Source organism: Poromitra crassiceps, assembly GCF_964638095.1.
Source record: "Poromitra crassiceps genome assembly, chromosome: 29".
NCBI classification, from domain to species: domain Eukaryota; kingdom Metazoa; phylum Chordata; class Actinopteri; order Beryciformes; family Melamphaidae; genus Poromitra; species Poromitra crassiceps.
Window position 1 is genome coordinate 13025317 of NC_139641.1, and position 72089 is coordinate 13097405.

Consider the following 72089-nt stretch of genomic DNA (forward strand, 5'->3'; position numbering starts at 1 on the left):
AGGCGCCGCCTACTGGTTTACTAGTGGTTTTATTACTTTATTCAGGTTTAAAGTGGGTGCATCTCATTGTAAAATTGGACTTGGCCCAAATTGGGCTTCAAATGGCCCAAATCAGGCTTCAAACGGCCCAAATCTGGCTTTAAACGACCCAAATAGGGCTTCAAACGGCCCAAATCTGGCTTCAAACGGCCCAAATTGGGCTTCAAACGGCCCAAATTGAGCTTCAAACGCCCCAAATGAGAGCTGAGCAGGTGGTGACATGAAAGAGAATATACTGAATAATGACATCACAACAGTATAATCCTAATGTTGATTTAAAATGATATATTACTCTAAATATGGCTTAAAAAGGGGGAAAAAAAAGCTCAATTTTTTTCCTGCGGCGCCCGTTAATCCGCCTCCCCTTGCTGGACCTCCCCTATTTCGGAACCCTGGCTACGGCCCTGGTGTTGTGCACACCGGATAGTTAGTTAGGTTAAGTTAGTTAGGTTAAGTACATACATAAGTGCCTGGGTATCGAGTAGACGGCGGCATTTGACAATTTAGCAGCTAAATCATAGATTATTGAAAGATATTCCATATTCCAGACTGAATATAAGTGGAGTATTGGCCAGAATGACATGAACATTTGGACACTTATTCAGCACTGTATTTTTTTTGTTTTTTTGTGGTAATTCCATCGCGGGCTACACACAAGTTGAGTATCACTGGTCTAGTTTGTGTTGTCTAGTTATTTTCCCTTAGTTTTAGACCCCCTCCCTCGTTTGTTACTTCCTTGAGCTTTGTTGTGTAACAAGGGAGTCATACACCAAAGTAAAAAGTTAAAACAATAATTGATTAACTCAAACTAATAAGCAATAACTTACAACACAACCCAATAGGAGTGGGAAGGTCGTCACACTTTTAAATGTTTTATTGCAGAAAGTATATGTATGCTGGGGACCCCCTGGACTGGAAAGAGACAGGTAGGTTTAGCGGTGTACCTGAGGAACAGAGACTTTGTCTGTTCTGTGATCTAGAACAGATTGAAAATGAGATTCATTTTATGTTCTTCTGGCCTCTGTATGATGAATTTAGACATGTGCTTTTCGAGAAAATGAGCTTGCTATATAATGGTTTCTTTTATTTGGATGATTACAAAAAACTCCCATACAGCCAATTTTATTTCTAAAGCCTGGGAAAAGAGAAAAAATATGCTGTATATTTGTGCATATGTATCTAGTGTGTATATGTATATATATGCATACATACTGTATATACTGTATATGCATACATACTGTATGTTTGTGTTGAATTGTTTACACACCATGCAAGATTGTTGTCTTTAGTGTCTTATAAGCCCATGCGGGCTGGGCACCCTGTGTGCATGACACTTGAATAAAATATCGATCTATCTATTAGGATGTCATGCCGTCATCATCAGATAGGTGACAACAGAAAATAACACCGTCAAACAAAATAAATCCAAGGTACCTGCATGTTGTTGCATACCCCCCCCCCCCCCCCCCCCCCCACACACACACACACACACACACTATGGTAATTGTATACATACAAACATACTAATTGCCCCTTGACCCCTCCTCCATAGTTGGATACTTGGAGAGGATAGCACTGAGACATGTTAGATAAGAGACTCATTGTAAAGGCTCTTCTTGTCAGCCTTAACGGCCCAACTGATTAGTATAGTGGTGTGAAACTGCTCCAGCGTTTATGCGGGAAGTCTTTCACAATACATTTCAAACTATTCAGAGCCAGCGTGTGAAACGACTTTTGATTGCCCCAGCTACTTTTCACCATCATCACCACCCAATACTGTAACTATTGCCAGCAGGGGCGGACTGGGATCATAATTCAGGCCGGGCATTTCTACCAAGCAGGCCAGGCCAATACGGGCCGACACGCGTGCGAAGAATTTGGGCCGTTTGAAGCCCAATTTGGGTCGTTTGAAGCCCAATTTGGGTCGTTTGAAGCAAGATTTAGTGAATATAATGCTAATGCGATGATACATGTTACCTATTTGTTCACTAATAGAAACATCAACATTGTCTAGGTCAGTAGTTCTCAAATTCTTTCACATGAAGGACCCCTAAACTGACAAAAATTAGACCACGGACCCCAATTTGATAGGATTTTGTCCCGCGGTCCCCCAATAAGATTGATGCTTTTAGATGTTTTATTACAGAAAGTGTATAAAACCCATGACCAAAATAGTCATTGTGTTACTTATGAATGGAATTCCCCCGGACCCCCATTTGAGAACCACTGGCCTAGATAACTGCAAGTATAATATGAAGAAGTAAAACTAAAAACATGCATTGCATCATCGTGTGTCTGTCTGTGTGTGACTCCGTGCGCCCACAGCCTCACCTCGAGTGGCCTGGGCTGGGACAGAGTCTGACTGACAAGAGTTAACTCATTCCTGCCTGCCTGTCTGCTGGTCTGCTGGCTGCTATCCGCGCAAATAGGACCACTACTGGCCTCAGTGGCCTGCCTGGCCTGCTGTTCAGTGAGTGGCCTGACTGCGGGCCACTCAGTCAGGCCACATATATATATATATATATATATATATATATATATATATATTGCCTGACTGCAAAAAAAAAAAGAAAATCAGGCCAGGCCACCGGGCATTTGCCCGATGATTATGCAGTCCGCGCCTGATTGCCAGTGATCAAGAGTGAGTCTGTCTGTCTGTCTGTCTGTCTGTCTGTCTGTCTGTCTGTCTGTCTGTCTGTATGTCTGTCTGTCTGTTTGTCTGTCTGTCTGTCTGTCTGTATGTCTGTATGTCTGTATGTCTGTCTGTCTGTCTGTCTGTCTGTCTGTCTGTATGTCTGTATGTCTGTCTGTCTGTCTGTCTGTCTGTCTGTCTGTCTGTATGTCTGTCTGTGTGTGTGTCTGTGTGTGTGTCTGTCTGTGTGTGTGTCTGTCTGTATGTCTCTCTGTCTGTCTGTCTGTCTGTCTGTCTGTATGTCTGTCTGTGTGTGTGTCTGTGTGTGTGTCTGTCTGTGTGTGTGTGTGTCTGTCTGTGTGTCTGTCTGTCTGTCTGTCTGTCTGTCTGTCTGTCTGTCTGTCTGTCTGTCTGTCTGTCTGTGTGTGTGTCTGTCTGTGTGTCTGTCTGTCTGTCTGTCTGTCTGTGTGTCTGTCTGTCTGTCTGTCTGTCTGTCTGTCTGTCTGTCTGTCTCCTTGCGTAACCCGTGCCTGTGTGAGAGGGGAAACCACACTGATAGAAATCAAGTATGTAGGCCTACTACAGTATCAGGAAGCGACCCTCGCTCTGAATGTATTTTCCATGACACGTTCCACGACTGGAAGGAGTGGCCAGCTTCATTCACTATCGAGTCATGTGACGCTGTGCGGACACTGGCTTTTACGACTGTTCAAATTTGGCGTAGCTGACCACCTCTTTGGTCCAGTGTGACCTACAGAAGCCTTTCAGGGACCTAGACTTCCATAGATAGCTGGTTCTTGACAAGCAGAGCCCTTCCCCCTTGAAAGGCCATGTCGTGGGGAGTGTCCTCCTATAGCCTGCGGCTCAGCTGGCTGACAGACTCATAAATCAAATTCCTTTCAAGAAGGTGACTGTGGACTTAGATATGAGTTCAAACTATGACGCATGTGTTTTTTTTTTCCTCTATCGGACTTGGATCAGCAATTGAAACCTGTTGGAAGAACATAACACGCATGCTATTCAGGACACATGTTGCTTAAAAAGTAACTTCAACCACATTCGTTACTGTACTTCAGTAGATAAAAAAAATATGCCTGTGTGTATATATACTTTTAAGGATGTTTTAATATCTCTACTTGAGCATTTTCTGTGTAACTTGATAGAGGCTAAGAAAGAGTAACAACATCAGGCTTAGCCAACAGTAAAACAGTCTGTGTGACCTTTAATCTCCCATAAGTGATATTTTTAGTCTGTTAACATCAGCTACAACCCACAACCCAAATTTGGTGTGTGCACAAAATATGGAGTAGCAGCAGGCTATTAACTAGTTATTCACAATTCTTTTGTGAGTAAATCTTTTACTTGAATAATCTTGTTGCTGACTACCATACCCTGACTTGAATCAATATTTGAACTGGTAGCATTTCTACTTGAGTGACACAATCAATGTTTGACTCAGAGAGGGTCAGCCATACCAGCACAGGACCAATCAGACAGAGAGAGGGTCAGCCATACCAGCACAGGACCAATCAGACAGAGAGGGTCAGCCATACCAGCACAGCAGGACCAATCAGACAGAGAGAGCGTCAGCCATACCAGCACAGGACCAATCAGACAGAGAGGGTCAGCCATACCAGCACAGGACCAATCAGACAAGAGAGGGTCAGCCATACCAGCACAGGACCAATCAGACAGAGGGAGGGTCAGCCATACCAGCACAGGACCAATCAGAGAGAGAGAGCGTCAGCCATACCAGCACAGGACCAATCAGACAGAGAGAGGGTCAGCCATACCAGCACAGGACCAATCAGACAGAGAGGGTCAGCCATACCAGCACAGCAGGACCAATCAGACAGAGAGGGTCAGCCATACCAGCACAGGACCAATCAGACAGAGAGGGTCAGCCATACCAGCACAGCAGGACCAATCAGACAGAGAGGGTCAGCCATACCAGCACAGGACCAATCAGACAGAGAGGGTCAGCCATACCAGCACAGGACCAATCAGACAGAGAGGGTCAGCCATACCAGCACAGGACCAATCAGACAGAGAGGGTCAGCCATACCAGCACAGGACCAATCAGACAGAGAGGGTCAGCCATACCAGAGAGAAAGCATCATAACATGGAGTAGCCTAGTTCACATGCGCCTGTTTTTTTTTTTTTTTTTTTACGTAGGCCTTTAACCTGACATAATATTATGCTGTGTGTCTACTGGCAGACTTGATAGTGCAAAATCAGGCCAGGGTCGTCAGTTGAGAAAACAGTGAATGTCAAAGTCAGAATAGTGGACTCACATTTTTGCCAATGGCAACGTGTCCCAAAGAAGTTAGCAAATACATGCCGAGTTCCAGACACAGTGAGGTGGAGACGGGGTGTTTTTTGAGAACAAATAAGTTATTATCGCTGTCTTCATATGGAAAGGTGCTCAAAGCACACCTGAATTTATGACAATCCAATGACATTTATAAAATGTAATTGATCGGCTGATTTTAAACTGTTTGCCCTATATGGAGTCTATATGGACAAAGGGAGTTGTTTTGTTTTCCCAGTTCACAACAGGATCACCGTAGGTGTCCTCCACCTCCACCAAGTTGATGATTTTCACACAGAGCAGCTGTCTAAACTTTGGCCTCTCTCCTCGGCTGACTGCCTGCTGAGGTGAATCATCTCGCAGGTTCAAACAAGACTAATGACCTTAGGTGCTAAACAGGAAGCAGCCAGACATACTAGGCCAGTGGTTCTCAAATGGGGGTCCGGGGACCCCCCAGGGGTCCGTAGGCACTTCGCAAGGGGGTCCGCAAAAAGTTTTCAGGAAAATAAAAATAAAAACTTTTTCGTTGTTGCAAAAGCTTCATAGTTCAACGAGAATATGTTATGTTTTAAATATAAAATGGTTCATGGATTACATTCTAATCTGACAAACCTATACATTTAAAAGTCAAGCACGTTACCGTGGGAAGGGATCCATCTGGGCCCTTCTTGATTTCACTTCTTTCTCTCTCTCCTAAAAAATAATAAATAAATAAATCTAAACTAACCTTAACTTGTACCACTGTTCCTTCAGAAGTTGTAGTTATCATAGACTGTGTTACATAGTGGATTGCTCTATTGCTGACAAAAATGTGTTATTGTAAGTCGCTTTGGATAAAAGCGTCTGCCAAATGACGTAATGTAATGTAATGTAATGTAAATGGAAGCTTAGCCCAAAATCACAAATCAGAATGAGGGGGTCGGTCCCTGGTATATTTTCTATCTTGTAAGGGGTCCTTGGCTGAAAAACATTTGAGAACCTCTGTACTAGGCCACCAACCAAGGGAGAGAGGACAAAAGAAAAACAAAACAAACCCATCAAAATGACCAAAAAAGGATATTGTGCCGAATAGCTAGGACACAAACCCCATTCACTATACTGTTCCACAAATTGGTAATTTAAGACACCATCATAAATGACTTGAGTTTCACTCAAATTGTCAAGGTTTTGTTTTGGTAAGAACACGGGTGTGGGGGATGGGCTGGGGTCCCTGGGTGTTGTTGATCTTCGGCCTCTCCAGCCTGTTGCAGCTGTTTCAACCCATTAAAGACCCAGCTTGCCTAAAAAGGAACTGTAGAATTTGTAAAACTAAACGATCCGTGTACGATTAAACACATGTTAACTACAATCTAATTTGGTCTTCTTGAGTTTGAATGTTGTGATTAGGCTACATAACATTGAACTATGTCTGTCGGTCATTCTAAGCCTTTACAGTACCGTTACTGTATTATATGATGTGATCTAATACATAATGGTGTATAAATTGAACGTCTTTTAGTGATGAAACTGAGTTGTTTTGTTGTGATTTCCCCTACTTCTCTCTGGAAATACCCCCAACAAAGGAAGGGGAGGAGGAGGGGTCTGACTGGGATTGACGTCACCAGTCTGGCAACAGCGTGAATGCGTCTGGCGGTCGCGTCGCCGATTGGTCGCTGGGTTTCGAGGCGGTCGGTGATTGGTCGGATCTCGACTGGGCCAAGCTACATATCCCTGCTGTAGATTCCATTTTGTTGCAATTCAGACAGACGGGAGGAGAAGTGGCATCATACGAACCACTTTACACCGTAACGAAAAATCCAACCTTCAACGGATTTAAGTGGGAAATTCAGCTTCGCTGGTCATTTCTACGTTGTTTCGCCGAGAGGTTTTAAAAGGCCAAACTAATATTCTGACGAAGGGCTTTCAACAACCAAGCCTGAAGGAGTCGGTAAGAAAACCCTATTGAGCTTCGTCGCCATATTGAGCCCAGTGTTCTCTTTGTTTTGGTCTCGTGCCAAAAGTAATATGACCCAGATGGGGAAAACTATGCTATTTAATTGACTATATGTTGTCGAGCTAATTAAGGCCAGTCGAATGTTTTAAAAATAACAACCATAGCTAAAGCATTCGGCTAGCTAGCTTGGCTAACTAGCCTGCTTTTTCAACTGGACAAAGCGACGATGGCTGCGCGAGGCGCACAAACAACAAAGTGGGATATAAGTCGCAGTTGCTTTTACGTAACGAGTTCGACACAATCGACTGTTAACGTTATACCAAACTGTATTTACGAGAACGTGGTAGCGAAGGTTATAATATGATGTGCCATTGTTTAAAAACCACCGATGTCTTCCTGTTGTGCAATGTTTTTAATGACGCACTTCAGAATTATGCGCACTATGCCCCCTTCTTCCTGCTCGAGAAAATAGTCTTGTTGTTGTTAATCGCCGATTTAACCAATACACCGACGAATCTCAGTAAGTCTTAATGCCAAAAGATATAGCATTAATAACACTACATGCTCCTGCAGTAATGTCTAGTTTTACTTTGCCCTTTTTGACTTGTAAATGTTTTTAGGCCATATGTTTTTACGTTCTTGGTCCTGTGTTATTTATTACCCTTGGATGTGGTATTTTATGATGTATTTGGTTGTCCTTTTTTGAAATGTTTCAGCTCTATAGCCCTGTTTTTATGTTTCCTTTATATGTAGGCTACTGTAATTATGTTGATTGTAACCTGGCTTGTAATTGTTGCCTTCTTGGCCAGATCACATTCGCAAAAGAGATATTGTATCTCAAATGTCTTATCTGGTTAAATAAAGGTTAAAAACATATTTTCCCTTTTTTTTTTTTTTTTTTTTTTTTTTTAACCCGATAGGTTTTCGACTTCTTGGAGCATCGTCGTGCGCCGAGGTGAATTGATGTTCAGCTCGGCTCCACGGGAAAACAACGCTCTTTGGCACATGAAAACCCCAGACCTCGCTGGACAACACAGTGCAGTGAGAAGTAGACAGAAGACTACTTCGAGGACCTGGAGCCCGATCGGACGAGGGGAAAGATTGAAGAGAGATCTCTGCTGCTGCCTAGTCGACTTTCTGACAACAAAGAGGTGAGCTAATGCTTGTTTTGCTTGCTGCTCTCGGGTGTGTGGTGGGGGAGGGGTGGCGCAGGCAGCAGCAGACTGGGCCATTGGTCTTTCTGCACGTAGCCTGGTCTTGTTTGTTTTCGACCTATGTTAGCCTACACGGTGAGCTAAATCTAATGTTTTTGTTTAGCTTTCCTTATTAAAAGCAACAACAACAACACAAATCATTGCCGAAGATGCCCCCTACAGGATTGCGTTAATTAAATTAGAATTAGACTACTATCTTTATCTTTCTTTAAGGGTGATCTGGTTGTAAAAATAAAACAATATCAGAAACTATATCAGAAAGACGTTGAAAGCAGCGATTGATAATCAATTAAATCTAATCTTTTTCTGCAAATTGCATCATTGGGAGGTTGATTCTGGCACTCAATATTACGGGTGGGCAATATATCGATTTTATATCAATATTGTGATATAAGACTGTATATGGCAAGGGTGTCCAAACCTTTTTGAATGGGGGCCAGATTTGATCATGTGAAAATACCTGGGGGTAGCTCTCAGAGTGCACCAGATTGATCCTCAGGGAAGCACTGTTGTGTGCATGTGTGAGTGAGTGAGCGAGTATGTTATTATTATTATATATTTTTAAGTTTAAATAAACCTTGCCTTTGGGTTAGTCACTCAATTTATTCTCTTGAGCTTGATTCCTTCCCGGCCTATCTGAGTTCTGTTGTATTGATACAGTGCATAGAAGTTATGGCAAACTAACATTGTTTAGTTTTGCAATCTCAAACTCAAAATGTATAGTAAATGTGTCGCTGATGTAATCGGTCACAGCTCGAAGTGGCGATGGGGTCTTGAAATTTATTGGGAGGGTCTTGAAAAAGCCTTGAATTTAACCTCAGGATTGCTGCATATACCCTGTTTATCTTTATTGTTTATTTGAGCAGGGACAGTACACAATAAATATATTGCACCAGAAATAGCTAAAAGCTAATTTGCCACTGTAGTCCCTGGGTGCACAGAGTCCTGGGGGAACAACAGTACATATCAAATACAGAAATAAAAGAAAATCCTGGTTTCTAAACACTCAAGATACATGATACAAAAAAATAATGAGACTTACTATTAGCGAGGTAATACACATACAATGTGCACAACAGTGAAATAGAACACAGAGGTAGATAGCAATCAACTAAAAATCACACAGTAGCAAATGAGGAGATGGTGAAAAATAAATGTCAGAACACAACAACATGACTAGAATGTTACAATTGAATTGTAACATTCTCGCGTTTTGTAGATGGTAATACATGCTTCTTCTCATCATGTCAGGTGACACCACGCAGTGTGAACGCAGTATGGGAGGTGGAGAGAGGTACAACATTCCAGTTTCCCACCCGGAGCGCCCCTTGCCCAAGAAGAACCACCAGCTGGGCAAGGCCAAGCAGAGGGGCCGCGATCAGATCGGAGCGGCAGCAGTGTCCGCAGGAGTGGCGGGGGCCCTACACCACCACCACGGCCACCGCCGGAGCGACAAGGGCGCCGCCTACCACCCCTGGTCTCCAGAGACGCGGCAGGCCGCGTCTGCCGAGAAGAAAAATGCTTCTGTCCGTTTTGCCACCAACTACGACCAGAATTGGGAGGGCGCCGTCTCTCACCTCAACACGCTCCTGGCCACCCAGGGGAGCCCGAGTTACGCGGGGCCCAAGTTCAGTGAGCCACCCTTGCCCAGCGTGTTGCCCAAGCCGCCCAGCCACTGGGTCTCCTTCCCTATAGGCTCCTGTGACAACCGGGAGATGATGGCCTTCGAGCTGAAGAGCCTCCTCAAGGTGCAGGCCTGAGATGGACTCCCCACACCTGACCTTTGACCTTTTAGAAAGAAAAAACGCATGAACTATGGTTCCTTTGAGGGCACCCACCCACCAGCAACTCTTCAGCGCTGTAATACTTTTAGCTATTTTTAGATTGCGTTCTTTGACGGGTAGGAGGAGGCGTTTGCGGTGATGATTTGCCGCAAATGTTTATCCGCCCTTTTTAGCCATACAACAAAAATGTTACAGCCTTGCAGCCTTGCTGGTGTGTCGGTGCTCTTAGTGGGAGTCAGTTTCGGTAACTAACAACAACAACAACTGGATTTCCTTTGTACTTCTGTGCTCTGTTATATTTTGTTTTGTACCTTTTTACGTTGGCTGTTCAAGCAGATCGAGTGGGCTTTTCCTCCCAACGAGAGGTGTGGTTTAGATATTCATAGTCAATCGTTAGAGCGCAATCTCTCTTTACAGTCCATTTCTGTGGACCGACATGCTTACTCATTGACATTCGTTTATGATAATCCTTTGGAGTGACATCTGAATCCTCAGGTGCTAAAGCATATTCGCATTGGTAGCATTCCTTCGACTAGGGCCTATATATATTATATATATATTAATATATATATTATGTATATATTAATATATATATGTATATATATATTTACTTTTAAGTGTTCATTTGGGATTTAAAAGCCACTTGACTGCAATTCTGCAGGGAAACAAGCTATCTTACTGGAGGGGATCAGCTGTAGTGAGTACAGGTCACAAGCATAACCTCAAACTGAAGGGTAATATGAGACCATGGCACACGGGCCTTCGGCTCTCAACTCCTGTACTTTTTTTTTTTATTGCGCTGTGCGCACTGCACTATAGGAGTTGAGTTTGCCCAAGGCCCGCGGCTCTCTATATCATAGCATTATTTTGTAAGTCCTTTTGTGTTGTAGGTAAAAAAAGATATATGGACTGTTTGTGTGTTAACCAAAGCAATGTTTTAGCTGTATATTTTCCACCGCCATCTTCGCATGGCCCGACCGACGCGGGTTACCAGTGCCACATCGACCTCGTCGTCGGCCCGAGTGGGCGAATAGATTTGGAGTCCCCCCGGCCGTTCAAATGTCCAATCAGTACTGTTGATGCTCTTCAGGCTCCGCCTCTTAAGTGGAATGCTGCAGCTCCAACACTGCGGAAGAGGACCAGACTTAAACAATGTGGGACTGTGACAGTTTCACCTGATCTTTAGCTCTTTAAGTCATGGTCCTGTTGGGCTGCATGCATTTTAAGCAAGGTGAGCAGAGCTGAAGGAAGCAAAAGAGATGTGGCCTCAGGGGACTGGTTGTGAGGCATAAGGCCAGTGTGGATGTGTTTACATGTATAAATAGGTCTGAAAGGTTGACCCATCCCACACAATCTCCACACACTCACTGCCTCTTGCCCCCCCCCCTCTACCCTCTTGCACTGCAATCAAGATTTGTTTTTCATAAGTTACAGACCGATATGCTATTTCGATGGTGGGTGCGTAATCGACTATCTCCTCTAGGGGTTGTAAATTATTGATGCAATCCTTTTATCGAGGCTCATTTTTCCTTTTCCCTTTGCAGAATTGGGCCCTGTAATGGCCAGCTTAAAGACGACAAAACAAAGTATGAGAGCGTGAAATGTTAAAAAGAGCCATGTATATAATGAAATGTATAAAATACTTGTAGCATATGTACATTCGCAGGCCGATTTTTAAAACCTGCTTGACAAAAGTATTTTTAGTAATAACACTGAATGTATGAGACATGCTAAGGACGTGTCTTGACTTCAAATACTGAATATTTTTGTTAAAAAAAAGATAAAGAAATACCTGCCTATAGCATTTGTCAGTACCCCTGCACTGTGTTCTCTTGCCAGTGACCTTGCACATGTTTTTATTGTTTTGTATTATGCACAGTGTAGGGTGAAAGATGCTAAGTGCAAATTAAGAAATGAAAAAAACTTCAATTTGAACCCAGCAGACTTTGATATGTATGAATTGTTTAAATGTATTTTTTTTTTTACTTTGAATGTGCTCGATAATTGAGTTTAACAAAACCTGATTGTGCCTATGTTGAATCCCTCAAAAAGAAGTTCTCAGCCCTACTTCGGGGTATTTTTTATTTTGATTGGGTAGCAAAGCAACTTCTTGACCAAAACGAACCAACATTCAATTCTCAGCTGTTCTTCCGCCAGCTGATAATTGAATTTGGACCCCATGCTTTTTTGTGAAGTACTACCTTCTATCAACTATTGTCAATATTTTTTTCCCCTTACAACAATTCATATATGTTAAAGTCTCCTTCAAAATTTTAAATATGTAACGAATTGGCTGTTAATTTATCCCTCTTGCTAATGTCACGAAATATGGAAAAGATATATGCCCCATTTGTAGAATTGGTTGTTAATTAGGCATTCAAAATGGAAATGTGAAACAATGCACTGTTTAAATTGGCAAAGAAAAAAAAAGATTCAAAGAAACAAATAAATCCCCTCCCCATCCCCCCTAAGCTATGTGTCTGTCTCTTATTGGAGTGTTTTCTATAGAATTTGTGCTTACAGCTCTGAGCAACATTCAGTTGATACCATATAGGGGGAAATGCACAAAGTTCCATTCAGTTGATTGTTTCCATGGCAAAATGAACTCATGGGTACGGAGCTGAAAATAGTTTGACTTGTAATCATTTGCAAACCTGCATTGCAGTCATAACCTGACTCTGCCAGATGGGGGCGGCATTGTTCACAAATTCACAATCCCTCCTTGTGAAACAAATGTGAACCAACCTACATCCATCTGGCAGCGTCAGGTTATTGCAGTCGTGCTCAAAATGTAAACCCAGTAACACTTGGTCAAAATCAAAATTCACCCATTTATTGACAACAAATTGTGGAATGAAACCACTAAAATTGAGATAATTTACAGACTTGTATACACAAAATAAATTCATGCAGCACACCTTGCATATATATCATGGCTGCATGTAACAAAATAAATAACCAAATCACGTGATTATATAATATCTCTATATATATTAATATATATAATCACGATTGTCCATTCTCACGCCAATTACGGTAAAGATGATTAATTGGAACCACCCTTACTTTGAAAGAGCAGCTGAAACATGCCATCCAAGGCCAGAGGACTTGTACTAACTTGAACCTGGGATCTCGGGGCCTGGAATTATTTTTTAAATCAAATTAAGTTTTTCTTGCCGTTTATCCAATGGACAAACAATAGAACCAAATTAATCAAAAACAAATACAGCTTCATATTATTAAATAGAAAATAGGGTTGTCATTGCGGAATAATGCTAAGTAACTCAAAGTACAAAAATATGAACTGGGAAAGCTAAACCGTCTCGGAAACCATAACATAATCCTGCAGTATGCAAATCCAAAAAATAAATCTATTCTATTTAACATATCTATTTCTATTCTAAACTAAAAACCGCTATCTTATGAACTCACTTAGAATGAACACCTCTTTAAATATGGATACAAAAATAATGGTCTCTGACTGCTGCTGCCCCCGTATGGCGGCAGATTCCACCATAATGTGATGAACTAGCGGTCCAATTTGAACATGGAGGTTAGTAGCCTGGGTAAACCCAGCCGCCACGTGACCTGCTCTCAGACCTGCTCTCAGTCACTACCTTGTGACTGTAAGCAGGGTAAGCCTGAGAGCAGGTCACTGGGGGCTGGGTTTACCCAGGCTAGGAGGTTAGCACTCTAGTAACTATACTTAAAGTCAAGCTGAACCCAAAAATGACTTATTTTCTTTTAGTTCAAATACCTGGGTATGCAGTGCACCTATTTAATAATGTATGCAAAAACAATCACAACAATCTAATTTCTTTAGTTTTTCACACTTTTTCACATCAAAAGTTCATTTTTCAAGATTTCATTGATAACAGTAATGTACAGTTTGCTGACGTCACCTAGTACTATCAAATTTCTACCCCATTTCAACCAATCATATCACGACATGCAGCTGTCAATCAAATCTTCATTTCAGGATAATTTTCTCTTCCAAATGAAGTAGAAAATGGCGCCTAGTGCCTGTCATCTGGCAGAATTCCTATCCCATAAACGAACTACTAACTTGGCCAATTGTTAGAAACATGAACAAAAAACAAAAACTATAATCTCTAAGAATGCAAAGAAATGTAACTGGCTCGTTAAAACGTGCATTCCAGGGATATCGTATTTACAGCAGCGATAATGGCGCACGCATCAGAGAGCTTGGTTGTCAGGGGTCGCACTTCGGAGATTCCAGGCCGACGTGCTGCACTCTCCGCTCGGCAACACGAAGGCAGCTGGTTGCCTGTGGCTCACTGAGCTCCACTCAGCCACTAACCTCCCGTCAAAAGGCTCTTCCCGAGGGGAGCGCCACAACACTGAATCCCACTCGATTTGGAGGCGGAACACGCCAGGATTGGCCAAAGCCTAATCCAGTCCCCAGAATTGTCAAATAAAATCATCGACATGATACTATGACCCGCCTCTCAACCTGTCATCTTAGACAAACTATGTTTTCAGTCTGAAACGGACTCATTATGCACGTGACGAACAGGTTCAGTTCGACTTTAAACGTTTTAACACAAACATCCTTGGAGACAGACTGAGAGGGCTTTGGAAGAGCGGACAGTTAGTGGCCTCCAGACTTCCGGCCTGCCCAGGACCTGGACCGAGAGCACGACCGAGACAAGGATCTAGAGTAGGAGCGTGATGGGGAGCGCCCTGAAGACTGTTTCTGGGAGCTGGAGGAGGGGTGGAGGTCTTCAGCTGGGCTGGGGGACCTGGACTGGCTCTTTCTGCCTTTGGGCCTGGATCTGGAGGGCGAAGAGGAGTGGGACACTGAACGGCTACGGGGAGGAGGGCCTCTGTACCTGGTGGGACAAACATTGAACCACAATTACTCAATGATAGGTGTGCGTCCAGTGAGACATATTAGCACAGTAACTCAAATTAATAACTCATTAACTCAAATCAACTCTCAATAACTGTCAAACTAGATGACGGTTTTGAAGTCATTCATCTAGTTTGACAGTTATTGAGAGTTGATTTGAGTTAATGAGTTATTCATTTGAGTTAGTGTGGACCAGTGATGTCACTGGTCCACACTTTAACACTCAATAACTGTCAAATTAAATGACAGACTTCAAAACAGTTTACAGTTTTCTGATATACTACTGATGTTCTAATGATACAAAGCTGGTTGAAGATGGGCGGAGTGTTCCAGTCAATGCAACCGTGCATACCAACGGCGAATTTTCGCTGAGCGTTATTGCAGCATTTATTTTTTTGAACCACGGTCGATTTGTCAGAAATTCGCTTCCGTGGGGGCATGGTGGTGCAGTGGTAAGCGCTGTCGCCTCACAGCTAGAAGGTCCTGGGTTCGATTCCCATCTGGGACGCTGTGAGCGCTGAAGGAATGCGTGCCCGTCCCCATGTCCTCGAGTGCCCGCCGCCCAGGTGGGGTCGTCAAAAGGGCCTTTCTGTGTGGAGTTTGCATGTTCTCCCCGTGCCTCCTGGGGGTTTCCTTCATATAGGAACCCCTACACCAAAACATGCAATATCCTGGTCGCTAAAGTGGTGCCTCCTCCGGTCGTTCGGGGCGCCTGTTCGGAGGGAGGGGAACTGGTTGGAATAGCGTGATCCTCCCACGTGCTATGTCCTACCGGTGAAGCTTCCCCTGTCAGGTGAAAAGAAGCGGCTGGCAAACTGCCCATGTCTCGGAGGAAGCATGGAGCCAGTTTCGGCTCTCCCCAGATTGGCAGAGGATGGAGCAGCAACCAGGATACATAAATTAAAATTAGCACTAACGGGGGATAAAAAATCTGGAAAAAAAGAAATTTGCTTCCGACGTGTACACATCTGTGGCTGTGATTGACAGGTGGGTCAAAACTCGCATCGCAATTTCATGCTGTATATTCGCATCGCTCTTGGTGTGTAACAGCCTTTACTGCTGCAGAGCAACACATTGACCTACCTTTCATTCTCATGGCTTCTGCTTCGCCTGTGACGCCCATAGGATCGAGAGCTACAGAGAGAGAGAGAAAACAACCATTTTTAAGAGATATATGTTTGGTAAATCATAACTTTGTTTTATGCACGTTATGAAAACATACACGTCAAATATACACATATTCATTGCACTGCTGAATAAACAGACAGCTCCCTCTCCACGGGTGTAGCTAGCACTATTCGAATTGTGGCAGTTTTGTAGCGCTTCTATTGATTTGATTGATTATATGATTTGATTGATTTTATTTCTTATATTTTATTCTCTTACTGATTGATTTGATTGATTATAAGATTTTTACGGATTTTATTTTCTTAATTTTCATTCTCTTATTCGCCTTTACTAATTTATTGTGTTTGTTGTATTGTTTGTTGTATTGTTTGTTTATTGTAATTTATTGTGTTTGTCGCCACCTAATGGGTCCCTAAAATAGCTTTTACACATTCAACAGCCACCATACTTTCACAGGAGATGGATCTGGCTTTGATACACGTCCCACCGTCAAAAAACGCAATTGACGACTTTAGTCGTCTTTGGCACTCAACGTTACTAAAGCAATTGACGACTAAAGTCGTCATTGGCACTCAATGAGTTAATGGGGTAACATTGATGATTCATCCTTTAGTGTATGTCATGTACACTACAGCACTAAGTGGAACTATGCCAGCAGCTGTAACGATTTTGAGGGGTCCACTATTTTATTTGGGTACTATTTTATTTTATTTTCCTAAATCTCAGGAATGTTATGAGCTATACAATTTGTGCAATAGAGCTTGTGTAATTCATGCCGAACAGGTTCTCTCTACTGTGGAGTTGTGCAATGTAAACGTCCTGTCTGTCTCTGTCTTTGACGTTGTTTTGTAACGCCGGGTTGCGGCTATGTGCACTTTTATGCCCAAGACAAATTTCCCTCGGGGACAATAAAGTATATCTCATCTCATCTCATCTCAAATACTTTCAATGCATTTAGGCTGAGTTAACAGGCTGTCCCATTGTTTTTATTTCCTCTCAGTAGAACAATATACACATTTTAAATAAAAGACGAAGAAATTCTGCACATTTATTTGGCGACCCAAATAGTCTCCTGTGACACACCTGTGTGTGTGTGCACAGTCTTTGGGAACAACGAGTTAAACTATGAATATGTTAATCCTCATTCACAGCCATGAATGTAAATTCTTAGGGCACGTTCACCCAAAGCATGTCTGTAGTGGTTTATTCTAAACCTGGAGTATTTATTACTCTTTTAATTTGATTCGTTTGAGCAGGTAAGAACAATTCAACAATTCAAACTGTTGTGCTCCAAATGACCGCACAGAGAGCGCTAATCCAAACGCAAGAGGAAACAACTTGCAACGCTTTATTGGTATAGACGGCACTTCCTTTTTCTCAGCTTCTTCTTCTGTGTTTTATGGCGGTTGGCATCCTTAAATGTTGCATTACCTGAATTGTATCAGCTTCACAGTGCTAACTATTTACAGTGTCCACTTTCTCAGCTGTTCAGCGGAAAACACTGACATAGCCTACTTCAATTTTTTTTTTAATGTAAAGATAGGCCTTTGCGTGGAATAACATACTGATAGTCAGCTTACTCTGTAACATGTAGCTTTTATTAGCCTCTCAGGCTAGCTCCCGATCAGACAACAACGCTTCCTACTACCCAGCGTGTGCACGTCTTTCCGACAGGGGTGGTTGTTATGGCAACTATCAAAAACAACAACAACTACTACTAACTACTACAATACATAAAGACCGAAATAGGCTAACTTGTTAATGTGTCTGTCGGAGACACGGCCTAACGTTAGCATTTAATATGAGCCGAATATCAGCCTGAGCTCAGCTATGTATACAGGAAGTAAACCGGATATCCAGGTGGGTTGTGATGGTTGTTATTGTTGTCAAGTTAAAACCGTCTATAAGGAGACGGATGTTGACATCTGACAGTCAGCACTTACTCATGTTTGGAAACTAAATTGACTGATGCTCATATTCAGCTATTTGTGTTCTTAACTAACTATACTACTACCTAACTAACTAACTGTTATTAACTGGTATGAACACCACAGACGGTAAATGGCAGAAAATAACAGAGTGTCCGTCATGGTTAACTAGTCTGAATCGCCAACCTTGTGGGTAAGGATGTGAAATGTAAGATCAGTGCCATGCCTGCTTAGTTTGGCCTGCAGTCATCATGAGCCGCTTTCACACCAGCCTTGAAAGAGGTAAACGTTACGGAATATGTGATCCACGTCTCCGATGTGAAAGCGATGAAAGCGGGGTGGTGAATAATTGTGTTACGCCTTTTGTTTCCGCCAGTGGAGGTAGTCATAGCGCCGTATCACCCTCCACTCCGCCTCCACCTGAAAAGTTATGCCTCCACGTTTGTATGTGTTTCATAGCGTAGGCTATGCTATGCAATGCTGTGAGAAATATACAATAAGTTGCTGCTGCATAAATAAAGGTTTTATTGAGGAAAAAAACGCATTTGGTACGGTTTTGATTTTATTTTATTTTTAATTACAATTAATCGATTGATTGCTCATTAACGTTACCAATGATCGAGTTTGGAATTTGTGGAAAATGTGCATCCCTACTTCCCAGCAGATTAACTTACTTCCTGGGGCTGCGGGACCTGCGTGGATCATAGCTGCGGCTCCGAGATCGCCTGCGACGGCCGTCCCGATCGTCGTCGTCGCCGCTGCGAGGGGAGTGGCGCTCCTTCGTCTTCATCTGGTTAGGTGCTGGATGGACACATGGCAATCGAGACACATGAGGTAAGATTTGACTCAATAGTTCACACATCTTTACAATCTACAGTCTTTGCCATCAGTGTTACGCCACTTAGATATGGATGAAAACGTACTCTTGCGGTCTCCCTGGGCGAACTGGATCTCAATCTGGCGCCCACAAACCCACTTGTGATCCAGGTTGTGAAGAGCATCCTCTGCATCGCGGACGTCCTCAAACGTGCTGTATCGTTAAGGCTTTTCATTTTTCAGATGTGGATTTTGGAAAGTTGGGACAGAATAGAAAGCTTGCAACATGCACAACATTTACAGAGACAAGGCTACAACACAGGCTGACGGCTCCACTCTGTCAAGGCACATACATGGAGCAACTGGACTGATATTGTCCAGTGCGGTTAAATATGAGACATTTTCAACTGGTCATTTAAAAGTTAAATAAATTTTACTATTATAATAAATTACTACAAAGTATAAAACTGGATCAAATAGGCCCACTTGTGATTTAGGAAAGTGTGAGGACACAAGACAAATATTGAGATGGTGATATGGTTTGGTAGGATACAAAAAGTTTGGCTCGTTACCTTTAACATGCTTGACCTTTGACCTTCAGCTTGCTCTTTATTGGCCTGGGAGAAGAACTTGAGGTTTCCTGCTTGTCTTTGCCCAATAAACTGCATTTCCTGGATTTGGTAGAGAAATGGAAGCCTGGGTGCTCTCTCTCTTTCTTCTCTCTGTGTCTTCATGCTTTTGATTTCTCTTTATTTTCCAAATTCCACTATTGCTCTTGTCACCTGGGTGTCTTTGGCTTGAATCTACGGTACTCTACAACCGCCTTTCAACTTTCTTTGGTGTGGGGTCTCCAGAACTGTATCTTTACCATTTCTGAGGCAACAACAGAAGAAATATTGGTTAGGAATATGTTTAAATCTGCATACAATATACTAAAATCAAGCAAAAAAATATTCCCATGAGCTAAACATTTGAAAATATAAAAACTAAAAGTTAGAATTAACAGTTTGCAATCCCTCAGTGAAAACACCATTTCCAATATGTGAAATTAAGAGTATAAAGGATATTGAATGTAAGCAAATCCTCTTGGCCGTCGTGTATTGAAGTCAAGTGGAACGTAGACATCTACAATAGGACCATAAGGACCAAACTCACGCCGTAACTCCTCTGGCCTAAAGTGTCATGAGATAAGGACATTTATTCTGCTGGCTAGCAGATTCATTTAGCTGGAGCCCAGTGTGCAGGTGCCAGCGCTGGATCATCTGACCATACATGTTATGCAGACAGACTTGCTTTCCCCAAAAAGAAGGTATTGTCATTTTTAGCTTGCAGCTGCAGTAGCCATGGAAGCCAGAAAGGTCCTGTATCGTATCATCATGTAACATTAGTAGTAAATAGAACTGGCAATATCAAAGACTACTAAAAAATTACCACAGCAAAAGTACTTTAACGGAGGCTATATTTATTTCATTTAACACTTGCAACGTGTTGGCAAATCAGCCTTGAGCACATAAAGCAAAATATAAAAGTAAAACAGCACAAAAGTGGTTCAGTTCCATCATGTGCTATGTAAGTAGCCTAACCTGTGTTTTTTGTGACATTATCTGTGGGGGGCATGAATGTGTATATTGGTATATTTTGAAGCCTATAGCCTACTCTCTCTCTCTAGTTGGCAATTTGTTTGCAGTAAAAAAAAAAACATGCAGTTTAGGTACACATTCCTAACTAAACTATAGGCAAAGGTAGGTTTAATCTAACTAAGAAGTTTAATTTAACTTTGCTGAATGCCTGGATAGAACGGGGGAATTTACCCCACCCTGACCCCGCCCCCAGGCTAACCCAGCGTCTATTGTGGGCGTTCCCGGAGCCTGTATGGGCGTTCCCGGAGCCTGTATGGGCGTTCCCAGACATGCGGACTGGAACATCTGTGACTGTCTGAGGTGGGCTGGATTGAGGATCGGAAGTTAGTTAAAAATAGATAGGCCAAATAAATGCAGCTATTAAAGGAGAATTTCGGTTTTTTTGAACCTGGAGCCATTTCCAGGCATTAATTATGAATTGGCCACTCACCTAGCGATGTCTGCAGCGTTTCTGGGCGTCCTAGCGTTGTTTTGAGATCAATATCGTCCAAGTCAGTGTAAAATGGAGTTGATTTGGGGCCAAGTGGTAGCCTGTATTTCCTGCATCTAAATAGCTATTTTTCTTCCCGTTTTCACCACATATCGCCATAATCAGATCCGTCAACATCCAGCCGAGTGTTATTTCACCCCAGGCTGTTTCCTGGACTGCACACGGATCAAATTACCTCAAACGTGATCTAGGTCACCAAGTCTCGTGAAGTCCCGCGATACTTTCCTGTCGACTGGCCAAATACAGGCAGGACGCTTTGCGGTCGTGGTTTTAGCGTAACCTATGTGGGGTTTGGCGTAACCTATGTGGGGTTTGGCATAACCTTCGTTATTTCGAATCCCACATAGGTTACGCCAAACCCCACATAGGTTACGCTAAAACCACGACCGCAAAGCGTCCTGCCTGTATTTGGCCAGTCGACAGGAAAGTATCGCGGGACTTCACGAGACTTGGTGACCTAGATCACGTTTGAGGTAATTTGATCCGTGTGCAGTCCAGGAAACAGCCTGGGGTGAAATAACACTCGGCTGGATGTTGACGGATCTGATTATGGCGATATGTGGTGAAAACGGGAAGAAAAATAGCTATTTAGATGCAGGAAATACAGGCTACCACTTGGCCCCAAATCAACTCCATTTTACACTGACTTGGACGATATTGATCTCAAAACAACGCTAGGACGCCCAGAAACGCTGCAGACATCGCTAGGTGAGTGGCCAATTCATAATTAATGCCAGGAAATGGCTCCAGGTTCAAAAAAACCGAAATTCTCCTTTAACACTGCTTAAACCTATATGGAGTTTTCTTGTCTACATAAATATTGACACAATAATATTATCAACACAGAACCATTATGATTTATGACGACGTTCTTATCACGTTCTCTGCAACAAGGCAATGCATAATAGCTCTTGGTTGTTCGTTAGGTATTAGCGAGCCATATATGTGTTATTAGCGTCAAATAACGGGGCTCGCTCGCAACGTTGTTAGCCATCTTGGTTAGCATTAGCTTGAGCTAACAGTCATTAGCTTGGACATGCTGCTGCATACACACACCAGCAGTAGAAACAACAACATACCTGGATTCGTCCGAGATGTTTCTAACGAAGAGAGAGGTGTTTGGAGGCCTTAGGTACCTCGCCATTTTAACAGACTGCTGCTACAATCTGGTGGCTGTAAATGAGGTTATTATTTAGCAGTATTTAGTTGCTCTTTGTAAAAAAAAAAAACCTAGGCAGCTGACTGACACACCGACTGGACTGGACTACGTGGTTATGTTCGTCTACTCGCAAGAGGGGGCGCTGCTGGACTGACAGCGAAGGCATGTCCCGCCCTACTCCACAAATACGTACACTCCGGCCTAAACATGGTCGTCCGTCAGAGCCTCGCCCCGCCCTCCCCGTGTGACGGCGGGTGGAACGCCGTCCTACGGGGAGGGGCCGCCGTCGGCTGACGGGGGCTGCTCGAAAATGTGACTTCACGGCGACGATACGTGCGTGACGACAGCTGCAGGAGAGTTGTGATTGGCCGTTGCCCTGGCTCTTCGTCGTAAAGTCGCCTTTCAAAGCATGATGTTAGATTATAACAACTAGTTGTGTGGCTTAGCCTTCCCAAATGTTGAGGGTCGTTTTTTAGAATTTAATACATAGAATTGGGAACGTTACATTCAATTTCATTCAGACTGCCTGGCACACAATCTCCGCCATTTTCACACGGAGCTTCCGCGGGGGAAGGGGAGGGGGGGGGCGTAGTGGCGTCCGAGCATGTGGGGCTCGCTGGCGCCGCCAGACGGCGAGACGGCTCCAATTCGAGGCGGACGGACGACCATGTTTAGGCCTTAACCTCGCTGCCCCATAGAGCCTGGCCTCCGTTCACAATTGATTTTGTCACCCTGCCTGGTTCCGGCCTAGAGCCCCGCCCTAGACAGGAAGTAACAAGCGGATATAGCTCGTCAACTTTTACGTTAACTTGACAATTAGACACAACGGCAGAACGGCGCAAACAACAAAACAAAAAGATGGACGTACCGAACGAAGGTTTTGAATAAGTTCTTGTAGAAACATTGCGGATTCACAATCTCACATCTTTTAAGCCAATACAGAAGCTTTGCATCAGACAATTAATCGAGGAAAGAGACGTCAAGCTAACGGCAACAAAGACGTTTTTTGGTGCACTTCCTTCCGGTGTTCATTCTGGTTCCGTGGTTTACGCCCCCATGACAAAAAGCGGGGTGGAAGGTGCCCAGACTAGTACACTCCAGGTAGGCAGAATCAGTTTGACAATTCCTCCTCCCTCGCTTTATCTTGGTGAGAGCTTAATACATCCATGGGTGAGAGCCGTTTCGAATGTAAAACTCTCGAAATACACAATGAAATCGCCAGAAACAAGGAACAGGAAAAGCGTAGGGAGCAGTTTTGTTGTGTTCACCAGGTTCTCAATGCGCCCCTCCCCCATCACCTCCCTCCCCCCGACCCCGCTCGCATTTCTTACCGCAAGGCATTCTGGGTATTGGGTGACGCGTAGAAGCGGCCATCATGAAAACGTTCTTGTAACAACCAAGAGTAACGTTAGCACTTAGCACTAGCAGTAGCATACTAGCCTATTTCCCGTTTATAATACTTTAAGAAGTTTAATTTACAAACAGAAGACTCGTATGTGCGGACGATATTATCACGAATATATGAAGTGGAACCAGGGCTCCGTTGATCAGAGGAAGAAGACTCACTGGACTCAGATGAATGGTTTAGCTAGCTGTGAAGCTAACGTTAGCTGTGAAGCTATTGGAGCTTTGAAGGAAGTTTGTCAGTAAAGTTCAGGAGGAAAAGTTCCTGTCACTGTGTGAAAATTAAAATGTCTAAAGTCCAGAAGCTGAGAGCTGTGGTGAAGCAGCACCTAACTGCGGGTGATGAAGATAAACTGCTGGATGCTGTGCGGTTACACAGAGAAGCCTTGCCTCCAGACCTCCAGCAGCTGTTAGTTCCCGCTGAGCAGCAGGAGTGGAGCCCCAGTCTCGACCAGGAGGACCCAGAGCCCCCAGACATTAACACATTCAGTGCCAAGGACGTCTGTGGACGTCCTAAAAAAAAGTAACGTTCAGTGCCAAGGACGTCTGTGGACGTCCTAAAATCATAATTCATATTATTCCATAATTCTGCTGTTTAAGGTCGTACCCAGCCAGTGAGCATGAATCCCTTCAAGGGATCACACGGCGCCACCTTAAACATCGTCACAGGAGCTGCTCCACCCACCTCAGATCCTTTACTTTGTACAGGAGACAGCGGAGAAAGCCGTGGAAACCGATGCATGCTTTCTGCCAGAGCCTATATATTGCTCCGTCTACAGCGAGAGTGGGCTCGGCTGCATCCGCGCTCACAACTGAGCTCTTATGCTTCTATCTATCTCCACACGATTTCCTAGAAAGGCAGCATCCGAAGCCGAACGGGCCAAGCCTTTTCGTTCAGTCGCGTTTGCCAGCGCGCATCATTTCCTTGATGCCCATCAAGGAAATGATGCGCGCAGCAAAGCTGGAATCTGTCCGGGGCAAAAACGAGTCGAGAAAGCAAACTCTGCGTGTGGGAGGAGCCCGCAGCTCAGAGGTGGAGAGGGGGAGGGGGGGGGGGGGGGGGGGGAGAGGGGTGTGTGACACACACAGGCTGCACAGAAACCACACCACACGCCACCACATCAGAAAACACCAGCCAGAGTCCACCCGATCTGTGCTCGAAATTAGAGTGCAAAAGGTATTCATAAAAGGGGCTATAACTTGGAAAGAAAAAAAAAACGACAGAAAACCCATGAAAGTGCACTTTTTTGAGAGGCTGTAATTTCATAATGGAACTGTCTAGAAACAAAATTTCTTCTTTGGAAGAAGCAGGAGTGTTCAATCTTTCATTAAAGTCCAGCCCCGTTAATATAGCCATAATAGAAAAAATTCTATAGCTGTTTTCAACTGAATGGAAGTGAATCTGGCACAGGCTCCAGACAATTTTACTGAAGCGCTGTGGCACTGAATGTGTTAAAGAGGAACCCCGGACCAGTCAGGAGGGACCAGAGCCCCCAGACATTAAAGAGGAACAGGAGGAACTCTGGATCAGTCAGGAGGGAGAGCAGCTTCAGGAGGGACCAGAGCCCCCAGACATTAAAGAGGAACAGGAGGACCTCTGGATCAGTCAGGAGGGACCAGAGCCCCCAGACATTAAAGATGAACAGGAGGAACTCTGGATCAGGAGGGAGGGAGAGCAGCTTCAGGAGGGACCAGAGCCCCCACACATTAAAGAGGAACAGGAGGAACTCTGGATCAGGAGGGAGGGAGAGCAGCTTCAGGAAGGACCAGAGCCCCCAGACATTAAAGAGGAACAGGAGGAACTCTGGATCAGTCAGGAGGGAGAGCAGCTTCAGGAGGGACCAGAGCCCCCAGACATTAAAGAGGAACAGGAGGAACTCTGGATCAGGAGGGAGGGAGAGCAACTTCAGGAGGGACCAGAGCCCCCAGACATTAAAGAGGAACAATGGATCAGGAGGGAGGGAGAGCAGCTTCAGGAGGGACCAGAGCCCCCACACCTTAAAGAGGAACAGGAGGAACTCTGGATCAGGAGGGAGGGAGAGCAGCTTCAGGAGGGACCAGAGCCCCCACACCTTAAAGAGGAACAGGAGGAACTCTGGATCAGGAGGGAGGGAGAGCAGCTTCAGGAGGGACCAGAGCCCCCAGACATTAAAGAGGAACAGGAGGAACTCTGGATCAGGAGGGAGGGAGAGCAGCTTCAGGAGGGACCAGAGCCCCCAGACATTAAAGAGGAACAGGAGGAACTCTGGATCAGGAGGGAGGGAGAGCAGCTTCCACGGCTGGAGGAGGCTGATATCACCATGTTCCCATTCTCAGTTGTCCCTGTGAAGAGTGAAGAGGAGGAAGAGAAACCTCAGTCCTCACAGCTTCATCAAAGCCAAACTGAAGAGAACAGAGAGGCAGAGCCTGTAGCCACCTGCTCAACTGAACAGATGAAAACAGAAGCTGATGAAGAGGACTGTGGAGTATCAGAACCAGCCAGGAACTTTATATACTTACATCTAGCTAGTAATTCACAACCAACTAGTGATGACAAGACATCAGACTCTTCTGAGACTGAAGACAATGATGGTGAATGGGTGGAAACTAGTGAACTTCAGTCAGGTTTAGGCTCACAGAAAAACAGTGAAGTTCCAAGGAAGAAACACTTCAGCTGCTCAGTTTGTGGTAAAAGATTTGCAAATGAAGCACACTTGAAGAGACACATGATAGTCCACACAGTAGATAAACAATTTAATTGTTCAGTCTGTGGTAAAGGTTTTGCTCGTAAAGAAAACTTGAAGACACACATGGTAGTCCACACAGGAGATAAACAATTTAATTGCTCACTCTGTGGTAAAGGTTTTGGTCAGAAAGAAAACTTGACGAGACACATGATAGTCCACACAGGAGATAAACAATTTAATTGCTCAGTCTGTGGTAAAGGTTTTGCTCGTAAAGAAAACTTGAAGACACACATGGTAGTCCACACGGGAGATAAACAATTTAATTGTTCAGTCTGTGGTAAAGGTTTTAGTCATAAAGGAGCCTTCAAGACACACATGATAGTCCACACAGGAGATAAACAATTTAATTGCTCAGTCTGTGGTAAAGGTTTTGGTCGTAAAGGAGACTTGAAGAAACACATGGTAGTCCACACAGGAGATAAACAATTTAATTGTTCAGTCTGTGGTAAAAGTTTTGGTCAGAAAGGATCCTTGAAGACACACATGGTAGTCCACACAGGAGATACACAATATAATTGCTCAGTCTGTGGTAAAGGTTTTGGTCGTAAAGGATACTTGAAGAGACACATGGTAGTCCACACAGGAGATAAACAATTTAATTGCTCAGTCTGTGGTAAAAGTTTTGGTCGTAAAGAACACTTGAAGACACACATGGTAGTCCACACAGGAGATAAAGATAAACAATTTATTTGCTCAGTCTGTGGTAAAAGTTTTGGTCGTAAAGAACACTTGAAGAGACACATGATAATCCACACAGGAGATAAACAAATTTAATTGTTCAGTCTGTGGTAAAAGTTTTTGTCAGAAAGGAAACTTGAAGAAACACATGATAGTCCACACAGGAGATAAACAATTTAATTGTTCAGTCTGTGGTAAAGGTTTTAGTCATAAAGGATTCTTGAAGACACACATGGTAGTCCACACAAGACAGTAAACAATTGAATTGCTCAGTCTGTGGTAAAGGTTTTAGTCATAAAGGATCCTTGAAGACACACATGATAGTCCACACAGGAGATAAACAATTTTTTCGCTCAGTCTGTGGTAAAAGTTTTGGTTGTGAAGGAGACTTGAAGACACACATGATAGTCCACACAGGAGATACACAATTTAATTGCTCAGTCTGTGGTAAAGGTTTTGGTTGTAATTTGTAAAGGACACTTGAAGAGAGAAACATTTAACTCAGGGTTCCCACGGCCATGGAAAACCTGGAAAAGTCATCTTGTTTTCCAGGCCTGTAAAACTCATGGAATTGTTCAAATCCTTGAAAGTTGATGAAAAGTTGTGACATTTTGTTGTGTGTAATGCAATTGTTCCAGTAATCTTCCCGTGTATAACCTTCCATGTAATGTAACATAAAGGTAATGGCAAATGTATTCTCTGTAGCTATTGACGTAACGTAGCTCTAACTTGTTTGTTGATTTTAGTGCTTCTTGTATTTTATATTAATATTTTTGTGGAAAATTCCTGTTATAGTTCAATAGCTTCCATGATGCAGTAAATGCACTAAAAACCAATATAAGGAGAAGCTGTGTCTATTTGTCTATAATAATCATTTCTGGTATTTAAAAACAGTACAAAAGTGTAGGCTACTACTGTATTACTGACTCAAGAAATATGGGGGGGGGGAAACAATGTTTATCTTGAAATAAAAAAAAGTTTATGTTCAAATAAATAAACCAAGTAGTTATATAAGCTCTCTGGTTGTATTGGTTTGCCACGCACGTGATTTTTAGTATTTTAATATATTCAAACAAATATGTTTTGTTTAGAGGGAATATTCAAATATGATTTTGGGGCTATTTTGACAGCCCTACATCCCCCGCTCCAGAATCTCATCTAGCCTGATACGGGCTCTGCTGGGGAGTGCACTAATGCAGACAGGTGGAGCAGAGGAAAGGTGGGGAGGGGGGATCCTTAGGTCCTAACTAAAGGATAGTGTCTGTCAGACACTATCAACATGCCAAAAGTGAAGAGTTACTACCATCCTGGATGTGTTGTTGTACTTGCTCCATACAGCCTGTAGTCGGGTTCAGGAGCACTGAGGAGGCTGATTTTTGGACAAAATAAATTAAATCTACTTTTTTCCCTACCACCTCCTCCTTTGTTACAGCAGAGTCTACCACAGTAACATAGCCTAACCAAAACCACCAAGAGCAACCAACACTAAACCATTTCATTGTATTCATGCTTTATTGGCTCACATCTCTTGCAACCTTGATTCAACACATTAAAATGGTAAAATAAGCTTCGATTCTCATACAGACAATAATTTAAATAAATACCATATTTATCATCAACAAATGTGATAACCAGTATCATTGAACAAAGGCCTACCGGCTTCTTGACTTTTTCTGGCGCATTTGACTCCCCCCCCCCCCTCCCCTCCCTATCCTTTTCAGGGGAGGCCATGTTTAAATATGCATCAATAAGTAAACAGTTAACAGCTGATTATTTTCTTTTGGCATCATCACATTCATTTGTGAAAACTAAATTTTTATTATACAATCATTTCTGCAAAGTGCTTTGTGACAATATGCCTCACAAATAGGTTGTAATGTATTTTTATAGTCTTTCTTCAATAAAAGAAAAACAACTTTTTCAGTTGGTCGCACAGCACATGATTTGGTCACTCACTCTCTCTCTCTCTCTCTCTCTCTCTCTCACACACACACACACACACACACACACACACACACACACACACACACACACACAAGGAGGCATATGACAAGACTGATCAGTGATGTCACACACAATGAGGCATTTGTGACAAGACTGATCAGTGATGTCATAGGGGGGGGGCACACACGCACACACACACGCACAATATCCTACATCAACGTACCCCTACTGTGCGTAGGCAGCAGGGTGATTATCGGAAAACTTGCCATTTTATGCATCTGGAACAACATTCCTCTGTAAATCTGAATAAACAACAAATAAACAATAAAACATTTTATAATTTACTTCCCCAAATATGTCTCTTAATAAAAACAAATTAATTATTTCTTCATTTTGTTTTTAAAGAGTTTTAAACACTTTTTTGTGTGAAGCATCTTGCAAAAAATGCGAAAATGACCTGTATCTCAGTCTGATCTTTCTACTTTGGCTAGCTATTAAGGCCAAAAAACATCAAACTATCATAAAAAAACATACACCTATATAATGCCCCAAGTGTTGTTTCATTACTCATGAATGAGTTTTATTCTTAATATGTGTAAAAGGATGAGAAAAAGAACAAGATAGTCTTGTATCCATGTTGTCGTCAACCCTGTTGCTTTTAACGAAAACACCCCTTAAGACATAATGGACTGTTCCAAAAGTTGTAGCATTTCCAGGAAGTGACATCACCTGCCTTTTCTAAAGATGATGGTGGAAAGATAAGTAAGTGACATCTGCTTTTAATGAATTTTCTTCAAGTTTTGTAAAGTCTGACAGAGGGGGACGAGCACGCTGTGTCAGCCCTGTTACCAGAAAAGCATACATTAAAAAGTGATTTGTTTGGAATTTTAAATGTAGATATATAAGATAATTTCGGCCTCTCATGAATGAGACTGCCAACAACATTTTTCGTCAACCCTGTTACCATTCTAGGGTAACGGGGTTGACGAAAGTATGCTTTTGTGTGTACATGAAAATAAACTTTTCTTGCCAATAGTAGGCCTATTTAGAGAATATATAGCCTACATGTTTTTACAGTTTCATCCCTAAATATTATGGTTTTCTATTTATTAAACTGTTGGCTAAAGTGTGTTGATGTTACTGACTATAGGTCTACTAATCTATATTAACACATTGACTGCCAGCCGTTTTTTTCTTGCTGTAGGTAGCTTCTGCCAAGCCGTTTTTTGAGGATTGTGGCTCATTTTACAAGCGCCGAGGATTATTTTCTGCTTGGAGTTTGTGAACATACAATATCTCAAAAGTACTAATAGAATGTGTACTTTCTCTGTCTAAAAGAGTTAGTTTGTAGAGTTAGTAGTTATGTAAGCATTATCAGTTGAATACAGCATGGTTTTAGCATGAGAAAAAATATTCAGAGATAAACGGCTTTTTGTGAAATTCGATAGAGCTGTCACTTTAACCATTCATTTTTGGCTCTCTCTCTCTCTCTCTCTCTCTCCCTCCCCCTCTCGCTCTCTCTCTCTCTCTCTCTCTCTCCCTTCCCCTCGCTCTCCCTCCCTCTCTCTCTCTCTCTCTCTCTCTCTCCCTCCCTCTCGCTCTCCCTCCCTCTCTCTCTCTCTCCCTCCCTCTCGGGAGGGAGACGCACTAGGTTTAATCCTAGTGAGAGGGGGAGAGGGAGAGAGAGAGAGAGAGAGAGAGAGAGGGAGGGAGGGAGAGAGAGAGAGCGAGAGAGAGAGAGAGAGAGAGAGGGAGAGAGCGAGAGGCAGAGTTGCCTCAACTCCTCCCTCTTCTTGGCTGCCGCGGCCGTCACAGTCTCAGTGCTTTTGCTGCTCTCCTGTGCCTGTCTGCAGGCTGCTGTTTGAGGAAGTCGGCATGGACTCGCTCGCTTCTTGGGAGTTTTGGTTGAGAGAAGCTTTTGCGATTCTGGTCATATTTATGCTGCGTGTTTCAAAGTGTGTTCCACCTGTAATGTATTATGTAAATTTGCAATCCCGCATCGCCAGCAATCAGTGCGAAAACGAGAGCGTTTTCCCCCAACCATTTTCATGAGAATGTAATACTGTAAAATCGCCTCGCCATTTCCTTGAATGGCTTTGCTCCCTTTTTCTTTGATTTCGCTCGTCTGGGGGAGCACTGTCAACACTTAGTGGGTCGGTAAAATAGATTATACACATTCAATACCTCCAATAATTGTACAGGAGACGTAAAAGGGATTGATCAACGCCCCACCGTCAAAAAAAAAAAAACGTTTTTTTTGACGTATCCATACGTCGCTGGCAGTCAAGCGCTGGATTTTTTTTGACGTATCCATACGTCGCTGGCAGTTAACGTGTTAATACACTATCAGTGCATTGGGTTTTAGAAATGTGCTTTGTAAATCAAAAAAAAATAATAATAATAATTGTAGGAAGGTTACTGTTAACGATAGATTGATTTATGTATTTGGGTTTTATTTTATTAGGATGCCCCTTTCTGCAGCTGAGAAACAGCGGCGATACAGAGAACGCAGAGATGCTGATCCTGATCGACGAGAAGACTATTTAGGAAAAGAGAGGGCAAAATGTAGAAAGGACAGAGACACGGGAAAAAGGCTGTCCGTTAGTGAACTAAGTGACAGAGAAGAAGTGAACGAGAAGAGTCGCGAACGGGATGAGCGACTTTTGAGCCCCCGTAGTGGAGGAGGGGTGAGGCGTCCTGCACTGGTGGAGGAGCGGAGGGAACGGTGAGAGATTTGGAGTCTGACCATAGATTGTAGGTACAGAGGGGCTGTCTGGTGTACTGCCCTGTAGGCCAGAACCAGTGTTTTGAATTTAATTTGTTTATCCAATGGACAAACAATAGAACCAAATTAATCAAAACAAATAGAGCTTCATATTATTAAATAGAAAATAGGGTTGTCATTGCGGAATAATGCTAAGTAAGTACAAAAATATGAACTGGGAAAGCTAAACCGTCTCGGAAACACAACATAATCCTGCAGTACGCAAATCCAAAAAACAAATCTATTCTATTTAACATATCTATTTCTATTCTAAACTAAAAACCGCTATGTTATGAACTCACTTAGAATGAACACCTCTTTAAATATGGATACAAAAATAATTGTCTCTGACTGCAGCTGCCCTCGTGTGGTGGCAGCAGATTCCAATGAAAAATAAAAAAAATAAAAAATACAAATAGCCCCCCCCCCCCCCCCCCCCCAGCCGTTTGGCCAGTGAAGTCCCAACAATCTACAAAAACATGCAATAATATAAAATCATAGATAGAAAGTTGAATCATACACAATAAATAAAACCAAAAGTAAAGGGTTTAGCCTTCCCAATGGCCAAGGGCAGAATCTGTTATTCTGACCTCATAATAAGCACTGAGGCGGGTGGTCAGAAAGTCAAATAACATTAAAATACATCGTATGCTTTGGTGCGATGTAGGATTTTGTCTTTCAATATCCTCGTTGCAGCCTCGCTTGGTGTTGTTGCTTCTCACAGGAGGAATGTGTCCCTGTAACAGAGAGCCCAACATGAGCGCCTGGCCAATCCCGGCGCTTGACTGCTGCGTAGGCGGGCACAGGGCGTGGTTTTTGCGTAACCAAATAAGCCCCCCCCCCCGCGTCGACCCCGCTCGCATTTCTTACCGCAAGGCATTCTGGGTATTGGGTGACGTGTTGAAGCGGCCATCATGAAAACGTTCTTGCTTGTAACAACAAAGAGTAACGTTAGCACTAGCAGTAGCATACTAGCCTATTTCCCGTTTATAATACTTTAAGAAGTTTAATTTACAAACAGAAGACTCATATGTGCGGACGATATTATCACGAATATATGAAGTGGAACCAGGGCTCCGTTGATCAGAGGAAGAAGACTCACTGTCACTGGACTCAGATGAATGGTTTAGCTGTGAAGCTAACGTTAGCTGCGAAGCTATTGGAGCTTTGAAGGAAGTTTGTCAGTAAAGTTCAGGAGGAAAGGTTCCTGTCACTGTGTGAAAATTAAAATGTCTAAAGTCCAGAAGCTGAGAGCTGTGGTGAAGCAGCACCTAACTGCGGGTGATGAAGATAAACTGCTGGACGCTGTGCGGTTACACAGAGAAGCCTTGCCTCCAGACCTCCAGCAGCTGTTAGTTCCCGCCGAGCAGCAGGAGTGGAGCCCCAGTCTCGACCAGGAGGACCCAGAGCCCCCAGACATTAAAGAGGAACCCCGGACCAGTCAGGAGGGAGAGCAGCTTCAGGAGGGACCAGAGCCCCCAGACATTAAAGAGGAACAGGAGGAACTCTGGATCAGGAGGGAGGCACCAGAGCCCCCAGACATTAAAGAGGAACAGGAGGAACTCTGGATCAGTCAGGAGGGAGAGCAGCTTCAGGAGGGACCAGAGCCCCCAGACATTAAAGAGGAACAGGAGGAACTCTGGATCAGGAGGGAGGGAGAGCAGCTTCAGGAGGGACCAGAGCCCCCAGACATTAAAGAGGAACAGGAGGAACTCTGGACCAGGAGGGAGGGAGAGCAGCTTCAGGAGGGACCAGAGCCCCCAGACATTAAAGAGGAACAGGAGGAACTCTGGATCAGGAGGGAGGGAGAGCAGCTTCAACGGCTGGAGGAGGCTGATATCACCATGTTCCCATTCTCTGTTGTCCCTGTGAAGAGTGAAGAGGAGGAAGAGAAACCTCAGTCCTCACAGCTTCATCAAAGCCAAACTGAAGAGAACAGAGAGGCAGAGCCTGTAGCCACCTGCTCAACTGAACAGATGAAAACAGAAGCTGATGAAGAGGACTGTGGAGTATCAGAACCAGCCAGGAACTTTATATACTTACATCTAGCTAGTAATTCACAACTAACTAGTGATGACAAGACTTCAGACTCTTCTGAGACTGAAGACAATGATGATGAATGGGTGGAAACTAGTGAACTTCAGTCAGGTTTAGGCTCACAGAAAAACAGTCGAAAAACAACGATAATCCACACAGGAGATAAACAATTTAATTGCTCACTCTGTGGTAAAAGTTTTGCTCGTGAAGAACACTTGAAGAGACACATGATAATCCACACAGGAGATAAACAATTTAATTGCTCAGTCTGTGGTAAAAGTTTTGCTCGTGAAGAACACTTGAAGAGACACATGATAATCCACACAGGAGATAAACAATTTAATTGCTCAGTCTGTGGTAAAAGTTTTGGTCAGAAAGGTCACTTGAAGACACACATGGTAGTCCACACAGGAGATACACAATTTAATTGTTCAGTCTGTGGTAAAGGTTTTGGTCAGAAAGCACACTTGAAGAGACACATGATAGTCCACACAGAAGATAAACAATTTAATTGCTCACTCTGTGATAAAAGTTTTTTTCAGAAAGGATCCTTGAAGAGACACATGATAGTCCACACAAGAGAGTAAACAATTTAATTGCTCAGTCTTTTGTAAAGGTTTTGGTTGTAAAGCAGACTTGAAGAGAGCAACATTTAACTTGGGGTTCCCACGGCCATGGAAAACCTGGAAAAGTCATGGGATTTCAAAATCTTGTTTTCCAGGTCTTTAAAACTCATGGAATTGTTCAAATCCTTGAAAGTTTATGAAAAGTTGTGACATTTTGTTGTGTGTAATGAAATTGTTCCAGTCATCTTCCCGTGTATAACCTTCCATGTAATGTAACATAACGGTAATGGCAAATGTATTCTCTGTAGCTATTGACGTAACGTAGCTCTAACTTGTTTGTCGATTTGAGTGCTTCTTGTAATTTATATGAATATTTTTGTGGAAAATTCCTGTTTTAGTTCAATAGCTTCCATGATGCAGTAAACTCACTAAAAACCAATATAAGGAGAAGCTGTGTCTATTTGTCTATAATATTAATTTCTGGTATTTAAAAACAGTACAAAAGTATTGACAATACAACTGTATTACTGGCTCAATAAATATGGGGGGGGGGGGGGGGGAAACAATGTTTATGTTGAAATAAATAAAAAAATATGTTCAAATAAATATACCAAGTAGTTATATAAGCTCTCTGGTTGTATTGGTTTGCCACGCACGCAATTTTTATTTATTTTAGTATTTTAATATATTCAAAGGAATATGTTTTGTTTAGAGGGAATATTCGAATATGATTTTGGGGCTATTTTGACAGCCCTACATCCCACGCTCCAGAATCTCATCTAGCCTGATACGGGCTCTGCTGGGGAGTGCACTAATGCAGACAAGTGGAGCAGAGGAAAGGGGGGGAGGGGGGATCCTTTAGGTCCTAACTAAAGGATAGTGTCTGTCAGACACTATCAACAGGCCAAAAGTGAAGAGTTACTACCATCCTGGATGTGTTGTACTTGCTACAGCCTGTAGTCAGGTTCAGGAGCACTGAAGAGGCTGATTTTTTGGACAAAATAAATTAAATCTACTTTTTTCCCTACCACTTCCTCCTTTGTTACAGCAGAGTCTACCACTGTAACATAGCCAAACCAAAACCACCAAGAGCAACCAACACCAAACCATTTCATTGTATTCATGCTTTATTGGCTCACATCTCTTGCAACCTTGATTCAACACATTAAAATGGTAAAATAAGCTTCGATTCTCATACAGACAATAATTTAAATAAATACCATAATTATCATCAACAAATGTGATAACCAGTATCATTGAACAAAGGCCTACAGGCTTCTTGACTTTTTCTGGAGCATTTGACTCCCCCCCTATCCTTTTCAGGGGAGGCCATGTTTAAATATGCATCAATAAGTAAACAGTTAACAGCTGATTATTTTCTTTTGGCATCATCACAGTCATTTGTGAAAACTAAATTTTTATTATACAATCATTTCTGCAAAGTGCTTTGTGACAATATGCCTCACAAATAGGTTGTAATGTATTTTTATAGTCTTTCTTCAATAAAAGAAAAACAACTTTTTCAGTTGGTCGCACAGCACATGATTTGGTCACTCACTCACTCTCTCACTCTCTCTCTCTCTCTCACACACTCTCTCACACACACACACACACACACACACACAGACAAGGAGGCAAATTGTGACAAGACTGATCACTGATGATGATGATGACATCACTGATAGGGACACACACACACACTGATGATGTGATCAGTAATATAATTGGGCGCACATGCGCGCGCGTGCACACACACACACACACACACACACACGGAGGCATTATGACAAGACTGATCAGTGATGTCACACACAATGAGGCATTTGTGACAAGACTGATCAGTGATGTCATAGGGGGGGGGCACACACACACACACACACAGATGATGTCATCGGTGATATCATAATTGGACACACACACACACACACACACACACACAATATCCTACATCAACGTACCCCTACTGTGCGTAGGCAGCAGGGTGATTATCGGAAAACTTGCCATTTTATGTATCTGGAACAACATTCCTCTGTAAATCTGAATAAACAATAAAACATTTTATAATTTACTTCCCCAGATATGTCTCTTAATAAAAACAAATTAATTATTTCTTCATTTTGTTTTTAAAGAGTTTTAAACACTTTTTTGTGTGAAGCATCTTGCAAAAAATTCGAAAATGACCTTTATCTCAGTCTGATCTTTCTACTTTGGCTAGCTATTAAGGCCAAAAAACATCAAACTATCATAAAAAAACATACACCTATATAATGCCCCAAGTGTTGTTTCATTACTCATGAATGAGTTTTATTCTTAATATGTGTAAAAGGATGAGAAAAAGAACAAGATAGTCTTGTATCCATGTTGTCGTCAACCCTGTTGCTTTTAACGAAAACACCCCTTAAGACATAATGGACTGTTCCAAAAGTTGTAGCATTTCCAGGAAGTGACATCACCTGCCTTTTCTAAAGATGATGGTGGAAAGATAAGTAAGTGACATCTGCTTTTAATGAATTTTCTTCAAGTTTTGTAAAGTCTGACAGAGGGGGACGAGCACGCTGTGTCAGCCCTGTTACCAGAAAAGCATACATTAAAAAGTGATTTGTTTGGAATTTTAAATGTAGATATATAAGATAATTTCGGCCTCTCATGAATGAGACTGCCAACAACATTTTTCGTCAACCCTGTTACCATTCTAGGGTAACAGGGTTGACGAAAGTATGCTTTGTGTGTACATGAAAATAAACTTTTCTTGCCAATAGTATTTAGAGAATATATACATGTTTTTACAGTTTCATCCCTAAATATTAGGGTTTTCTATTTATTAAACTGTTAGGTAGGCTAAAGTTTGTTGATGTTACTGACTATAGGTCTACTAATCTATATTAATACACTATCAGTGCATTGGGTTTTAGAAATGTGCTTTGTAAATCAAAAAAAAAAAAAAAATTGTAGGAAGGTTACTGTTAACGATAGATTGATTTATGTATTTGTGTTTTATTATTTTATTAGGATGCCCCTTTCTGCAGCTGAGAAACAGCGGCGATACAGAGAACGCAGAGATGCTGATCCTGATCGACGAGAAGACTATTTAGGAAAAGAGAGGGCAAAATGTAGAAAGGACAGAGACACGGGAAAAAGGCTGTCCGCTAGTGAACTAAGTGACAGAGAAAGGAGAGCCAAGCGGCGGAAATGGAGAGCAGCACAAGTGAAATGCAGAACAGCCAAAGCAGCAAGTGCAGCAGCCATAGATCAGTGCATGACGCCACCTATAAGTCCAGATCCAGAGCCAAATCCAGGGCGTGATGAAGAGCCTGATCCAAGCCCCAATCCAGGGCCCTCAAGGCAACGTGAACAGGGGCGTTTAAGGTCAAAGAGGGAGAGAAAGAAGCTTCACCATGACCTGGAGAAATTGAAGCAAAGACTGGAAAAAGAAAAACAAAGGACATATAAGTACAAAACCAGGTTCTTCCGCCTAAAGAATAAAAAGGCATCCCCATCTTCTAAAGTCAAGCATCAACTGAGCACCTCTGCTGGACGGTCACAAGTACGGAAAACCCTCAAATTCCATTCTGCACTGTTGAGGGACTTAAAAAGCAAATATAAACCTTCATCTGATGAACGAGAGAGGCACATTATCTCCCAAGTAGTAGATAGATAGATAGATAAATGTTATTTCTGTGTCATGCACCATATTCATGGTGCCCAACCCGTCTGGGCTTACAAGACACAAATCATTCAAGTTCAACAATACAAACAAATCAACAAACAAGCTACAAAAAGCTCAAAACGTTAGGGTTGTGCTACAACCCGGGTTTTACGAGTGAGAACGAGAGCTCTCACTAGTGCCTAGTTCGCTGCGTACGCAGCACTATGGAAGACTGTCATTTTGCTCCAAAATTACTTTTCATTAAAACTGACCACCCACCCGTAGGTGGCGTGGTGCCCCCCTGGGGCTGACACGGATCCACGTGACTACGTCACGTCCTGTCAGCCCAGGGATAATCACTCTAATTTCTTGCAGCCAGCTGAGATCCGACGCGCCCCGTGACGCATCGACGCAGCAAGGCTGGTAGTGAGAGCTCTCGTTCTCACTCGTAAAACCCGGGTTGTAGCACAACCCTAACGTTTTACTTCGTTTCGAACTCAAGCTCTCACTAGTGCCTTAATTCAACCGACCTTGCTGCCGGGAGCACCCCACAGGGCGACCCGAAAGGCACCGGTGAACCACGGCCGTATGGCAACGTTCATGCCTGACCGTCTGACATATTAGAGTGGCAACGATACTACTTTCTTGCCACCGACAGCACCGCGTGCGCGAATTGCGAACCGGACACGTCGAGACTGTAGTACCTAACAAAAGTGTGATGAGAGGACCATGAGGCCGCGGCACACATGTCCTCCCCTGAACACCTCGCAACAACGCAGAGGATGTCGCAACACCCCGCGTAGAATGCGCCTTGCTACCCTCCGGGGGGTATCTTACCCACGGCAGAGTATGCCAAAGCGATTGCCTCCACTATCCAGTGTGATAAGCGATCCTTGGAAAGGAGGCCACCCTGGGCCTTCTGCCAAGCAGACCAACAACTGGTTTGGAGTGCGTAATGAACGCGTCCTGGCCACATAGGCCGAGAGCGCCCTTACTGGGCACAGCATGTGCAAGCGTCACTCCTCACCCGAACTGAACGGCGGGGGACAGAATGCTGATAAGTCTATGACCATAGACCTAAAGCTGACATTAATTATTCTTAGGTTGGTAAGCCGGGTTAGGTCGCAACGTAACCCTGCGCCCATCATTCCCAAAACCATACAGGCCTGCTGCACCGAGAGGGCAATCAGGTCACCAACTCTCTTTCCTGACGACAAGGCCAGCAGCAGCGCGGTCTTTAACTCATTCAGGGCCAGTTTAGGACTGCCAATATTTAGCACAGGCCAAAGATTTTCATAATTGTTGGTCATCTTTCAAGACCAACAGTAAATTATCTATTAGCACCAGAGTGATTTGCAATACCTCAAAATGAAGATGTACGTCTCTGGGTTCACCAGGAAAAAAAAAGTGAGCTTTTAGCATGTTCTGTACTCTACTTATAGCCATTTATATACACCCTGTTTTCCCCCAGAAGGTCTCCCAGAGAAAATAAACAGGAGAAAAGGCAATTTTTGTAAAAGGGCACAATCTCAGGCATAACTCACTCTCAATTCTTTTATTTTGAACTGTATTGACATCAGACATGTAAATATTATTCGTTAGGACACAAATGACAAAAAAATATATATATATATATATATATATATATACACATGAAGTGCTTTTTTTTTTACATTCAACAATACAGTTTACTCGGTGTGAGTGAGTGTGCAGACAGACAGACAGACAGACAGACAGACAGACAGACAGACAGACAGACAGACAGACAGACACACACACACACACACACACACACACACACACACACACACGATCCCCCTTTTAGATTTCTAACCCCACATAGGATAAGCAATAACCACGCCCTGTGGCGCTGGGATTGGCCAGGAGCAACACTGGAGGGCACGCAGCCCAGCGATTTCATGAACCAACTGAAGAGCTCTTGAGAAGGACAGCGGGCTGCTGTGTCTGCCTTCTGCCCGCTGCTGCCTAGCTGTTCCTGTGTTTATTTTGATTTGTTCTGGTACACCCGTCCTCGTCCATGTCTCCCTGTCATATCCTCTCTATTTGATCGTTCCCGTTTTCCCCTCGGCTATTCAACACGTCCTCACCGCCCTCGCAAACTGATCGATCATTTCCTCATTCCTCCGATGATCAAACACATCTCTTGATTACTTTCTCCCGTTTTCTCCTGGCTGGCACAGAGGAAGGCGACTCCAGCTCGTGCAGCGCGCCGAGGGCGTTTCAATGGCGTTTCTCCTGTCTGCACAAGGAAGCGTTACCCGTTTTGCTGCTTTTCCTCTTGCTCAATTTCAAAACAACAGCTGCGGTATGTGTTTGATCGCGTGCTGTCGGCTACCCTTTGAAGGCAGGGACCTGTGTCTGTGTCACAGGCTGGGCAAGTGTTTGCTGCAGGCGCTGCACCAATAAAAACAAAAACACGTCAAACACGTCATTGGCGGGGAGGGCTATTTCTGATAACACGTCAAAGACGTCATTGGCGGTGAATGAGTTAAAGACAGAACCTTTAAATCGGCGGAGTCCAAGGGCTCAAACGGATGACCCGTTGGCCCATCCAGCACCGTAACCAGGTCCGATTTGGGGAAAAAACGCACCTCGAAGGCGGGCGCAGTTTACGCGCCCCCTTCATGAAGCGCGAGACCAAAGGGTACGCCCCCACGGGGCTCCCTTCAATTCCCATGTGGCAAGCAGAAATCGCGGCTACGTACACCTTAAGCGACTGCAGGGACTGACCCGCGTCAAGCAGGCTCTGAAGGAAACAGAGAACCGGTCGCACACTGCAGTTCACTGGATCCACGCCCTTACTTGCTGCATAGTGCATACCACATTATCAGGCAAGCCCTGGGCTAGCAACTGGTCCCGTTCAGGAGCCAGACTGCTAGCTTCCACCTGCCTGGGGAGGCGTGGAACACCTCCCCCTCCGCCTGGGATAGGAGATCGGCCCGTACCGGCAACGCCCAGGGCGGATCTTGCGCCAGGGAGACCAGGTCCGCAAACCATGTCTGCCTGGGCCAAAACAGACTAAAACGAGCCGGAGGCGCTGTTCCCTCACCCTGTCCAACACCTGACGGATCAGGGGGGTCGGGGGAAACACATAGAGCCCCTCCCTCAGCCACACGTGCGCTTTCAGCGCGTCATGACCTAACGGGGGCTGTCCTCCTGGATCGAGAACCACAGTGGGCAGTGTGTCGCGCGCCGCGATGCAAGAGATCGACGCCGGCGCGACCCAACCCGGCCCAAACCTGTTCCATCACCCGAGGGTGGAGGCACCACTCCGTATAACGGGGATTGCCTCGAGACAGCAGGCCGGTCGTAACTCCGCCGTCCCGGCAGATAGACCGCTGACACTGAAAGGAGACGGGGATACACCCACAGGTGAATCCCCGCTATGGTTCAGCGCCCCCGACCGCACACCGCCCTGTTTGTTCAGGTGGGCGATCGCTGCCATATTGTCCGAGCGAATCAGAACATGGTGCCCATGTGTGAGCCGCTGGAAGTGTTACCTCCGCAGGCTGGGGGGACTGCGGAGGCAACGTTCTCTTTCGAGTCTGGCCGCACGCGGACTTGTCCGGCAGTGCGGTCCCCAAGAGGGCTCCCAACCAACAATGGGCCCACGGCGCCATTGATGGTGGGCTTGTCCTGAAGCAGAGCCAGGCGAATCGCCTTCAGCTCTAGCACGTTTATGTGGCGAAGCTCCTGAGCCTCCCACTCGCCGTTCGCCGAAAAATCGCACCCGACCCCCAGAAGGAGGCGTCGGTGCGAATCACCATCCTGAGCAGGACAGGGCCCAACCGAGTACCTCTCAAATAACGGGGGTCCGCCCATATGGCCAGCGCCTGCCGGGCCTGACCTGTCAGAGGAACCCTGCGATGACGGTCCCTGGCCGGGTCCAGGCGGAGCCTGAGGAACCAGATATTGGACTACGGGCGCATGTGTAGCCTCCCAGTGGGAGCACATGCAATGCTGAGGCCATCAGGCCCAACATCACTGTGCACTGATGCACTGACACCGAGGGCACAGACCTAACGTCCTTGGCTTGCTGTCCGCACCGTGTGAGCCTGTCGCTCTGGCAAAAGGCTCGCAGGGAGTCCAGCTCGAGCCCCAGGAAGGTCGCCGCCTGCGCTGGGACGAGGCAACTCTTCTGCCAGTTCACCAAAAACCCTAAGGTTTGCCGGTGATCGGTCACCACCTTGGTATGTTCCGTGGCGCAGACCCTCGAGTCGGCCATCTCTATGAGAGCGTCGTCGCGATATAGGAAGATGCGGACCCCCCTCACACGGAGGGGAGCCAAGGCTGTCTCCACGCATCACCGTGAAGGTTCACGGGCTTAAAGGAACACTCCGCCCATTTTCAACCAGCTTTGTATCATTAGAACATCAGTAGTATATCAGAAAACTTTAAATGGTTTTGAAGTCTGTCATTTAATTTGACAGTTATTGAGTGTTAAAGTGACATCACTGGTCCACAATAACTCAAATTAATAACTCATTAACTCAAATCAACTCTCAATAACTGTCAAACTATTCATCATTCATCTAGTTTGACAGTTATTGAGAGTTGATTTGAGTTAATGAGTTATTAATTTGAGTTAGTGTGGACCAGTGATGTCACTGGTCCACACTTTAACACTCAATAACTGTCAAATTAAATGACAGACTTCAAAACAGTTTACAGTTTTCTGATATACTACTGATGTTCTAATGATACAAAGCTGGTTGAAAATGGGCAGAGTGTTCCTTTAAGACATGCCGGATGGCAAGACACAGAACTCGTAAGCCTTCCCCAGGAAGGAGAACCTCACGTATTTCCTGTGTCTCCTGACCACGTGGACATGGAAGAATGCATCTTTCAGATCCACGGAAGTAAAGAAATCCCCCTGTCTCAACGCGTTGAACAGGCGGGGAAAAGAGAGCATTCGGAACAGGAACTTCCTCAGCGCCTCGTTGAGGCGCCGAAGGTCCAATTCTGGACGCATGGAGCCGTCCTTCTTGGGCACGACAAAGTACCTGTGGTAGAAGCCAAGCGCACCTCTGCCTTGGGAACCGAGCGAATCGCCCCTTTGGCGAGGAACGAATAACCTCCTTGTGGAGTATGTCCATGGACTCCCCCTCCACGGCCGTATCGGGGGTACCGTCAAACGTGGGTGGGTGGGGGCCTGGCAACTGTAGAGCGTATCCCCTCTGGAGGGTGCGCCGTTTAATGGGGACGGGGAACATAGCTGCTCCCAGGCATCGAGCCTGTTGGCTTACAAAGATGGTCTCTTGTGCCAAGGAGCGGAACCCGTCCTGAGTATATTGTTGGGCACCAGGACTGATCCGGTACCCTGATGGGGGGGGCAGGACGTGAGAGGCTACGCCCCCCTGCCGCATGGTCAGTTCCGTAGAAGCTGTGCATGCTGGGGGAGAATTTCTTACACAAGCTCCGCCTACTGACGCGCCCCGTGGGTGCGTTGTATCGCAGTAATCCCCCCGCCGTGCGACTTTCGCAGGCTGGGGGGGGACTGCGTTGTAACGTTGTCTTTCGAGTCCGGCCGCACGCGGACTTGTCCGGCAGTGCAGTCCCCAGGAGAGCTCCCGACCAGCAATGGGCCCATGGCGCCATTGATGGTGGGCTTGTCCTAGGAGCCTCTAGCCGAGGCCAGGCTGTAGCCATGGACCAACGGCGAGCCTTGATGACGGGTATGAGACCCTGGGGGACCTCTGGGCAGAGACAGAGGTCCCCCGGGGTAACGTTAATCATTCATTTGCACTAGACCTTGGCAGCACTGCTCATCAGAACTTTATTATGGCTATCATTCCAATGGTTTGATACTTTAACCAACAGATACATTTTCTTTGGTTGTTTGTTGTAACTGTTGCGATTAATGTGATCACATGTCCTCTTTTATGTTGTGTTTTTGCCCTCTACTGTAACCCAAATGTCCCCCTGAGGGACAATAAAGATCTGATCCGATCTGATCTGAACTGAAGTGATTTTTTTATTTTTTATTTATTCGAAGGTATCAAATTAAATCCTTTAAAAATCTCCTGGATGGTTGTGTTACTCACAGCGAAGTCATTGAAGTTGTCAGCCCAGTAGCCCAGCTCTTCATACGTGCCACATGCAAAACTTAGAGGTGATGTTCTCCATGCTGGAATTGGACATCATACTGGCACACACACACACACACACACACACACACACACACACACACACACACACACACACACACACACACACACACACACACACACACACACACACACACACACACACACACACACACACACACAGTGACAGAGTTGTGATTATTGTGATTAAGCTGAAATCGGCACAGAGGATTGCATTGCAGCACAGAAGCACACGCGGCGTTAACCAGTTAGTGGCCGTTCACACTATACGCCGAAGCAACGCCGAAGCCACACGCTGAAGCCACGCCGAAACCACACGCTGAAGCCACGCCAAAGCCACACGCTGAAGCCACGCAGTTTCATTCCAGCGTCCTTGTTAACAGGTGAGAGCGTTCACACCGGCCGCACGCCACGCCGAAGCAACGCCGAAGCCGCGCTGGAGCGATCGTTGAGGATTCAGTCCAGCTTGAAGCTGCCAGACATGAAGTCAATGGGAGTTGTTGTGGGCGGGTTCAAGGCGCACGGAGGAGGCACTGTGAGAGGAAAAGAGAAGGCTTCTTGTGTGAACGGTTAGGTGTCAGTTCAGCCTGTGCTTGCTTCACGCTTCAGCTCTACTTACGTTCGGCGTCCTGTGTAACACGTAGCCGGTAGAAAAAAACATGAATGGGAGCAGGGAAACAAACCTACATTCAATGACGTCAGTGAGCATCCGGAAGGTACCTAAGGACCCGCCCACCTCAGACAGCAGCAAGACAATGAAAATCACGTGAATTCAATTGTCCGGGTGAAAATCACCCGACGTTAGTGTTCTAGGGTTAAGGACATGATTAAATATCCTACAATCAGCAAATAACTATCATAAATCATTTGTGATTTACAGTATATACTAAAGACACAGCTGCGGTACTTTCAATGCGCACGCACGCACGCACACGCACACACACACACACACACACACACACACACACACACACACACACACACACACACACAGCGTTATTCAGATAGAACTCAAGCATAAGTGACTTGAAAAAGGATTATGGTAAAGATCACAGGGGATTTAAAAGAAAAATCTTCTTACACTGTTATACTGTATTATCAGTCTGTAATGTTATATCTACTGTATTATCAGTCTGTGATGTTAAGTGCATTCTAGCAGTAACTGTAACCACTTTCCCTCAACCTGCCTCATAACTACTTCAGTTAGTGATATCCTACGTTTCCCAGAATGCATTTCGACAACCCCCAGGGAAGGGGCGTGAACGTGTGCAGTCTTGGAATTCCAATAGGTGGGGAGTTTACTGTACTCAGAGCTGGCGTAGTAAAACAGATTATATTATGGCCATTTTGTGCTATGGCCTATGGGGCAGGAAAAATCGGACTTATTTCACTTTTAAACCCAGTACAATTTAATAAACAACACCACCCCTGCCCCCTGGCCGCCTGAGCAGTTGGTAGAAATTGTGAACCACGGCACAGAGAAGCTAGAGGCTAACAGAGAGAAATGAGTAAAATGACTGCAACTTACCACTGGCATATCTTTGAGTAGTACCACCGATACAGACGCAGTATGCCAGTGTTGGGCAAGTTACTTTCAAAATGTAATATACTACATATTACTAGTTACTTTAATTTGAAGGTAATAAGTTACTTTACAATATTACTTTCTGTGTAGAGTAACTCGTTACTTATTACAATCATTTTGCATTACTTTGACCAAAACAACAGCAGCAGCAGAATGACATCGCCGCCCCGGAACCATCCCAAAAAATAATTTCAACCGCCTTGAAATCAGTGTAAACAATCCAAAATTCTAAATGTTATTCTTTTCCTTTGTTATTGTCATCTATAGTGGTTATTTGCATAAAACACAGTTCGATTAGGAAATGATTGTATCTTTTTTAAATATGTGCTTTGATTTAATCAAATGTAACTCAATTTGTAACTTGAGTTACTTGACAAAGTAACTGGTATAATATTACTGAAATCCTATAAGTAATAAGTTATATTACCGAGTTACTGCTAAAAGTAATATATTACATGTAAGGTGTTACTTTTGTAATGAGTTACCCCCAACACTGCTAAATCTAGGCCTAGGCTCATGGCCACCGGTCGCATCCAGATGAGACGTAAATACAACTTTACAATGCTTTTACATCAACGCGGACAGAGACATGATTTTGTTTTTTTGTTGTACACATGGGAGACAAAAAGAATCGAGCCAGCCAGGAGTCGAACCTAGAATCTTCTGATCCGTAGTCAGACGCGTTATCCATTGTACGCGCCACTGGCCCGAGTGACAGCTAAACCCTCACAAGTAGTTTTTATTTCTGTACGCCGATAAGTATGTTTTTGATTGCTTCTGATTCGGATGTAATGGGCCGTTCTGTTATGTTTAGATCTGGACCTAACGTTACCTTCCATAGATAGTGTCTGACCAAGATCCTGACCTGAGCAGACTAGACATGTTTACTGCCACTAAACATCCGCTAGGTGGTACTATAATACCACCCGTAACAGATAGAGACAGACAGAGCAAGTCATATTCGACCTGGCTGGCAGTCACACCCATGGTCACAGTCACACCTCTGTGTCTTGCTAGGCAGCCGCATGATAGTTGATTTATTTATTGGCTTATTGCTATAAATTGAACCCCCGCTCACTTCCTGTTGCAGTGTTTGCTATGGACATAAAAGAAAAAAAAACATTCAAGTGCAGGACTGACCATTCCGTGAAAACCGTCTATACAGCTGAGCAGCAAAAACAAAAGTAACGATGTCGAGTGAATATTTCTGCAGTTTGCCGAATGCTGAGAAAAAGGAAGTGCTGTGGGGTTGCGCTCTGGTGAAAACCGTCTATACATCTACAGTTTATACATCCCAAAACCACACCGATTTCTGGTTTGGAGAAGGGAGGTGTGTACCTTTCTGTCCCTTCCCTGTGGGATCAGACCTGAAAGCAGGAAGATTGTAAGTAGGCTACAGTAGCATTTGCAGAAAATTGTGTTATAAGTAAGTTTCAACTGTAGAGTCGAATAGCCTACTATCATCAGTCAGTATATAAATGGGAGCTAGGGCTCTGTTTGTTTGTTTCTCTGTCTGTCTGTCTGTCTGTCTGTCTGTCTGTCTGTCTGTCCCATGTCCCACTCTGATGTCATAAATCCCACTGTGACATCATCAGTGATGTCATAAATCCCAGTGACATGATCAGTGATCGGTGATGTCACAAAAAAGTGGGAGTCTGGCTTCAGACCCCCGTCTTCAGCCATGGACAGCTGAATGTTGCCTGCTCCAGGACATATGTAATCCAGCATCCGTGAAGTATGCCATCAAGGAGCAACCAGGGCGAGGCCGCTGCGTACGCGAGCTGCAGGGCCAGCTGGGCGAGCTGCAGGGCGGGCGAGGCCGCGTAGCGGGCAAGCCTAGTTTGACAAATAGCCACTACACCATTGTGCTTGTTTCAAGTGAGCTATGTGGTATGCTGCAGCCAGGTCCTACATCACCTGCTTCTGTCCTTCTTCTGTGGTTTTATGGGTTGATTTCCTTTATGTTGCATTACTGCCTCCTTCTGGATTTATCCATGCACGGATTTATCCATCCACTGTTTCCCTACATTCTGTAAAACCCAATCCCCCTCTCACCCTCTCCTGTCCCCTCTCAAGAGTGGCAACTCGGCTGCTGCATGACCTCACCTGCTCTATTGGCATGCAGTGCACAATTGCTCAACTTCGCGTCACTGATGACATCACTCACTGACAACATCACAATTGCTCGAATGACCATCACTGATTACATCATGGAGTGCTCGAGTGACGTCACTCAGCAATTGCTTAACTTCGCATCACTGATGACGTCAGTGAGTGATCAGTAGTGAGAGAAAAGTAGAGTCCGCACATTGCAGACTTCACTTCCAGTTTACTTGCAGAAGATTTACATTCGGTCATGGCAACCTTCATCAGAATGAAGCAGGAAGTGACAGAACACTAATAGGTTAGTCATGACATCTCAGTGATGTCATAAAAAAAATCATTGTGACATCATCAGTGATGTCAAAATGCTTCCACCTTTACTGGATGTGACTTCACAATTGCTCGAGTGACCATCACTGATGACATCATCGAGTGCTCGAGGGACATCACTGATGATGTCATAGACATTGTGACATCATCAGTAACATCATTGCAGACCAAAATCATCACAAATCATGTATCTGGGCCTTTTTGCTGTTACCTTCCCTAACCTTGACCCATATCCAAACCCTAACCCCAACCAAGTGGCTACCTTGCCTAACCCCAACCACCAAGGGGCGACTGACCACTGCCTAAAGCCCAAGGAAACACACTGCAAAGTTTGAACTGTCACCGATACAGCACCGGTGTAAGACGCAAGACAGTTCCCTGAATAGCGGGTGGGTGAATAATTTAAAATAAAATAATACATAATAATAAAAAATAATAAAATAAAATAATTTTCATTATATTATTCAATAATGTAATGAAAATCACTAGTGGTAAGGTTATTCCGGTTACACATGGGAACGATTACCTACTAGGCATCTCGCACGCTCGATTCCTACGCTCGCCCGCTGCGCAGGTTTGCTACCTCGGCCGCTGCGCGGCCTCACCCGTCCTGCGGCTCGCATTCGCAGCTCGGCTGCTGTGTTGAGCAGCCTGCTAATGGAGTTACCGGTACTTCAGTGTCACTCGCTTAGGCTATAGTGAGTGAATTTGTGACATCACTGATGTCATTTATGACATCACTATCAGTGGTCTATGACATCACTGATGATGTCACCATGGGATTTATGACACCATTGGGATTTATGACATCACAGTGGGATTTATGACATCACTGGTGATGACTGATGGTGACCCCCCCCCCCCCCTCTCCCTCAAACACATGCACACAGGAGTCACTCAGGACTGAAGCTCATGATAACATAACAGACGGTCAGTGCCGTCTGTACCATTGAGATAGGTCTGTACTGCGTCACTCTTGCTTCTCTCTGTGAATCCCGTTTTAATACTTAACGTTGCTCATGTTGCCGGGAGTCTCCGTGTTGCGCAACGTGATCAACAACAACAACACACAGACAGACCCAGGAGGACCTGCCTTTGCGGAAGGAAGCCGAGCAGCCGAGGCGGCGCTAAATTGAATTAGCATACTATCTAGCTAGGCAAACTAGCTAGTAGCGGCACACACACACACACACACACACACACACACACACACACACACAGCAGCACAGATGTGGATCTGGATGGACGTGCGGCTGGTGTGAAGCGGACATTGTAGCACGACACACAGCCGACCACAGGCTCTCATTTGATCCGGAATCTTCTGCCGAGGAGATGGGGGACAAGGCGGGCACCAGGTAGGACTGCACCGCACGGCTAGGCTAACGCAGCTAACTGCTAAGTTAGCATGCAGCTCACGCACTCTGCTAACGCATTCTCCTCCCGGTCCAGATGGACCTGAGCTAAAGTCAAGTAAAGGGACACTTTAAAAAGGCTAACTAGCTAATAGCTAAAATAGCCTGTGTTATGAGTAGCTAGCCCAGCGCGTCACTATACGTACTGTAGTAGGCTACACCAAACCAAACCTAGCGTTTTAATCTGCGAGTTAAATGTTGCTTTGCTGATCAGCTAATACACCATAACATAGTTAAATACATGATGTGACTCGCTGGAGTCTTCTGGTAGAATCGGCACATAGCTGATCCAACCTGGCACCACTTTATTTACAAGAAAATGTCAAGTTTTTACAAGCGAGCTCCATCCCTCTGCTACCGCCCACCACGGTGTGTTTTGGGTAGAAGAACAAAACACGTACGAATTAAAACACACACACACACACACACACACACACACACACACACACACACACACACACACACACACACACACACACACACGTATATATTACGGTATTGATTGCTGTCAAGTCTGTCAGCACTGTGTTGGCCGTTGAGCAAGGCAGCAAGGCAACAGAACATAACAGATTTTGTTGCAATAAAGTGGACTCGCGTCACCGTTAGTGTGCTGATTCTACCAGAACACTAACGACACACAAAGTTGATTGAATTATGTTATAAACCTGCTGATAACCAAAGCCACATTTGACTTGCAAATGTTTAAATTGAGTTTGTTTTGGTGTATATATGGACACGCTGGGGTAGTTTAGGTATCAGGGTCAGTATATACAGGTATTCCCCTTTACCTTATGTTACCTTATCTCAGGCTCATCTCAATTTAAGCCGTCCACCACCTTGAGGTCAGAAAAGCTGTTTGTGTGCTCTCCGTACTTCTGCCCTTGTTCTGAATCCAGAGAGAGACTGTTTGGGGAAAAGTCTGAATCCAGAGTGAGACTGTCTGGGGAAAAGTCTGAACTCTGAATCCAGAGGGAGGGCGCTTTCACACCTACCTCGTTTGGTCCGGACTTTCGGACTTTCCAGTTTGATCCGAACCAAAATGACAGGTGTGAAACCTCCCACGGACCATGGTGCGGACCAAAGACCGAGTCTTTGATCCGACCAAAAGAGGTGGTCTCGGTCCGGACCAAGCTGGACCAAGGTTCGCTTCCTGTGCAGTGTGAAAGCATTTTATTGGAAGGTTCGCACTATCGGACCAATTCGCTCGTGACAGCTTATATTTTGTAACAGAATACCACTCGCCTTATCGGCCTCCCCCGAAACGTTGCAAAGGCTCACAGGATGGCTTGCAGTCTTCGCCTCCTTGCCTGTCTGCGTTGGTACAATTTGCGCACAACAAGGGTGTTCATTTGGCGAATTCGAACTAATCTCGAGTATTGCGAGTGAAGCTGGTGTTGCTGGTAGCGATGCCATAATAATGCCATTATAATGACAACAAAGTGGATCTGTTCATTCATTGTGGTGTGTAAACCTGGTGTAAACCTGGTGTAAACCTGGTGTAAACAAGGAGCAAATTCCTTGGAGCGGTTCCGGGACGCTGGCGTCAGACGCACGCTCATCCACGAGCCAATCAGTGGAGACGCAGCGCACGCAGGTGATGACGACAGGATGTAGGTCTGTCATGTTAAAGTCCGCCGGGATCATTGCAGTGTGAAAGCGAACCTTACTGGACCAAATGGATACTATGTAACAACAACATGAGTTTGGTTCGGACCTTGGTCCGGACTTTTAGGTGTGAAAGGGCCCCGAGACTGTCTGTGGAAAAGTCTGAGAATATGAAAGTTTGTATTGGACTTTACTAGTTGTAACCCCACAGAAGACCATCCACACATCTCTCACATATCCACAAGCATGCATTTTAAATTGGTGTGTAAAGTCACAACAGGCATAACTTACTCTGTAAACATTTAGTGGATCCATTTGTAGACATGTGAAACGGGTTTTGCACATTTGTGGATTGCTTTACATCGGTTTGTGGTCACATTTGTGACTTCCGTCCTATTTGTGGCCCTCTAAGATCCAAATTTGAACCACGTATTTTTCAGTTTGTTGTATGATGCCAACTTTAGAGAACTACTTATAACCTGGTGGCTTAGGCTACAGTTCAAAGTGACATTTCGGGCAAAGCCCTTCCTCAGACATGAATGAAGTGTAGGGACACACCCCTTAACACTTTGAGTGCCAAGGCCCTTGGGCAAAAGGTTGCTTGCTGTGCCACATAGGCCGCAATGCATTTTAAAACAGTCATATAATTTTTTTAATAATTACTATGTAAACACTGAACACACACAAATAACGATGAGACTCTCTTCTATCACCTGCAAAAAAAAGTTTATTGATCCCATTTTCCGTTCTTTAGTTATGAGCCGGAGAAGATAGCTTGATTGAAGCAAAAACATCCCTTTTTTTCTACGAGCTGAGATAATGAGCCTTTTGTGAAATTAAACATTTCAAGCACATCACTGACTCTGAAGCTAATTTTCTGATGTCTGGGTCTGTCTGGGTGAAGTGTATGCTGCTCTCATGGATGTAGGCTGCTCTGCGTGCTCCCCCCCCCCCCCCCCCCTCAACTGCACACGCCTCCTGGGTGTGTCTTATGTGTCTGGTGGCTCTCAGTCTCTGCTGAGTTTGCTGCGCACACACAGTGAATGGTGCGCGACATTCAGCTTTTTGGTTCCGCGTGTGTTTGTCACGGGCTGGCATGCTTCCAGTTCGGAATAATAAGGCTGATTATGTGAATGTGCTGTTGCAGCGTACATGGAGGTGCTCAGTTGTGACAGCGGATGCTGCTGCTGGGGGCACAGCTGGCGTTGTGCTCGTTTATGGAGGCACGTCGATGCATACGGACGGATGCGATGCGATTTCCTCATTTTCCCCAGTGACTATTTCTGTGTGTTTGGCTCCTTTTTCTCTGATCAGGAGAGTGCTGTCGCCACCTAATGGGTTTGTAAAATAGGTTATCGACCTCCAATAGCTACAATATTGTTAGAGGCGACGTAAGAAGCTTAGATCGACACCCCCCCGTCAAAAAAAACAATTTGGAGTTATGACGCCATTTGGCGTCGCTGGCACTGTACGGTAAATTTCTAATGACGCCATATGGCGTCGCTGGCACTGAACGTGTTAAGTACCCTCGCAGGGGTCACCTGACACATCATGTGATACATAGAATTAAACATACAGTGCACTTGTTCGACCAGTATACACAATAATCAAATAGCAACTGGCAATATCAAAACGTAATTGTCTCAAAGGACAAGTACGTAATGGAAGTTTTCAGAACAACTTGAATATCACATAAACTAGGGTTATCAGGTACAAAGCGTCATAATGAAATGTAATGTTTAAGAAGAAAGTGTGACTATTACAAGGTGGTCTCTACTACTTTGAAATTGTGGTAGTAGTAAAAAAGTATATGAAGATAGTAGATACCACAGCTGTGAAGAAAATGACACAGGACAGAGATACTAGACAGAGCAAGATTCTTTACAATGTGGACATAATGAGGTTAACACACACAAGCACACCTACAACAAGCACACCTGCAAAAGGACTACAAAAATGACTACAAAAATGGCCGCAAGTCAAAATCTTCGCTCAGCCCTTTTGGGGCTCGAGTGTCAAGGGGTGAAAATCCAAAAGGCGTCTCTTTTAAGAACTCTCTACTACTTAAAAGAGAGGCCTTTTGGATTTTCACCCTGGACACTCGAGCCCCAAAAGGGCTGAACGAAGATTTTGACTTGCAGCCATTTTTGTAGTCATTTTTGTAGTCCTTTTGCAGGTGTGCTTGTAGGTGTGCTTGTGTGTGTTAATCTCATTATGTCCACATTGTAAAGAATATTGCTCTGTCTAGTATCTCTGTCCTGTGTCATTTTCTTCACAGCTGTGGTATCGCAGTGTGCTCCTAACGCGAGCTACATACCGGTAGTACAGACTTCACTTCATGTCAGCTGCATGTATTAAAAGAACGGTCAGCTGTCAGCTGTCAATGCGGTTTGTTGCCACACAATAAACCAGCGGTTTGTTCCAAGCCAGTGTGATCCTTGACTCACTCTCACACGGCAGCCAATCAGCGTTGAGCAGCGAGCGACTGATGCCAGCGTAATTTCGCTCGAGTTGGGATATTTCATCTGGGGCGACGAGCGTATTTTCTCCCTATCGCTCTGTCTCTGTCGCTCGGACGCCCAGCGATTTTTCTCCCGGGCGAATATACGCTCAATCGCTCGTTTGCATTGACTTTGTATGTAAACTCGATGCCAGCGAAAAACTTTAATAGGTCGGTGTGAACGAACGCAGCTTTACTCCTTTTCTACTGTTTTGGACACCAATCTTAGCCAGGTGAGTGGAGACTAGTGTCCCGTTTATATTCTCCACTCCAAAACAACTCAACTCAGTGCGCTGTGCACATCCCCCCCTCCTCTCGTTAGAAGGTATTTTGGAGCATACACCACTAGGGATGGGCAGGAGTACTCGAGTACTTGTTCATAACGTCAGTACTCAGGTAATGTTTCTGCTGTTTGGGATACTCGCCCCACCCCTTTAAAAATGGTACGCACGCATCGTCATGTGGATCTGGCTATACAGGCAGCATGGCTGTTTCAGACAGGCATAACTGCACGGGAAGTCAAGTCAGCCAGAATGTAAAAGTATGTCATCTGCTTTAGGGCTTTCAAAATAAAACCCTTATTGTAACATTGGCATTCATATTAATTTTGAGTAATGCTTTAGAGACACAGTTTCACTCGTAATCTTAAAGGGACACTCCGCCGATTTTCAATGCTGATTTATTTTCCCCATAATCTCACACATATCTGAAAAGCGTAAACAGTTTTGCAGACATTCATTTAGTTTGACAGTTACTGAGAGTTGATTTGAGTTAACTTGTGGACCAGTGATGTCATTTGTGCGTGAATGACATCACTGGTCCACAAGTTAACTGTGTCCCTTTAACATCACGAGTATTTTGATACAAGGCTTTTTCTCATCCAACGTGCATCAATAAGCTATTTACTTTTGTTTAAGTAATATTATTTCGAAAGTTTTAACCGGAAGTTTCCCAGCTCATCACGAAAATTGACTGGTGGAGATGCGCTCCCGTTAACGACACGAGACAGACGCACGCTTCTCCATAACGCACGCCCGATAAAACTCATTGAAAACGTGGCACTAGTTTACTGACTACACTGTCATTGTCCCATAACGTTAGCCACAAGAAATGTGGAGAACGAATCACTTTATTGCTTCATGGCGATCACTATTTAGCTGCAGCTAACGTTATGGTCACTGGTCAGTTTTCACTTTTTGGCAGAACACCGAACTAGGGATGTTCATTTTGAAAATTTTCCAAAATCGATAATTGGTGAAAATTAACGATCAATTATCGATTATCGATCATATTAATACTTAGAAAATTTTCAATTTTCAATTTTCAATTTTTTTTTTTTTTTACAAAATTAATGCCTATGGCAGAAAATACGAAAGACAACGTGTTCTCCTCAATGAACTCTTTATTTCAATGTGTCTCCTCTCCAACACTGCTGTCCCCGGCGCATGCCGGTGTGAATTTCCCATGTTTAAAACAGTTTTTTTGGCACAAAGGCCCGTGCCCAGCCAGAAAACTAGAGACTATATGGAGCTCCACCTCACGTTAGTCGGCTGTGCAATGGAGTGTTGCGAGGAGGAATGAATTCCACCCAAACCTAGTCCAAATTTTTTTTTTTTTTTTTTAATAATTAAAAAATCGATCCAAATGCCACAGGATCGATTCCAATCCTTAACGATCAATTATCGATTTTCGATAATTGATGAACATCCCTACACCGAACCTTGTAATCCGTGGATTTACGTTACTGTAACAGTGATCCTAAAGCAGAATGGATTATACAGGACATGTAGGCCTATTGGAAATGAGCCTTTGCTTGTTTCACAAGTCTGCTCGAACGAAGTGCTAACCAATGCTGCCATCTAACCACCGGAGATCGGAGGTAGGCTAACAGCTGCAGCTAACGTCACCTAATGGTCCCTCTCCTCACAAAAAGTGCTACAGGTAGTGCTTTTTCCATGCAAACATGCAACCGTTATGTGTGAACAGCCCCACACACAGCAGATTACCCCTGCTCCATCATTACCATAGTAATAGATATTCAAAATGAATTGCTTAACAAAACATAGTTTCAAGTTGACGTTTATTTATGTTTGTAGTTGAAACAAAAACATAAATACTGTAGGCTACATGTGCATTGTGCATGCACCATGAGCCAGATGTACAGACCTCAAATCTGTTTGCACTATAATGTTTGTGAACTGGAAATGTTCATGAGCTGTATTTTATTTAATTTAATTTACAAAGCATTTATACTTTATGAAACACTGTTTACAACATGCTGCTGTTCAATGATTCTGTTGTATAGTGGAAATCTAAATTTGTTTGGCTTCTCACAGAAGACTAAAGAAAGAGACAGACGACTGTAAAGAAAGATAAGATGTTGAATGACTATGTTGGTCATGTGTAAATAAAAAAAGAATTACATAATGTAACGGCTTGCTTTATGGTCAATTCCTAAAGTAAATATTCATATGCACCAGTTTAGAGGGTTCCTTGTACAATTTACAGCATTAGTTATTTGAGAATCTCTTCCATTATCAAGGCAAAACTGGTATTGTCACTAAAATATCGATATCGAATCGTATCGGAAATCGTATCGACTTGGGACCTTGTGTATGGGAATCGTATCGTATCGGGAAGTCAGTGGCGATACCCAGCCCTAGCTGGTATACATGTTCTGGAGTGAGGCTGTAATAATATCGCCGGCGGTTGAGAACACTCTCTCAGAAGGGACTCTGGTTCCCCCTGCACACAAATATAGCGCTTGGCTTAGCGAGCTAGGAGGTGGGTAAACCCGCATCATGTCTCATCCACCAGCTCAGTGGATCTTCAGAGAGAGTGGAGCAGGATCTACTTCTCTGTTATCTGTTGATCTTCATCCTGTGCCTTCTTCTCAGCTGCACTTCTCCCTGGTGGCACCGCTGCTTCTGGCTTGTAGGCTGCTGGACCCAGGAGAGACATCGGTGCACAAGAAGGCTCCTTCCATCTCTTTGGTGGAGGAGGATCAGGACTTGGTCCTTGTTGAAGTGGATGATGCCGCTGATCCTCCTCGTCTTCCTGCTGTACAGGCACAGCAGCTCCATCGCCATCAGCTTGTTGCTGTTGAAAGATCAAATAAATATTCATGATCAGGATAATAAATAAACCGTCGTATACAAATACTGTAGTGTAACACTCAGTTATTTCTATAACTGACATTAGATGCCTCCACTCGCTCCAGACGAGCAGCTTCAGTTAAGTAAGCATAAGCATACCTTGAATCCAATTAACCCGAGTTTGTAAAACATGGGATATGAGGCTCGCTCCAGTCGTTGTCGATGTAATGAAAAGTAATTGTCAGGTACGAATCCGTAGCTCTGGATGTCCAGAGCCACTTCTTAACATGCAGTGGAATCCGTATTATAACCTGCACCTAGCCGGTTGGCCTGCATGTTAAACAACAATTAGCCGGACTACGCGCACTCCCGAGACTCCGTATCTTATCTACCTCGACCACCGGTATAAGATCCGCTTCCACGCAAGCGCTGGTCATGTTAAACAGTGGAACGATATGATCCGCATATGTCTGAGTGGGCGGGTGTGGCTCTTCGTGACTCACTTCACGTTCGCTAGTTTATTAATTAATGAATCGTTCGGGCAATCGCTTATATCAACGAGCAAACTCACGGTTTCCTCAAGTGCTGCAAAAACGGCTTGATTTGTTAAGTGGGCGCTAGAATGACCGTGCTTTCCAAGGTGAGGGCTGGCTTGACTGCAGAGAGGCAGCGGGGAAGGAAAGTGAAAAGTGGAGCAGAAACGCGCTCTCCTGAGAATACGAGGCAGCAGGATGACTGAAGCAAATGAAACAACGATCACAAAGAGCAGCCGACATTCTGACACTTTTTGCGCAATGCGTGCCGCTCTATCTGCCTGTTTGTCTCTCTGCCAGTGCCCGCATGTCTGTTTAGTGTGCGTGTGTGTGTGGCATGTCATTTTTAACGCTGTTCATAACGAGCAGAGCGTGTTTAGGCTATCGTATGGCTCCATCCCCAAATTAATTTTCATCGTCCCTGACGCTACTGTGCGCCCACACTGCGGAGTGGATAGGAGCTGACTGACTCTGACTGATAGGCTATCAAAGTTTTGTGGGGAGAAATACATTTCAAACTAGTCAGATATGACTTGAATGTCATAAAATAAATCACCCACAGTGATTGACGACAGTCCGACCACTATTTTGACTGCGCGGCTTTATGTAGCTTCACGAAGGCATTTTTGGCACATTGCCACCCCTCGTTGTCAATGGACTCCGTTAAAACATGTTTTTTGAAGTCTCCAGATTTGTCAGGCAGGCAGACTGTGCATCCACACTGTGGAGAGGATAGGAGCTGACTGACTGATAGGCTATCAAACTTTTGTGGGGAGAAATAAATTTAAAACAAGTCAGATATGACTTGATTTGTTTTTGTTTGGTTACAAATTCGCTAAAGCTGTTTCCTATCACATTTCTTGTTTTTGATAGATGCTACCGCGCAAACATGTTTAAAAGGCACACAGCTGTCGCAAGTTATAGCGCCTCTCTCTGCTGACTTCAGTTGAAGTTGAGACGTTCTGTTTCACCTCTTCATACGGCTTTGGGATTGCCACTTCACTCGGTTGTTTGCGTGACGGTAGCACGTAGCGCGGTTCAAGTGACTTAACGAGGCTTCGCAAGCCAACATTTTCTACAACGCTGTACGGCCGCAGATCTTTGCAAATGAAACTTGCCAGAGCCGATGTTATTTTTTGTGCACGTGGAGAAGTGGATGGAAGCTCGCACGCAAATGCTTTCTCCAGCGAGGATTGTTGCTGGCTTGTATGGAATTATTTGCCTATCTAAAAGCAAGAGGTCCTTCAAGCAATTTGAGAGCATGATTTATAGGGGTGGGGGAAAAAAATCGATTCACCTAAGTATCGCGATTTTTAATGTCACGATTTTTTTAATGGATCTTTTATTCCAGAATCGATAATCGCAATTTTTTTTTTTTTTTTTTTTTTTTTTGGGTGCTTGCAGGCAGGCCACTCACTGAACAGCAGGCCAGGCGCCGCCTACTGGTTTACTAGTGGTTTTATTACTTTATTAGTTAGTCTGAAGTAATAATTACACTTCAGGGTTAAAGTGGGTGCATCTCATTGTAAAATTGGACTTCAAACGGCCCAAATCTGGCTTCAAACGGCCCAAATTTCACGCGCGTCGGCCCATATCGGCCTGGCCTGCTTGGTATCTAATGCCCGGCCTGAATTATGATCCCAGTCCGCCCCTGTTTTTAACTATATCGCCCAGCCCTACTCATGATTCAACTTTTCCCATGTTCTAATCTAGTGTAAAAAAGCAAACAAACTGAAAAAGAAAAGAAAAAAATAAACAAAAATCGTAATATCGAATCGCAATAATCGTAATATCGAATCGCAATAATCGTAGAATCGCAATACTTAAGAATCGCAATATAAATCGAATCGGCACCCAAGAATCGTGATAGTATCGAATCGGGAGATAAGTGAATCGCCACAGCCCTAATGATTTATCAATTTCACGTTCATATTTTGGACCCTTGTCCTCAAAAAGCCCCCGCGTGTGCTTAAATTTGCTCTGCTTATCCTCAAACTGTACGCTCACACTCAAAAGTCTTCTGCTTGGACAGATTTCCTGCACTCGTACTCAAAAATCCCCTGCTCACACTTACATTTCCTCTGTTCGCGCTCAAACTCGGTGCCTGCATGTAAATGTCCTCTCCTCCCCTCCCCTCCAAACTGCTTCTGTGCGCTCTTGAAACTTCTGCTCTTGGATCTCTTCTCTTCGCTCAGATTTGTTGTGCAACAATCCTGTCAGAAATCCACAGCCAATAGAATGCCAGGATAGTGTCACATGATTGCTGGGTCAGGGATCATGTGACACTATCCTGGCATCCTATTGGTTGTGGGTTTCTGATAGTCCGAGCGCAGACAAAAGATCCAAGAAAAATTCCAAGAGAGAGCACACTCAGTTTGAATGGAAAGGGGAGACATTTGAATGGAAGCACAGAGTTTGAGCACAAGCAGAGAAAATCTAAGCGTGAGCAGGGGATATTTGAGTGTGAGTGCTAGGCATGGGTCGATTTCCGGTTTTACCGGTTCGGTTCGGTGTACGAGCCCAAACCGGTTTGATCACGTGCAAACCGAAAAAACCTAATTAAAAAAAAAAAAAAAACATTTTTTTTTTTTTTGCCAGTCCATTCTGATTGCACTATTGTTCGTATTAGCCTCTTCTCAAGTTGCACTAGTAGGCAAAAGTCTTATTTTGTTTATTATGTGGATGTTTGAAGAAAAGTTAAGCTGAATAGTTATGAGAAATAAAAACAGTGTGTTGTTACAGTTAAAAGGTTCTGCTTATTTGTATTCAGTGTTCGTGCTGGTTGGCAGCATACCAGCTTAGAGGTGCATTATCGCCACCAACTGCAGCCGCTTTGATACGGTTTTTTGGGGAATATCGAACCGGTTTCAAAATGTTCAAACCGACCCATGCCTTGACAATACCAGCTTAGAGGTGTATTATCGCTATCAGGTGGACTGAAGTTGCACTACAGACAGTTATGGGCCACACTCGGGATCCCTGCTTAAAAAAAAAAAAAACTAATTCCAAAAAAAATCGGTATACCGGTTCGATCCGGTTTAGACGGCAATATCGAACCGGTTTTAAAATTTTCAAACCGACCCAGCCCTAGTGAGTGCATGAAATCTGTCCATAAAGAAAAGTTTTGAGCACGAGCGTAAAGTTTTGAGCGCGAGCGTATAGTTTGAGGACAAGCAGAGTAAATCTGTCCAAGGGTCCAAAATCTGAACGTGAAATTGATAAATCATGCTCTCAAATGTATTGAACAACCTCTTGCATTATGATAGGTAAATAATTCCAAAGCCTTGTTGCTGACTTGTTTCCTGCCTTGCGTATCTGGGTGATGCCTCGTCAAACGGCTCCGGAGATTTGTCGCGTTGCCACCGTATTTCACCTCCGTTTTGCAAATCTGGCGTACGCCGTCGCTTTTGTCCAGCTCTTCGCTGTCTTCCTGCGTTTTGAAGCCAAAATGCCACCAGACATCTGCCTTTAGATGCGGCGGTACCGTGAGTAGAGCAGCCTCCGCCATGTTTGTTTTTTCAGTCTGAAGCACGGTCTGAAAATCACAACGAGAGATCTCATGAGATCTGGCTGAGATCACGTTGCGCTAAGAACTAAACCACGCGAGACTAACGCGTAAAAAAACAAAATAAAATAACGGGGTAAAATGCATTTTAAAATATCGATACTGGGATTTATGTATCGATACACATTTTCCCCCTTTTTTTCTCTGTGTCTGAGCTTGTTTTTGTTTTCTGTCTTCATGGGTTATTCTGAAAAATGTTAAACTGTAAAATACAATAAAGTAAATAACGCAAAAGTAGTTCTTATCCGATTACTCGATTAATCGATGGATTCATTCGTAGAACACTCGATGACTAAAATAATCGATAGCTGCAGCCCTAGTTGGGTTAGGGGTCATGTAGAGATCTGTGTTTGGTGGGTTGGTTTAGCGGTAGAGAACGTAGAGATCTGTGTTTGATCTGTGAGATCTTAGCCTGCTTCCTGTTCTCAGAGCAGAGGTGTCAGTTCTGTTTGGTGTGCGGCAATGTGCAACCACTGTGACAACATCCTCTGCAGAGGCTTGAAGATGATGATGATGATGATGATGGTGCATTTTTTTTTTTGTGAGTGAAATGTTGCATTGTCTCCCCTGATTCTAAGTCTACGGCTTTATTAAAGGAGAATTTCGGTTTTTTACACCACGGTCCTCATTTCCAGTTTAGAATATGATGTTTTACTCACCGAAATAGTTTTGCGTCATTCGGATGCCCAGGGAAGATTTTGAGCTCCGAGTACACTCTTCAAACAGGCTAGAACCGCTAGAACGTGAGCCCACGGGGCATTCTGCACGGCAGTGCACGCGCTCTCTAAATGACACTTTTTCTGTCAGATCACGGTTCATTATGGTTGTAAATATAATTATCTAGCTAATAGCTACAAGCTAGGCTAACAACAACACCGGAGTCAGCGTTGATCTGCCCCGGTGGGGTTACAGTGCGTATCGTCCCCCTTCTGTGGTTTCTCTGAAGAAGTGGTTTCACAGAGGGGGACGATACGCACTGTAACCCCACCGGGGCAGATCAACGCTGACTCCGGTGTTGTTGTTAGCCTAGCTTGTAGCTATTAGCTAGATAATTATATTTACAACCATAATGAACCGTGATCTGACAGAAAAAGTGTCATTTAGAGAGCGCGTGCACTGCCGTGCAGAATGCCCCGTGGGCTCACGTTCTAGCGGTTCTAGCCTGTTTGAAGAGTGTACTCGGAGCTCAAAATCTTCCCTGGGCATCCGAATGACGCAAAACTATTTCGGTGAGTAAAACATCATATTCTAAACTGGAAATGAGGACCGTGGTGTAAAAAACCGAAATTCTCCTTTAATTAATATAAAAAGCTTCTGCTGTGGATTTTTAGCTCAAACAAGCATTGCACCACTGAAGTAAAGAACATGTTACATGACATTGACATTTTCGAAAATAAAAAACAGTTTTGACAATCATGAGTGGTTCATTAAATATTTAGTAGGCTCAGGTCTGAGTGCCAAAGGGGTGCCAAAGTCACCCCCTCTCCCTCTTCATGGGATTTCATCCGCCATTCATTTTTCCATAAACCTTGCTTAAAATGCTTATAAAAATTGTTTTACTTGCTCAAACCAAGCGATTTGACTATACTTAGAATCAGGGGAGACAATGCAACATTTCACTCAATTTTTTTTTTTTTTTTTGAATTTCGAATTTCAATAATAAAAGTCGACCTTGATAATAACAACGATTATTCGAAAATTCGAAATTCGATGCCCATCCCTAGTGTGTGTGCATGTGTGTGTGTGTGTGGTTAGACTGTGACTCAGCTCAGAGCAGATCTCCAGACCTGTTCCAGCCAGGACAAATTGACTTGGGGTGCACCTGAATTTAGTGGGGGTGCACTAGCCTTGTCAAAGTTGACAAATTTAAAGTCGAACTGAACCCGTTCGTCACGTGCATAATGAGTCCGTTTCAGACTGAAAACATAGTTTGTCTAAGATGACAGGTTGAGAGGCGGGTCATAGTATCATGTCGATGATTTTATTTGACAATTCTGGGGACTGGATTGGGCTTTGGCCAATCCTGGCGTGTTCCACCTCCAAATCGAGTGGGATTCAGTGTGTTGTTGTGGCGCTCCCCTCGGGAAGAGCCTTCTGATGGGAGGAGTGGAGCTCAGCGAGCCGCAGGCAGCCAGCTGCCTTCATGTTGCCGAGCGGAGAGTGCAGCACGTCGGCCTGGAATCTCCAAAGTGCGACCCCTGACAACCAAGCTCTCGGATGCGCGCGGAATTATCGCTGCTGTAAATACGATATCCCTGGAATGCGCGTTTTAACGAGCCAGTTACATTTCTTTGCATTCTTAGAGATTATAGTTTTGTTTTTTTGTTCATGTTTCTAACAATTGGCCAAGTTAGTAGTTAGTTTATGGGATAGGAATTCTGCCAGATGACAGGCACTAGGCGCCATTTTCTACTTCATTTGGAAGAGAAAATTATCCTGAAATGAAGATTTGATTGACAGCTGCATGTCGTGATATGATTGGTTGAAATGGGCTAGAAATTTGATAGTACTAGGTGACGTCAGCAAACTGTACATTACTGTTATCAATGAAATCTTGAAAAATGAACTTTTGATGTGAAAAAGTGTGAAAAACGAAATAAATTAGATTGTTGTGATTTGCTTTGCATACATTATTAAATAGGTGCACTGCATACCCAGGTATTTGAACTAAAAGAAAATAAAAGTCATTTTTGGGTTCAGCTCGACTTTAACAAAATATATAGACGATACAATGAGAAATAGCAGCCTATTAGTTGTATGCATTATGTCTGCATTATAAGCACCGATGCGTCAGGCCTGTGAGCTGCAGTTTGCAGAAGTGTTGCTGTCAGCTGACTTCTTCTCCTCTTCACCATTTCCTTCCTCTTTACTGAAATACATGTCAGCCGCTGGGCAGCTTCTCAAACCGCACATCATTTTCTTTCATTCTGCAGTCAATAATTTTTAGCCATAATTGTGTCACTCAGCCACATCAATCAATCAGGAGGAATAGTGCTGATCAATTGAGTCAGAATCGTTTAGTGCACTTTTTGTGTTGAGAGTTTGAAGCGTGTGGTGGTTTATTCACGGAGCAAAGGGCAACGTCATCGCTAGTTTCTAGCACTCGAAATCTCCCTTTTCTCCCCTTTTAATTACCACTGGGTCAGTACATCAAAGGACGGTTGAGAGTTGATTTGAGTTAAGGTGTGGACCAGTGATGTCATTCATGCACAAAATGACATCACTGGGCGACATCACTCTCAGTAACTGTCAAAACTAAATGAATGTCTGAAAAACTGTTTACGGGTTTGTTATTTTTTGCATCACTTAAAAAATGTATTCTAGAAAAATAGTTTCAAATTTTTGGTTGGCTTGGTATGTTCAAGACTTCTAAAACAAAGTTATTGCTGAATAAATAAGCGGACTAACTTGTTGCAAAACATGACAGGGATGCAAACTCACAGGCTCCCAAAAGCAAATGCTTATTTATTTGAATGAATGTATATTTGGCATTATTTAGTGGGGGGTACGGTGGTGCAGTGGTAAGCGCTGTCGCCTCACAGCTCGAAGGCCCTGGGTTCGATTCCCACCTGGGACGCTGTGAACGCTGAAGGAATGCGTGCCCGTCCGCATGCCCTCGAGTGCCCACCGCCCGGGTGGGGTCGTCAAAAAGGGCCTTTCTGTGTGGAGTTTGCATGTTCTCCCCGTGCCTCCCGGGGGTTTCCTTCATATAGGAACCCCCTTCACCAAAACATGCAATATCCTGGTTGCTAATGTGGTTCCTCCTCTGGTCGTTAAGGGCGCCTGTTCGGAGGGAGGGGAACTGGTTGGAATAGCGTGAACCTCCCACGTGCTATGTCTAGGGATGGGCATTTTAAACAATTTAAATAGTCGAGTACTCTCCTTCTATTACGGACGAGTGCTCGAGCACTCGCGCAGGGGGAGGGGGGGGGTCTGTGTCATTACTATGGTAATGACGGAGCAGGGGTAATCTGCTGTGTGGGGGGCTGTTCACACATTACGTTTGCATTTTTGCATGGAAAAAGCGCTACCTGGAGCATTTTTTGTCAGGAGAGGAACTGACTGATATTGGGTGACGCTAAGCTAACATCTAAAGCCTACCTCAGACAGTATCTCCGATGGTTGGATGGATGGCATTAGCGCTTTGGAGCAGACACGTTGTGAAACAAGCGAAGGCATTTCCATGTCTTGTCCAGCAATGTCAGGTTATTGTCCAGTATCATCCATTTTACTTTATGATCACTGTTACATTAACGTAAATCCACGGATTACAAGGTCCGGTGTTCTGCCAAAAAGTCAAAACTGACCAGTGTGATTAACGTTACAGCTGCAGCTGAATAGTGATCACCATGAAGCGATTGTCTCCCAAAAAGTGATTCTTTCTCCACATTTCTTGTGACTAACGTTATGGGAAACGACAGTGTAGTCAGTAAACTAGTGCAATGTTTTGAATGAGTTTTATCGGGCGTGCGCTGTGAAGAAGCGTGCGGGAGCATATCTCCAGCCACCATTTTCGGGATGATCTGGAAAACTTCCGGTTAAAACTTTCAAAATAATGTTACTTAAACAAAAGTAAATAGCTTATTGATGCACGTTGGAGGAGAAAAGGTATTTCAACGAATGAAGCAGCAAACCTTGTATCAAAATACTCGTTGTGATGTTATATGGCGTGAAACTGTAGCTGTAACGCATTACTCAAAATAAATAAGGTTACGTTACAATAAGCGTTTTATTTTGAAAGCAACAAAGCGGATGACGTACTTGTACATTCTGGCTGACTTGACGCCCATGCAGTTCATGCTGCCAGATCCACATGACGATGCGTACGTAGATCTTAGACCATTTTTAAAGGGGTGGGGAGTGGGGCGAGTACCCGAACAGCAGAAACGTTACTCGAATACTGACGTTATGAACGAGTGCTCGAGTATCCGAGTACTCGCGCCCATCCCTAGCTATGTCCTACCAATGAAGCTTCCTCTGTCAGGTGAAAAGAAGCGGCTGGCTATCTGCCCATGTCTTGGAGGAAGCATGGAGCCAGTTTCGGCTCTCCCCAGATCGGCAGAGGGTGGAGCAGCAACCAGGATAAATAAATAAATTAGCACTAATGGGGGATAAAAAATAGGATAAAAAATCGGTCTATCCAGTCCAATTTTAAGCCTGGATAGTTATATACAGCTTTTATGTTAGCCTCCTATATTCAATTTCATTTATTTTATTTATTTTTCTTTCTCTTTATTTGCCTTGACATTACATTTAGGTTGTATCATAGCATGCATGATTATTGTATGTATGTTATATGTTTGTATGTTATTTGGTAATAAATAGCTAATTCCTTCATGTGAGTACTTGTATGATTAATATAATGTATGACCTGAGCTTGAAATAAAGCAGTTTTGAAAAAACAACTTCTGAGTATGAGTTATGGAAGCTAAAGTCTGTATGAATGTAATAGTTGAACTCTGTGTCAGTGAAGCAAGTCAGCAATTAAAAAGGAAGCTGACTGACAGCCACTTCTCTTTTCTCCTTCTTTCTATCTGCTCCTCCTCCCTTTCTATCTCCTCCCCCCTTCTTTCAATCTGCTCCTCCCTTCTTTCATCTCCTCCTCTCCTCCCTTTCCATCTCCTCCTCTCCTCCCTTTCCATCTGCTCCTCCTCCCTTTCCATCTGCTCCTCCCTTCTTTCATCTCCTCCTCTCCTCCCTTTCCATCTGCTCCTCCCTTCTTTCCATCTGCTCCTCCTCCTCCCTTTCTATCTCCTCCCCCTTTCAATCTGCTGCTCCTCCCTTTCTAACTCCTTTCTAACTCCTCCTCCCTTTCCATCTGCTCCTCCTCCTCCCTTTCTATCTCCTCCTCCCTTTCCATCTGCTCCTCCTCCCTTTCTAACTCTTCCTCCCTTCTTTCCATCTGCTCCTCATCCTCCTTTCCATCTCCTCCTCCCTTTCCATCTGCTCCTCCTCCTCCCTTTCTATCTCCTCCCTTTCTATCTCCTCCTCCCTTCTTTCCATCTGCACAGAGTTTTCAAGAAGTCAAGCCCCAACTGCAAGGCGAGTCTCCACACACTCTCTCACGCGCACACACACACACACACACACACACACACACACACACACACACACACACACACACTCTCTCACGCACACACACACACACACACACACACACACACACTGACTGTAACAGAGTGAAGAGCATAGTGATTTTGCCGTCAGTCTCAGTAACGGGTGCTACTGTTTAATTCATTAAGTCAAGTCTTTTAACCCCAACAGAGAAGGTTTGTGTTGCGCTAACAGCCAGCTGGTCTCTGCAGGTCACCGTCTACCTGGGAAAGAGAGACTTTGTGGATCACCTGGACCAGGTGGACCCAGTGGGTGAGTCACACAGGAGGAGGGAGGAAGAGAGAGAGAGAGAGGGAGAGAAAGATGTGTTTGATGTCATGTCATCATCTGTCTCCCCCCTACAGACGGAGTGATCCTGGTGGACCCAGAGTACCTGAAGGACAGGAAAGGTAGGAGACCCAACGTCCAGTCGTCTTCTGTTCTGACTTCACCTGAGAGAGAGAGAGGACATGACATCACTCACCTGAGCGAGAAAGAGAGAGAGAGGACATGACATCACTCACCTGAGCGAGAAAGAGAGAGAGGACATGACGTCACTCACCTGAGCGAGAAAGAGAGAGAGGACATGACGTCACTCACCTGAGCGAGAAAGAGAGAGAGAGGACATGACATCACGCAGTGACATCACTGGTCCACACTAACTCAAATGAATAACTCATGAACTCAAATCAACTCTCAAACTGTAAACGGTTTTGAAGTCGTTCATCTAGTTTGACAGTTATTGAGAGTTGATTTGAGTTAATGAGTTATTCATTTGAGTTAGTGTGGACCAGTGATGTCACTGGTCCACACTTTAACACTCAATAACTGTCACATTAAATGACAGACTTCAAAACAGTTTACAGTTTTCCGATATACTACTGATGTTCTAATGATACAAAGCTGGTTGAAAATGGGCGGAGTGTTCCTTCTCTGTGAGACTATTCACACCAAATCAGCAAAGAAATCTGATACTTGAGAGAAAGGGGAAAATGGAAAAATGTAAGAATAAATCATAAAAATAAATGAAACGTTAAAATAAATCTCCATTTCTTATTTTGTAATGTTATATTCTTCAAAAGGTGGGTTATCATTCATTTATTGCATCAATAGTTTTGTTTGTTTTTCTAAGTAGGATGTTGTATTCAGGTAAAGGGGGTTTTTTGGATTCAGAAATCAGGGAAAGGGGGTACCGGAGACCCACTGCTGTAAAGCATTTTGATAGAAAATATCTATAAATAATGTGATTCTGATTTGACTGAGGGAGTCTGCTCTTCCTCCCGCAGTCTTCGTCACGTTGACCTGTGCGTTTCGGTACGGCCGCGAAGACCTGGACGTCCTGGGTCTGTCCTTCAGGAAGGATCTATACATCTCCACCTTCCAGGTACCTCACCTCCAAACAACCCTTAAACCTCCAAAAGCCCTCACCTCAGAATCAGAATCTGCTTTATTGCTCAAGTATGTACACCTCCAAAATGTGTGTTACCTCCAAAACGCCCTTAACCCTCCATGTACAGCTCCCCTCCAAAACCCTCAAACCCTGACTTGGTGAGGCTGGTGCAGAGCAGCATGCAGACAGACAGACAGACAGACAGACAGACAGACAGACAGACAGACAGACAGACAGACACACAGACAGACACACACACACACACACAGACAGACAGACAGACAGACAGACAGACACACAGACAGACAGACAGACACACAGACAGACAGACAGACAGACAGACAGACACACAGGCAGGCAGACAGACAGACAGACAGACAGACACACAGACAGACAGACACACAGCCAGGCAGACAGACAGACAGACAGACAGACAGACACACAGACAGACAGACAGACAGACAGACAGACATACAGACAGACAGACAGAAAACCGTCAACCTACTGACATTAAAGGGATAGTTTAGATTATTTGACGTGTGGTTTGCGGGAATGAATTTATATTTGCGTTAAAATCTTTGTTCACTCTGTGGTATATTCAACAAAGTGATCACAAGGAGGATGACTTGATAATAAAGTGCATTTATTGTTGAGCTGTGTCACTAAACATTACAGGGATTTAAACTCATGGAGAATTATGTTGAGTGACAGATACCAGGCAGACACAAAACACTGAGGAATCATTCACTTAAGTGAATTTGACTATTTGGGATCAAAAAGGTGACTGTCATGAATCGTTGCTGCCATTTATCTTCCTTGGCTTTTAAGTGTACTTTCTGTCCCAAACAGCGATCCGTGGAGTACTACAGTTCACAGTTTTGACCTTTGAACTCCTCTCTCCTCCCTCCCTATCTGTTTATCTTTCTATCTCTCTCTGTCTCTCTCCCTCCCTCTCTCTCCTCCCTCCCTCTGTCTCTCTCTACCTCTCTGTTTCTCTCTCTCTCTCTCTCTCTCTCTCTGTGTGTGTGTGTGTCTCTCTCCCTCCCTCCCTCCCTCTCTCTCTCCCTCTCTCTCTCTCAGGCGTTTCCTCCAGTGCCAGAGGAGCGTAAACCCAACAGTCGGCTGCAGGAGAGACTGCTGAAGAAACTTGGCCAGCATGCACACCCCTTCTACTTCACTGTGAGTCGCACACACCCCGCACACACACACACACACACACACACACACACACACACACCCCGCACACACAAACATAAACACACACACACACACACCCCGCACACACACACATAAACACACACACACACACACACACACACACACACACACACACACACACACACACACACACCCCGCACACACAAGGTTCAAGGTTCAAGGATATTTATTGTCATTCCAAAACATGAGACATGGAAGGGAACGAAATACGAACTCAATGTCCTGGTGGATATATCAACTCTACCTTCTCGGACATATAATATGTTGTTTTGTAAATGAATGTGGGTTTTTTTAAATTTCTGTTCGAGACAAATAAAAAATTCAATTCAATTCAATTCAATTCAATACCTAGGATATAATAAAATCAGCTATCAGTACTAAAAGGAGAACAGTATAAAAACAACATAGAAACGCCATAAAAACAACATAGTACCTGATGTAAGAGCAAGGGAGACATTTAAAGTCGAGCTGAACCCAAAAATGACTTTTCTTTTCTTTTAGTTCAAATACCTGGGTATGCAGTGCACCTATTTAATAATGTATGCAAACAAAATCACAACAATCTAATTTCTTTAGTTTTTCACACTTTTTCACATCAAAAGTTCATTTTTCAAGATTTCATTGATAACAGTAATGTACAGTTTGCTGACGTCACCTAGTACTATCAAATTTCTACCCCATTTCAACCAATCATATCACGACATGCAGCTGTCAATCAAATCTTCATTTCAGGATAATTTTCTCTTCCAAATGAAGTCGAAAATGGCGCCTAGTGCCTGTCATCTGGCAGAATTCCTATCCCATAAACTAACTACTAACTTGGCCAATTGTTAGAAACATGAACAAAAAACAAAAACTATAATCTCTAAGAATGCAAAGAAATGTAACTGGCTCGTTAAAACGCGCATTCCAGGAATATTATTTACATTTATAACGATAATGGCGCGCGCCTCCGAGCCTGACAGCCTCCCTAGCTGTCAGGGGTCGTCTCTCGGAGATTCCAGGCGGGCGGGCAGCACCCATGCATCGGATTGTCCGCTCGCTCCGCACGAAGCCGGTGGCTGCCTGGTACTCCGCGGATCCCACTCGCGTAGCACGACAACACGCTGAATCCCACCCGATTTGGGGGTAGAACACGCCAGGATTGGCCAATGCCAAAGCCAGTCCTCAGAATTGTCAAATCAAATCATCGACACCGTATATGGTCCGCCTCTCAATTTGTTTTCAGTCTGAAACGGACTCAGATGCACGTGACGAACGGGTTCACCTCGACTTTAAAGTGCAAAGAATGTGGCAGCAGTTTAGATATATACATATATAGATATAATACATGCTATGTACTATATATAAAAGATAATATATAAGTATATAATTAGAAACGTGAAAACTAAAAAGCAACGTTATAAGAAGTAGCAGCAGTAGTACAAGCATAAGCACACTGCACACACTGCACACACACACCCACACAAACATAAACACACACACACACACACACACACACACACACACACACACACTACAAACATAAACACACACACACCACCCCCCCCCCCCCCACACACACACACACACACACACACAAACATAAACTTACACACCACACACGCACACGCTGAAATAACTCAAATAAATAGCTCGCTGAGCCTCCCCTCAAACTGTTTGAGCCCCCTGGGGAGGCCACTTCTAAACATGAAGTCTGGACCATTGTCAGTTAGTCCAGACAGGTTGTGCGGTTCAGGCTAAGATTAGATTAGAGTAGAGTAGAGTAGGACAGGGCAGACTAGGCGGTAGATCAGTTAGATTCCTCGTGTGCTAGTTAGTTCCGTATAATTGCTAGATTAGTCAGCTTGTGTGTGCTGTTGCTCGTTTAGCCTGTGTCGAAATGGGTACGTGCGCCCACATCCCCTCGAACCAGTGGTGTAGTCTACCTTTTTTCAGAGGGTATACTGTGACTCTGAAAAATGCGGCATATTGGATTTTGATTGGACTAATGAGCGGAAGACCCGCCTTTCTGCGATTCTGATTGGACTAATGAGCGGAAAACCCGCCTTTCTACTTCCCATTCCGGTTGGTGCGTGATTCTCCCCCACGAAGTACAGACGGTATGGCGGAAGCATTTGAAAATTGCGGAAGCCAACTCGTCTGTTCTAAGAGACTACCGTACTCAACGCTGTAACACCATTTTATTTTGAAATTCAGTTGACTTTGCCATTTCCCACGGATATTGTCGCGTTTTTCTTTCCTGGCTTGACAGAAAAAGTCTGCCTTCACGGCTCACGCGCCTAGTCGGCTTGAAAATAGAACTCACGTAAAAATCGGCGCAGCTCAGGCGAGGCGTGGGTACACGGAAGGTTCACGTTGAGGCGCCCTGTGTACACAGCCTCATTGACTAAAAAGGACGCCTATTTAAAAGCGTGGGTAATGCCTACCCCACACTACAGGATTTTCAAATCCTTGAAGATTATAAAAATCTTGAGAGCCCACACACTACAGGACAGAGAGAGCCGATTTTTTAACATTTCAATCTTGGGACACAAACACAATCGCGTCTGTTCAAACGCAACCCCACACACAAGAAGATTATGATGAAGATTCACCTTGGAAGCAGGGCTCGACGTTAACTTTTAAAATGCCTATTCAGTGTGCGCACCGGGTGTAGTAGTGTCATTTCGTTTTCTAAACAAATTTTATTTTTTGTTTTTATAATGCATTTGCACTGAAAGGATTTGTTTAACTAATATTTGCGCGGACAGCCGCGTCCATTCGGGGTGTAGGCCTACTGTGCACGGCCAGGCGAAAACCGTCTGCACAGGTGTCTT

At 44.1% G+C, this 72089-nt stretch overlaps 3 protein-coding genes across 4 annotated transcripts in view; 2 read left to right on the forward strand and 1 right to left on the reverse strand.

Moving 5' to 3' along the window:
- The first annotated feature begins 6731 nt into the window (after positions 1–6731).
- Positions 6732–12385, forward strand: pnrc2 (proline-rich nuclear receptor coactivator 2). The gene is made up of 3 exons (XM_083662573.1): positions 6732–6910; positions 7837–8067; positions 9382–12385. Exon 3 carries the CDS (start codon positions 9408–9410, stop codon positions 9888–9890), a length of 483 nt encoding a protein of 160 aa, XP_083518699.1. The 5' UTR covers positions 6732–6910; positions 7837–8067; positions 9382–9407; the 3' UTR covers positions 9891–12385.
- Positions 12386–14526: 2141 nt separating this feature from the next.
- On the reverse strand, positions 14527–21933 carry LOC310799899 (uncharacterized protein; the record flags this gene model as incomplete). The annotated part of the gene is made up of 6 exons (XM_083662507.1): positions 14527–14767; positions 15871–15921; positions 18518–18644; positions 18767–18873; positions 19727–19831; positions 21869–21933. The coding sequence occupies 6 exons, from the start codon at positions 21931–21933 to the stop codon at positions 14527–14529; spliced, it is 696 nt and encodes a 231-aa protein (XP_083518633.1).
- A 27093-nt stretch (positions 21934–49026) lies between these two features.
- The window catches only part of LOC310800158 (arrestin red cell), an 80615-nt gene continuing 57552 nt past the window's right edge, over positions 49027–72089 (forward strand). For both annotated transcript variants that reach the window (XM_083662744.1, XM_083662745.1), the window contains exons 1-6: positions 49027–49214; positions 66581–66611; positions 66875–66935; positions 67028–67072; positions 67949–68046; positions 69133–69231. In XM_083662744.1, the coding sequence (XP_083518870.1) occupies positions 49192–49214; positions 66581–66611; positions 66875–66935; positions 67028–67072; positions 67949–68046; positions 69133–69231 (357 nt within the window). In that variant the 5' untranslated portion in view covers positions 49027–49191. The remainder of the gene's footprint in view (positions 49215–66580; positions 66612–66874; positions 66936–67027; positions 67073–67948; positions 68047–69132; positions 69232–72089) is intronic.

Bases quoted from the DNA above. Each gene is read 5' to 3' on its own strand.
- pnrc2 (XM_083662573.1), top strand. From the start codon at position 9,408: ATGGGAGGTGGAGAGAGGTACAACATTCCAGTTTCCCACCCGGAGCGC.